This window comes from Chenopodium album, chromosome 22, assembly GCF_948465745.1.
Source record: "Chenopodium album chromosome 22, dcCheAlbu1.1, whole genome shotgun sequence".
Taxonomy (NCBI): domain Eukaryota; kingdom Viridiplantae; phylum Streptophyta; class Magnoliopsida; order Caryophyllales; family Amaranthaceae; genus Chenopodium; species Chenopodium album.
In genome coordinates, this window is record NC_137855.1 from 34,047,494 (window position 1) to 34,118,765 (window position 71,272).

The window sequence follows — 71,272 nt, forward strand, 5'->3', positions numbered from 1 at the left end:
AGGGGGACAAATTTGAATATGCACTACGGTTCAAGTTCCAGATCTCCAATAACGAGGCCGAATATGAAGCCCTGCTTGCTGGCATTCGGTACTGTAAGGCAGCAGGGGCAAAGAAAATTGACGCCTGCTCAGACTCACAATTGGTCGTACTCCAAGTCAATGGAACGTATGAGGCCACTCATCCGGCCATGGTAAAATACCTGCAGGCGGTCAAGGCTGAAGTTGGGACACTTGAAGAATTTTCACTAAGTCAAGTGCCCAGGTCTTCCAACAATCAGGCGGATGCTTTGTCCAAACTGGCATCATCCGCCTCCTGTGAAACGCCTCGGTCAGTTTTCTGGGAGGTCATGGAGAAAAGGAGTATCTCTGAGGAAGACCCCATTGGAGTTCTTGACCGAAGCTCAACCTGGATGGACAGCATCCGGGCTTACCTTACAGACGGCACGCTCCCTGACTCACCGCAGGAGGCGGCTGTTTTGAAAAAACGAGCGGCTAACTTCGAGTTGCGACAAGGGGAACTCTTCAGGGCTGGGTTTCTGAAACCTCTGTTGAAGTGTGTTACCCCCGAGAAGGGTAAGGAAGTCCTCGAAGAGTTGCATGCGGGATTCTGCGCCTCCCATATAGGGGGCAGATCCCTTGCTGCCAAAGCCAGGAGGCTTTATTTCTGGCCTACACTGGAGTCGGATGCAATGGAATTGGTGAGAAAATGTGACAAATGTCAAAAATTTGGCAAGCTCATTCATCGTCCGGCTACAGACCTGACGGCCATCCACAGCCCAATACCCTTCGCCAAATGGGGCATGGACATTTTGGGACCATATACAGCCGCACCAGGCGGCAAGCGCTACATATTGGTAGCTGTGGATTACTTTACTAAATGGGTAGAGGCGGAGGCAGTCAAAAACATTAAGACCAAAGATGTTATTTCCTTCATCTGGAGAAACATAATCACTCGTTTCAGGGTGCCCATGTCTATGGTTTTTGACAATGGTCCTCAATTTGAAACGCCTCAACTCAAGACTTGCCTGGGAGACCAAGGGATGTCTAGATTTTTTGCATCAGTCGGCCGGCCTCAAGCAAACAGTCAGGTCGAGGCTTTTAACAAGTTAATCTCAGACGGGATTAAAAAGAAAGTTGAACGGGCTGGTGGCCTTTGGGCGGATGAACTACCACACGTCCTTTGGTCCATCAGGACGACTGCTAAAGGGGCAACTGGAGAGACCCCATTCCTTATGGTGTATGGTGCAGAAGCTGTCCTGCCCATTGAACACTATGAGCCGACTCTTCGAATCATGTTGTATGATGAGGAGGCGAATTGGGAAGCCATGCGTCTAGCATTGGACTCACTTCCAGAGCGCAGGGGCAATGCTGCCCTGCGCCATGAGATATACCGTCTGAGAATGACTCGGGCTTACAATAAAAGAGTACACAAGCGTCCTCTCAAAGTAAGGGACTTTGTGCTACGAAAAATGGAAGCAGTCGGTAGGGCGAATGAGCAGGGTAAGCTCACCCCAAACTGGGAAGGCCCCTACCGAATCTATGAGGAAGTAAGAGACGGCACCTACCGCCTGGAAGAACCAGACGGCAGGCAGCTGCCTAGAACTTGGAATGTAGACAACTTGAAAAAGTACTACTTCTAAGTACGAATGTAAATACTTCAATTTTGTTATTCCAAAGTTTTGTTAATGAGAATATGCTTCCATGTTCCAATTTGTTCTACTATCTTAATTTTTTAGTACCGTCTGTACCAGTTACAGACGGCCCCAATGAAGGGCGTCTGTCCCAACAACAGACGCCTCAAAACCCTTTGAAGGAGCCGATTGTTCTAAACAGTTGTTCCTACGAAATTTTATTAAGTTTATACCAACATTTACTTAATCAATTACGAGGCCTAAGGCCAGATAAAAATAAAAAGAGACCGAATGGTCACAGTCTGCTCCAACATGAGTACGACCGTCTGCTCCAACATGAGTCAGATAACCGGTGACGCCCATTTGGGTGAGTTCGTCGAGGAGAAGCATCTCCCATTTGGGTGGCACATTGCTCTACGAATATACAAGCGGCCCAACCGAATGCTAAGGCAGCACTCGCAGTCGTTTGTTTTAATCGAAAGTGAAATCTAAAAGGCCAGAATTTTTCTATCTGTTCTAGTACAGTTCGAAAATGGTCACTGTTTCATAAGTAGAGGCTAATAACCGAGGCATAAAGCCGGATGCGTCTGTTTTAGCTCAGGGGCGAAACAAGCGGAATAATTTTATAAAAATATGTTAAGTTAATTACTTAACACTTACTTAAGGCCTTTGGCCGGATGACGCCTGATTCTTACCTATGGGGCAAGACAGGCGGATGAGTTACTTTTACGAAAATTAGTTAAGTCCCAGACTTAACACTTTAATCTCAATGAGGTCAATGGCCGGATGCGCCTGTTTTTGCCTTAGGGGCAGAACAGGCGGAGATCATTCCTTAGCAAAACAGCTAAGTTAGAAATTTGAGTTCTGTTCGAGCCAATCGCCGAATGAACACTTATATTTTCCAAATTCTGGATGGACGTCTGCCGCGTGGTTTGGGGCAATCACCATAGTGATTGATTGACTTAGAAACCATGAATACTCTTCTAAGTATCAATAATTTCCAAGTCAATCAATCTCATAAACCGAAACCACTCGACATCCGTCCAGGGGCAAGAACATCCGCATGGTATACAGGTTATAATACTTAGCCAAAAAACATGCAAAAATTTTCAAACAATTCTAAGACAAAATATGAAGAACTTCAGCCAAATGGCCGAATGATTTCAATTAAAAAGACCAATCGCCACCAGACAATTGGTTAAATTGTTATCTGGAAAAGCCAGAGAAATTGTCAAATTACCCGACCCCTCGGCCGGTAAAAATACATAAATACTCGGCACACAGGCCGGAAAAGCAAGTACTTGTCCATTCGGCCGCAGAAACAGAAAAAATAAAAGCTTAAGTGATCAGGGGAGAGCCTCTTCATTGGCAGCCGGACTGTTTCCCTTCGGCTGCTCTTCATCATTTTTCTCCTGCTCCTCCGCCTGATCTTCCTCCTCTTCCCCAGAGGACGACTCCTCAGAAGAGTCGGACCTAGAACCTTCGGCAGCCTCGGCCTTAGCATCAGCCCTTGAAGCCTCTTCCATCTCCTCAAGGAAGCGATCGTCGTGAGCTTAATTTGCTGAGCTCGTCAAACTTGGACTTCCAAATTTGGTAGTCCGAGTCTGGCTGAACAGCCGCCCAAGTGTCCCGCATGATGGCCTCATTGTCACTGATCATTTGTTTGACCAGTTCAGCTCTATCTTGCTCGGCCCGGGACTCAAACTTGGTCTTCATCTGATGCTCCTGGTTGGTGAGCTTATGCTGCAGGCGGCTCACCCTGTTTTGGGCCCTCTCGGCCTCATCCTTGGCATCTTGAAGGGGCTCGAGCTCTGCCTTAAGGGCCTGGATCTCCTTCTTGAGATTGGAGATTTGAAGGCGGGCCGAGTCCAGATCCTTCTTCACCTGCAGATTGGCCTCCGACTACGAATACATCATATCAAGCGTCAGAAATTCATTTTGAGCAATATCAAATTGAGCCCTATCCAAGGCGGACTCGGCCTGAGCCTTAGCAGCTTTTACCTCTTTGGTCTTCTCCTTAAGGGGTCTACTGAGCCCTTGGATGCGCAGCATGGCCTGCAAAAAGAAGTCGAATGGTTAAGAACCAGGCGGACACAAAAAAAAAAAAAAAAAAAAAAAACGAATGTTAAGGCAAGGTTAAGTCTATACCTCGCAAAGGTTCCCTAGAATACCATCAAGGTCTAGGGTGCCGACTCCTCTGACGGATGCTTTATCATCCGGATCAATCGCCCTCAGCATGGACTTGGCCATTTGAACTACAGTCGGCCTCTGTATGGGGACTGCAAGAAGAAAAAGTTAGAAAAATACTCAAGTATGGATAACTTGGAGAAAAGAAAAGAGGGACGAATGGTCCTTACCATCGTCCTCATCCACCTCCTCTTCCCCCAGAAGCCTCTTCGTACCGGATGAAGAGGCGAGCTTCTTCCCCAGAGACCTCTTCGGGTCGGATGAAGAGGGGGGCTTTTCCCCCAGAAACCTCTTCGGACCGGTGGACGAGGGGGGCTTTTCCCCCAAAATCCTCTCCTCACGGGCAGGGGCGTCTGAGGGCCTCTTTGGCTTATGAGCAATGTGCTTCCGGCCGCCCTTGCCGGATGCGCTCACATCACCAGCCCTAGTTTTCTGGAGCTTGGGGTCGGATGGTTTGGACGGGGATTTGGAGGAGGTACCCTGTATCATTGACGAGAAAATAAGATCAGTAAAACATTCGGCAAAAGATCAGCATTAATCAGATAAATGCTAAGTATAGAATCTCACCCCTGGGGTACCGGTTGGTTGCTGCTCTTCCACCCTTGTGGTGGCTTTCGCCCTGTTAAGGACGTTTGATCTGTATCTGGCAGCAGACACAGCCGGCTTCCTGGAGGCCGAGAGTTTTTCCATCGCTTTGTCTGCAAAAAAGAATCAAGTGTTAGTCACATTTAACCAGTGAAGACAAGCAAAATAAAAAGGGCATATTAAACCGACGGCCGACTACCTCTCGGCATCTCAGTACTTAGCCCACAAGCGGCCAAAAAGGTCCCTTCCTCAAACCATTTGTACAAAGGGAGATAGCTTTGAGGGGTGACTTCCTTGTCCCCCTCATCATTCGTCTTCACAGACACGGTGAACAAACCCGCGTCCATGATCTCCTCCTTTGATCGTCTAGGAAAAGCTGGCAATGCACTCCTGCCTGCTAAGAGAGGTGGATCCTTGTTCCACCTGTTATACTTTAGGTTCAGGCGGCTGTCGGCGGTTTTGACTATGTAGAACTTAGTTCTCCAGTCTTTCCACTTGTTTTCTTTGCTAACAGCCATCATGTACCCCTTGCAAGTAGTCAAGGTGTACCAGCCCTCGCCACCCCTAGCAGGCACCCTGCTAAGATAATGCATGTGGGCGAAAGCTTCAAAACTCGCCTCCACCTGCAGCATCTCGCAGGCGGCAACGTACCCCAGAATGTTTATCCAGGAATTGGGTACAAGTTGCCAGATACCAAGTTGGTATCCATCCAAAATCCTCTCCATAGCCGGATGGAGAGGGAAGCGCAAGCCAGCCTGAAAGGCCGCCTCATAACAACCGAACACTCGGTCCTGGTAGCTGGCCATGCTCGGCCAAGTAATGGTGTCGTCCTTATTAGGGACGCATAAAGTAAAGCCATGGCCCAGCACAACCTTGCGCTTAAAACTTGTAAGGTTGTTTGCCATGGTGTTCCGCCTGCCCTGCGGAACATGATGATAGTAAGGGGCTTTCTCTGAACGCCTGGAAGCGCTCGGCTCGGCCCAGGATTCCCCCTTTTCAACTGCCAGGGACTCCCTGGCAGTGTCTATTCTTGCTCTTGCCTCCCCTGAAGAGGCGGAGGCATTATCTGAAGAAGATGACGAGGCCGACTCGTCATCAGAACTGTCATCAGAGCTAAGGGACTGCCGACTGGTGCCAGCAGGGTCCTCTCTTAGACTCTCTACCGGCGCCTGTTCAGAAGGCCCGGCTGCATAGGTTTCATCTGCCTCCTCCAGTATCCTATCACTAGGAGTACCGCTTGAAGAGGGCGAATGGTAATAGGTGGGGGTAGGTGGAAGATAAGAAGGGCTATCAGGGTGTTCCGACACCTCACTTCGAGGCACCCTCATTGAGCCGTCAGAATAAATAGTTGAACCATCCGACGGGAAAAAAGATCCATCGGAGTTGGGTTTTCTTGCTGTTCTTTTTGTCCTGGCCATCGTATCCTGCACAGACGCGAAACCAGTCGGATTCGGAGAAGTTTGCAAAGCACAGTCGCTGGCCAAGCAGTCGGCACTGCAAGTTCTAGATTCAGCCGTCCCCGGTGACCGGCTGATCACTATCCTATACTGTGCCGCATGCGATTGGGAAACCATTTTTTCGAAAACAAAGAAAAAATGAAAAGTAAAAGAAGAAACAGGCGTTACCTTTAGAAGAAGGGTGAGAGACGTTTGGTTGGCTGGGAACGGTCGGACAGCGGGCCGAGTGTCGGATGCTTGAGAACTAAGAAACACTTAGGGAATTTTTTAGATTCTTTAAGTCAAAAGTCCAAGATTCTCCAAAGATTCGCAAAGGTGTAAAAAATCCGGGGGTGAAAACTTTCTATTTATAGAAGGGTTAAAAACCCTAAACTTTCCCTCCACAGTAACTATTCAAAATCCGACCAATCGGATGCTGACACCTGTCACAGGTGACACGTGGCAAGCGTGTGTCACCTGTGAGGGGCAAATGATTTGGGTAAAAATACCCTAGGCCAGTTGGCCCAATCAGAGTCCGCCACGTGTCACTAAAAGGGGCGCCACCTTGGACCTCTCAGGGAACGACACGTGGCAGACTGATAAAAGGACCTGGGATTGGCGGCTTTCAGGCCCAAATCCCGAGGTCTGCAAAAGCCGCGTAAATATTCCCTAGGGCACGAAACCCTAGGGAGTGCACGTTTTTCAAGAAGCCTATAAGTAGGAGATGATCTCCGCATTTATGGCTACGTTCTTTTTGACATTCCTTACGAGGAATATTCAGTGATTACTAATCATTGTCAGAACTGTCTCTCTCAAGAGAACAGTACACCTGAGCTCGGACCGAGCAGATAACCCTTTACATTCCGCACCTTATTCTTCGGACTTAGACTAACTTAAGCTTCGGAGGCGGACCACCGACCATTCGGTGCTCCGTTGTTTTGCAGGTACAGGCATCCAAGCGAGTATCCAGTAGTTTTAGTGTTGTAACTCTCCCAAGGGACTCAAAAAACCCCGAAACAAGATTGACAACTAAAGCCTTTATATAGAGGCATTTTAAAAGGAGGAAAGTTATGTACCTATTGGTTCATAATAGGGACATAATAGTAACTTAATACAACGAAAAGGTGATGAGACCACATATTATCACTTTAATTTTCAGGTTTTAATTGTACCACTATAGTATACCATTACAACTACTATTATACTATTACACTCTAATGGTATAATTTCACAACTTAGTGGTATATATAATAGCTACAAAAGTATAACATTGTAACAATCTTGAGTGTAATTTTAATTATTTACAGTACTATTGTAATAACAATGATATATTTCACATCTTAGTGGTACCAATGTTAATTTGGGGGTTCAATCCCCACTAAAGGCACTTTGAGGGTGGGGATTCCTTACCCTTCTCTCCTCACTCTCAAAGTGTCTGGCCTGCAAATATCAGACCAAAAAAACCGTGAGGGTTGAGGTTCGGTCAGGGTCCTTCTCCTTACCATTTTAAAAAAAATGTTAATTTTTAAACTATTTATGAATTGTCACGTTATGTACCAACAAATAATACATAACATTTCTCCATTTTTTCTTCCTCCTTTATAGAATACGAAGCATTATTTATGTTAAATTATCAAAGAATCCTTAACATTCTAAACTCGTTAGTAATTTATCTATCTATCTATCTATATATATATATATATATATATATATATATATATATATATATATATATATATATATATATATATATATATATATATATATATACACTAAAACAAAGGGCACCTAGATGCAAAACTAACGCATGACACTTTGTCATTCAATATTTTCCCGCTCATTCACAAACTCCTTATAAAGAAACTTTTTATTGTATCTTCTAATAATTATGTATTGCAATATATTTGACACCATTTATTCCATTTTATTATTCGTATTGTTTTTTATCTTAAAATAGTATCTTTCACATGTTTTGTCTTATTTCGGTAAGTATGATTAATCTATTATATTTGGTTAAAAAAAAACTTTGGTATATGATAGCAATATTTCTTACGAAATGCAATATTTCAATCTATAACAGTACAAAGTATGTAGTGTACGATTTTTTGTTCACACAATATCTTGCTAGAATTTACTATTAATGCATGCTAACATCTACTGATCTACATCCCTGACAAAAAATCAAGATGTGAAAGATATTATTTTACCATAGATGTTTGACTAAAAGTACTCCTTATAGCACAAGCATAACATTTTTACCCATCAAATTATGAGTTTCTAACTCATCTATATATTGCATATTAAATATGTTGCATCCAGAAGAATAATTCCACAATAATGTCAATATAATTTTTTGAAGAAAATATGGAAAATTAAGTCATATATTGGATATTAAAATTTTTTGCATCTAGGTGAATTATTTATTGAAGGAAATATGAAATAGTCATATATATGAATATGACAATATGATTTTAATAATTCCAAAATTAAGAAATCTATCAATAGTCTATAAGATATACTCCCTCCGTCCCTAAATTACATTCCTGGTTTCTATTTTGGGTATTCCAAAATTACATTCCTCTTTTCTATTTTTAGTAAGTTTTTTTTCCAAATATTCAAAATGAACTCTCTTTTTCTGTTATATATATTTAATGCTTTCTCACTCTTACTATCCTAATCTCACTCTTATTTTTTCTCTCCATCGTTTTTCTCAAGTTTGTAATTCCCATAATTAACCTAATGAATATGATTGGTTTTTAATTTTCAATTAGAAGCAAGTTATTGGTCCTTTTTTTTTTTTTTTTTTTTGCAAAGGATTGATGACATGACTTCATTAATCATTAATCTATCTTTGTTTTACTCAAAGACATCATTTAATGTTTTGTATTTCCCATTGAAATATTTCATTATTGTTATTTGTCTTATTCTTTCCTCTTTAATTCCCGTGTAATTTTACAAACAGGAATGTAACTACCTCCGTCCCTAAATTACATTCCTGTTTGTAAAATTACACGGGAATTAAGAAGGAAAAAAAAGACAAATAACAATAATGAAATATTTCAATGGGAAATACAAAACATTAAGGGGCCGTTTGGTTTGCACAAGGGAATCGGAATGGAATGAACAAAGGGAAAGGAGAAGAATGGAATGAAAATACCCTTTTTTTGCTTTGTTGTTTGTTTTTAAAACAAGGGAATCGATCAATCCCACCACCACACCACCACCACCACAACCACCACACCACCACACAATTCATATGGTTTTCATCATTCCCAGCCACGAAACCCCTCGTCAGCCCTCCCCCTCCCCTCGCCGCCCTTCGCAAACTCTCCCCCACCACTCGTTGGGCCGAAAACGACGAATCTCACCCTCAGGGAGGTTTTTCGAGGTAGGGGAGGGGTTTTTGGGCGGCGAGGGGAGGGGGTTTTGAGCGGTGCATGTTTATCGGTGGGTGGCGAGGGGAGGGAAGGGGCAGCTAGGGTTTCGCGGGTGGTGGGAGATAGATCGGGGCTAGGGATTTGCAGGGCTAGGGTTTTGTGGGGCTAGGGGTGGTTTTTGTGTGGGAGGGGAGGGCGGCGAGGCTTGGGGGAGGGGCGGCGGTGGTTGGGCTGGTTTTCCGGTGGTGTTGGTAGGTGTGAAGGTGGTGATGTGGTGGTGTGAAGGTGGGTAGGGAAAGGGAATGGGAAAGTCTAGGGGGGTGGGGAATGGAGTTGGAAGGATTTGGGGTAATGGGGAGGGTAATGAGAATAATTAAAAGTGCTAAATAAACATCAACAAAGGGAATGGGGCCAGTTGATTCCCATTCCCTTTCTCGATTACCCCCAACCAAATGGCCCATAAATGATGTCTTTGAGTAAAACAAAAATAGATTGTTTAAAAAAAAAACAAAGATAGATTAATGAAAATAGAGGATAAGTTACATTATAAAATATTATTTAAATACTTTAAATAAAAAATTAATAATATTTATAGTATTATTTGAAAAGTTATACGTTATACGAAGTATATTTTAAGAAGATAAAAAAAAATCATTCAAAAATTTGTAAATGTCATAAATATTTTTTATTTTTTTTAATCAATTTCTAAACTTTTTTTATTCAACATTGAATTATATTTACGATAGGATATTGTGATAAAATGGGTACACTTTATTGTTTTGAAAAATAAATTAATGTAAATTATTTCACTAGTATGCATTATGCTAACCTTAGTTGATTTTGTGAGATTTGATACTTAGAGCTTTTAAAACCGTGCACGGGTATTGTACTAGTTAATTTTCTATATTGTATGTCAACGTCAAGTCTTTTTAATTTATTTTATAATTGTGTTTATTGTCTTTGCAACAATTTATCATCTTTCACTAGTATTTAGGCTCGGTCAATGCCTCAGTTCATTACATGGGGTTGATCATTAATATATGATTTAACGTATGACTCAATTTTCTTGTAATTAAATTTGTTATTTATATTGTCATTCGCTACATATTAATATTTTGTATTAAAAAATATCAAAAATTGTCACATAGCTTAGTGGTAAAACTTTTAACTTTAGAATTAGAGGTTGCAGATTTAAATCTTATAAATAACTAATTTTTGGAACTTGTTGGGTCCAATTTGTGATATTAGACAGTAGGAGAGCCACCCTAAAAGCTAGCTCAAAAGAAGGAGAGAGCCCATTATCTGTATAAATCCCACGTTAATCCCCCATATAACCAATTAGTGGATTCGCAATTAAGAGCCACCCTCATGTGGCCTCAATGAGAGCAGAGTAACACTTTGTGGTCTTTCATTTGTTGTTTACAAACGTATTTACTAGTGTTTACTTCCGTAATCAGTTAATCACAATTGACACATATGGTATAGAGGGCAGCAATTTCCTTAGCAAGTCTGTAGTTCAATTCCCATATTGATACTAATGAAAACTTACAAGTAACAATCTTTCCTCAAAAAAAAAAAAAAAAAAAAAAAAAAAAAAAAAAAAAAAAAAAAAAAAGAAAGAAATGAACAAAATAAAGACAATCGGAGTGGTGGGAGCCGGCCAAATGGGCGCCGGAATCGCCCAACTCGCCGCCGTCAATGGCTTCGACGTTTGGCTTTTGGATTCGGACCCTAATTCTCTTACTCGGGCTACCAAAGCTATCACTTTTTCTCTCCAACGTTTTCTTTTCAAAGGCCAAATTTCCCAGGTACTATTTTTGATCTTTACCAGTAATTTAATGGTTTTAATTCTGCATGTATTGGAAATTGATTAATTTTGATCTTAATTTTTCTGGGTTTTGTTTGAATTTTGATTTAGTTTAGTTTGTTGTATAATTCTTTGACCTTGCTAGAAATTTGATTGATTTTGGAATATTGGGATGTTAGGATTTGAGTACAATTTTATGACTGAAAATCCGATTTAATTTGAAATGAATTATGGGATTTATGTTAGTTGGGATTTGGTTTGATCGAGTAAATGGGTGTTGAACATGATATTATGCCTTGAAAGTGGAAGGTTTTGAATATTATTTGATCGACTTTAAAAAGCCTTGGGACCGGGGTGTGTCAGGAAACTCAATCCCCATCCAAAACTGTACTATTGATTAAATCCCTTATCAATGCAACAATAATGAGCAACATTTCATGTCTTACTCTTGAGTCACTCTCAAAGACCGAAATTTTCATCACTTTCTGAAGGGACCAGGTAAAATAATGTACTTTTGTTAAAAAGAATTTATACATTTTTACCTCAGAAATGCAAGTTTATCATCTTAATAAACAACCCATGTTTATCAAGATGACAAACTTGTAAATAAATAGCCAAAAACTTGCACCGTTTTATGGTAGAACTAGCGTGTTCTACCTTGAACATTGCAAATTTTTGGTAAAAATGCTAATGGTGTTAGCGTTTTACCATGAGTGCAAATTTTGGCCCTTTATTTACGAGATTGTCATTTAATAAACAACCCATGTTTATCAAAGACGTCCTCTTTTTACCTTGAGTGTTTTAAAAAAATCGGAAATTTGGGTGTACCATGCCCAAAGTATAGGGATAATGCCAACAAATCAAACTACTAAGTAGATGAGCTTCTTGGCTCATCCGCTCATATTCATTAGTTACTAGCTTGTTGGTCGTTCGTGTGTATATTACTTGCTATGTCTCTTTCGAAACAAGTAAAGCTACCTTGAGTTGATCATATTCCAACATAATTACAGAATATTATAATAATTGTGATGTTTTAATGAGAAGCTTGCTAGAGGAAGAGCCCCCTCCCTCGGTTAAGTATGAAAAAAAGTTAGAAGGAAGAGGAAGCCCTAGATAAATACTAATTGGGATTTATGGGTGGGTTAAAATTTTCTTCTTCTTCATTATTATTATTTTTTTTACTTTATTTTCTGGTAGCTTGAGATATCTGTAATTCTGTATGGTCAATGGTGCTAGCCCTGCTGGGTACCTGGCTTAGTTAAATATAGCTATGAAATTTTTGCTTCTTTGATTAAAAACCATTTGTTGATAGAGATGCAGATGTGTTAAAGGCTTTTCTTTGAGCTTTATGTAGGTTCTTGGTTCTATAGATTGTGTATTCCGAATCGTTTTTTACATTTACCTTATCTATGTAGCTGAGTACTAGGAACTGGATTCCATAGGGGTGTCTTTCTGTAATAAACCAACCTAAGGAGGAGCAATATGGGTACTCTAGTATTATTAGGTTAACAGTCTTTAGATAGAGCGAGGGAGGGGAAAGGAAAAAGGAAGACAGATTTTGGAATGAATGTTTAAGAGAGTTGTGACCTCAAGTCACTATTAGGAGATTTGAGACCTAAAGTCACTACCTTGGAGAATGGCGGCCTAAAGCAGCCAACTTTGTAAAACCCTTTTTTAAATCTAAGCTTCAACCTTTCTCTAATAATTGCTCTGTAATTGTTCTGTATTGCTTGCTGTGAGTGTCATTGTTGTATGCTGTGAGTTTGTGGGAGGGTGAAAGGTCAGTCTATTACACTTTCTTTTTGTACTATGCAAAGGGTCATTAGAATTGTGATTATTGCTACTGCTTCTTGAGTTAGAGAAACTGCTGGTGCAATATTTATGTATAATAAACAAGGAAGAAATAATTAAGCACTCTTCAAAAATAAAAGTAATTAAGCACTCTAATATCAGTTTTGGGAAACATTTATTTGATATTGCCATGACTTGGAAAGTGGGTGGTGAGTGACCTGATTTGATGAACTTATCAGTTCCATAACTTCCATTAAATCTTGTAGTATAACTTGTGAACTTTTCATATACTGTTGGCTGTTTTAGCATGATTTTTTTTTTTTTCAGCTTTATAAACAGGTTTTTCTTTTAGTTATGATCTCTTGAAATTGTGGAAGAATTATGTGTAATGGAATCAAGGTAGGTTTTTGTTCTCTGTGGTAGTGTAGGGTGCACCCAGGTACTGACCTGTGGTCGACTATGCTGGTCTAATATACTCAAGACTAAATTTAAATTCATTGTGTCATGGTAGGCTGATGTCGATGATGCGCTGAAACGCCTACACTGTACCATGAGTTTGGAGGATTTTAGTACTGCAGATTTTGTAATTGAAGCAATTGCTGAATCAGAAGTGGCTAAGAAAAAGCTATTTGTTGAGCTGGACAAGATAACCAGATCTTCTGCCATCTTAGCATCAAACACCAGTTCAATATCCATTACACGGCTTGCTTCTGTAACAAGCCGACCATCTCAGGTTTGCATTAGTACATTTTTTTCGTGTGTCACATTTGTATCTGCATTGCAAAGTTCCCAAGAGATTTATTAGGGCTTGTATAATTTAATGAATAAAGACTTATGTGGTGTATAGAAAAATCATGTTGGTGGAATATTTTCAGTGTCCATGTTCTGTATTTTAAGCTAGCCTAAACGTAAATCCTTCTAATTAGCATGCCAACTTAATCCTTTTCAGACATTTTTACGTTCCATGCTTGCATACCGTGATTATTTTGTGCACTGATTAAGGGAAAAAAAATTATGGTGCTTGATGAACCACAGTTTGCTTATCTTATGAAGATCTTGCATTATTATGTTTTGGCACCCGTTGACCTTTCAATGGCCAGTTGACCAGATGCGTAAAAATGAAAAGAATAAGGCCTTGTGCCAACCTCCTTGATCAGCCAGTAACACAGTAACACAGAATGACTCAGAAAAGAATTAGGCATTGTGATAGCTACTCTCTCTGGACCAATTTAAGGCCTCTGGAAAGACTAACTTGTCCTTGAAATGCAGACATGACCACACCACCAAAGCCTTCCCTCTCCTTACATCCATGATCCCTATTCAGAACAAACTGGACCCATTCAACCATCTAATCACCACCTTTTTCTTCTGTGCCTTTTATCAAGAGACATCCACCGTGATAATTGGCATCCTTGTTACCAGGTTATGGCTTCCTAAGTTCACCTGGCCAAAGGATTGGGAATCCTTGCACAACTTGCCTTCCATTACCAATATCCCTCAGAAGAGTGCCTTTCTAACTTTAAAGCTGCTTGGATTAAACCCTTATAGTCCCCTGAAACATCTGCCTCTGATTTTCTCATTTTCCTTCCACAGCTGCTTGCAAAGGAAGGTCTTAGTATTTCAACATCCATACTTTGCTTGATAAGGGACCCTGTTCTTTCTGAAATTTCTTAGGATGTCTTATTGATAAAGCCAAGGTGAAGTGTTTTACAGTTCAAGGTTCCTACAGCCTACTCTCTAGCTGATTTAGAACTCTGGAACTGATCTATAAATTACCCTCCTAGGCAACTTAGATAACATGAAGTGTGAACCCATAGAATGAAAGATAGTATTTTTTATAAATTAATTTTCCAGCTTGAGAATTGAGATTAATCCATTGCTTGGTGCTGCATAATTTTTCATTGTTAATTAATCACATACTCGATTCTTTCCATGCACACATTCTTGGTCATGTTTCTGTCTTAATATTTATGTCCTTTAAAGTTTAAACAATGTACTCCCTCCAATCCTAAATGTTCTTCCCATTTTGACTTTGTACATTTGACAATGCATTACTTTGGTCATAAATAATCATAATAACATATATCAGTTGAATATCAATAAATTACTTGTTAAAACGAATCAAATAAGACTTAGTATGACTATGTTATATTTAATATACTGAGTAATTTAGAAGATTCTCTAACTACTAGTGTCAAAATTCCAAATGGGAAGAAAAAAGAGGATCGGAGGAAGTATTTGACAGACACATTGATATCTAAATCCTTGAAACTCCAATTCTTGATCTCTTCATGGTGTTTTGTTTTAACTGCACTCTTTGCTTGTTTCCAATATATTCATCAAATAAACTGTTACTGTGCTTCATCACTTTTTTTGCAATATATGTGCCAACCTCCTTGATTAATGGATTTGAATTTACGGATTGATCAGGTTGAAGAATTTGTTGTATTAAGAGTGACTAAAACAATTGCAGGTCATTGGCATGCATTTCATGAATCCTCCTCCTATAATGAAATTGGTTGAGATTATAAGAGGTGCAGACACATCAGATGAGGCTTTCAATGCTACCAAAACTTTGGCAGAGAGGTGATTTAGTGAAAAAACTTTGAAGTGTGCTGAGTCTTTGTCTCCCTTTATATATTTATTTATTTTGCCTGTGCTATCCGCGTTGTCATTCTTTTGCATTGTGTTATTTGTCAATTGAGAATCCTTTTTCAGTTCATTCATGAGTAAGGTATCAATAATTCACCAAAAATGCAACTTCTGGAAATAAATTTCATTATCTAGAACTTGATTAATGTTGCTTAAACGTCTTATGCATTATTAATTACTCAGGTTTGGTAAAACAGTGGTATGCTCGAAGGATTATTCAGGATTCATTGTAAACCGAATCTTAATGCCAATGATAAATGAAGCCTTTTTCACTTTATATACTGGGGTGGCAACCAAGGAAGACATTGATGCAGGAATGAAACTTGGGACAAACCAGCCAATGGGTCCACTGGAGCTTGCAGATTTTATTGGCTTGGATGTTTGCCTGTCAATACTCAAAGTTCTTCATGGAGGTCTTGGAGACACTAAGTATTCCCCTTGCCCTCTTCTTGTTCAATATGTTGATGCTGGCCGTCTTGGGAAAAAGTCTGGTGTTGGGGTGTATAATTATCGTGATGCATCAAAATCTACCAAGCATGCCGCAAAACTTTGATGTCTGTGTTGTCAGAAAATGAGGTAAGCAGCATAGCCCTTTGTGTAAAGAAATATGAAAAAACTCAAATCAGATGGGTGTAAGATTTTACGATCATCTTAAAACCATCATATGTTGGGATTCTTAAGCATAACATAAAGGATAGCCTTGTTACATCATCTGCTGAATTTCTGTTTATTACCATATCTTTGTTGCTTGCTTTTCCTTGCTATGGATATCAGTTTTAGTCAATCTATCAAGAAAATGTTTATGCTAGATTTCATGCTGATGCCTGTTTGACTGAGTGTATGAAGAGTTTAGTTCCTGCCTTATAACATAACTAATTATTAGTTAACAACTCATGAAATGTATGTGTAACAGGAAAATTTCTAGAAACTGGTGCATGTTCATGACAAAGTAAACTAATAAAGCAGACCATAGGATAAGCTTCTTTAACCAATTAAGATACTAGAATATGCTGGGCCAATAAAGATGTATATTCAAACTTTCAAAGCACCTAGAAACAGGGAGACCCACTGCAAAAGGCCTATTGGATTTTCCCCTTTTTAGTATATCTTTTTGTAGCTAAAAAAAACGAGAATATGTTAGAAACACATTTTGTTATAGACGAATTTTTTAGATCAAAAATTAAAATCAATTTAGGAGAGGTTTTGGCAAACAGACAATTATCAAACTTTTCTACGATTTTTTTTACGTGTAAATCTCGTAAAACACAAGCACGAGTCCAGCTGTGTAATTGGTATGATGGGACTCCAATTCCACCTTAGTTTAGAATGTAAATCTGTTTTTAAAAGTTTTGATTGTTTTTTTTTTTTTTTTTTTTTTTTTTTTACTTTCTGAGGTTCTCTTTTTTCAGAACGCAAGTTGGATGATTCTACTTTTCCAAACTAGGAGAAATGTTTTCAAACAATTGACTATAAGCTACAGAATAATGTTTGTAGTATTGTATAATATATACAAGTAAATGTTTTCGTAAGGTATAATTGTTTTATTGTTCTTTTATTGGTGGGAAGAAACAGAAAAATGTTGCGGTTCTGATTTTATAAAAAAATTTTATTATTATTTTTTTTTATTGTGAATCTTGTGACATACAGAAGAATATTCTGAAACTTGATTACCTATTGCAATCTGTTGTGTCAGTTACCAAAGAATGGCATCGTGCGAAATATCCCATACATTAGTATGTTTACAGAACTGATTCAAATCCTTTCTAAATTCAAGTATGTGGTACATTGATTCCCTTTTTGAGGTTGTAAGAGGGTTGCACTGATGTTGCAGTGCAAGCTGTGGTACTATAGCTAACAAAATTTCTGGTGCCAACAAACTAGTAGTGGAGAGAATATTGCGTGATTTGCAATAGGCTAGTAAATTTGTTCTTTTCTTGATGCATAAAGTAGTGTACATAGATCTACCTAAGGAAATCTATTGTCATGCATAGCCATCATGTCCATCACATGCAATCTTGTGTAGACAAAGTCTTAGATATACCCCACCAGTCATGTAAGCCCATCCTTCTGTCTTAAGGTTAAATGATTTTACTGTAAGAAATAATAGGCAATCCTCTCTGTATTCCTACCTAATCCTATCCGAAACAACTTCTGTTTATGCATTTCAGAGATCAAGCTAGAACTTTTCTACTACCAAGAGATTGGTGCACTGAAGGATATTTTTGTTAAAAATCACCCTCGGGTGCACTTACCTATGTAAACCCGGCATAGGATCTCCTTCTGAGTTCACTGTAACAAGGTTCAATTGGAAAGAGCTTCACTATAAGGTTAGGGTCTGGCTACATATACCTAACCCAGTAACCCCTTGTACCTCGTTTCTGCTTCAAGCGGGGAGAATTTGAGATTGTAATGATGTTAATACTGTACTTAAGTCTGTTTTAGTATAACTGCATAAAGTCTAAAATTCTATTTGGTACTGCTTGCCAGCGCAGAAGAGGAAAATGTTCTATTATTAACACAATCGAAAGGACCTTTCTTTTGATCATATTGGACTGACATGATCCATAAAACCTGCAAGTCTTGACTCTATTGGTTAGTGATAGCCTTTAGCCCCACAAGTCTACCCCACTTAAGAGCTGGAATTATTGACAGATGACCTTTTTTGTGGGGTTGAAAATGATGGTAATGGGATCCAACGAGCTTAGCAATTTGTCCGTTTGGTTAGGGGAAAAAGCTGGAGTAATATAGAAGATAGTAATAGATACAACAGAATAAAAAAGCTTGAACCTTTTCTAGTAAGAAATAGAATCAGAATTTGAGAGAGAAAATATAGAGATTGCCTTTGAAAAAGCATAATGAAGTTCTTATTCCAATGTCCTTGCTGTTCATGTTTCTGTTTCATGAAGCCCCAGAAAGGAAAGCCGAAGGAAAAGACAGAGAAGCCAAAAGAAAAGAAAGGCGGTAAAGCTGAAGTTGCACCTGCAGCAGCACCAGCACCTGCAGCACCAGCCGCACCTGCAGCGCCTGCTGCAGAGTAGAAGGATAGTTAATTGTAATTCTAGCATATCAGTTGGCTTTAAATCTATGAGATAAAGGCAATGTGTAAGTGATTTAATTTGAAATGCAGGTGCAAATTGCTCCTAGTTTGCTGAAACTTCTAATATATGTATCTCCCTCTTGTCCCCTCCTGTGCATTTGATTTTCTGGAATCTGTTTTCTGTGAATCCCTACTTCTGAGACCTGAGATTCTTAGCTCTCAGATCTTACTGCTAGGTCCATGATTGGCATAGTACAGATCTGATAGGTTATAATTGTTATATGTATGTACGGTTGAGTTCCATTAGATTGATGCTCTTACAACATTAAGACTGTCAGTTTATGTGGTTTATTTCAAGATAAGGTTGCTCTGCATTTCTTTCTGATTGTTATGATGTTTCATGGAAGATCATAGGAGGGTTTGACATGGGGGGGGGGGGGGGGGGGGGGGATATTTGAACCCAAACTTTTGGGTGTGAGTGTAGAAGGTAGATGGCCAACCAGCGAACCAATTTACGCAGGTCAAGAAGGATAAGTATGTAGCCAATGATTTGGTTCAGTGCAAATATGTTTTAAGAGAGCTAGAGGATATCTTCATAACTTGTGTGTTGTACTGTTATATAAGGTAAAATAGTGTTGGTGCATCGGGTTCATGTAGAGGCCATTGTCTTTCATCAGGTTCGATGATTCGACTTAAGTTTAGGCTGGTTTATGCCAAGGGTTCTAACTCGCACACATTATCGATCTTTGGGGGTGTGTCAGTTTTGCTGATTATGGCACTATGGATCTCTATGGTGAGATCACATAATCTCAAAAAAAAAAAAAAAAAAAAAAAGGGTATTGAACCTTTGTTAAACCAAAGACAGCATTTTAACCTACAACTCTGATAGGTGTGTCGCGTACCTAACAAAAATAACCTAACAAGACCACTACTATGTAGACGGGCAAGTAAGGGTCGGATCCCAAGAGACTATAGTTCAACTAATTAATTAGACTCAAGTAACTACTAAGCAAGTAACCAAATCAAATAACTGAGAATTAATAACTAAGAACAATATCAACTAATAAGCAATAAATAATAATACTATGGAATTAATCAAGAACTAAAAACATCTAAGATTAAGTATCCCCACTAATATGAATCAATGCAATAGAACAATCCCTTTCCCTCAATTAAATCAATTAATATTCCACAGGACAGATGCTCCCTAAAACAATACTAAGAGTTTCTTTCGATCAACTAATAGCTTCCCTAACATGCAATCATGCCTATTTTCATGGAATCATACATATTAAAGACATTGAGAACGGCATCCTATAAGTCCTAGCAAGAACAATTAGCTATTTTCATGCATAAAAGCTCCAACTTTTAATTAGGGTTCTAATATCAATTAAGAATCAACTTTCGTTGTAAACCTAATCACATTTAATAATACTATTTCTAGTTAATCATTGATAATAAAACCAACCCTAACAAAGAGGAATTATAAATTAATCAAATTGGAAATTGGGAATCAAATAACACATCAATCCATATTAGGGTTCAACCTAACCCTAGATTATGAAACTACTCACACATGATAATAGAAATAACAAGAAAAATAATTAAAGAAAACATAATAACAATAGAAAATTAAAGAGATTAAAGATGAAAGAGAAATACTTGAAATTGAATTAAGATGAATGTTTCAATGGAGTTCTATGTGTTCTCTCCAAAACAACGTAGAATGGAAAAGGCTATAATAAAAATTAGATGTTTTAAAATTGGGTTAAACCCCCTATTTATACTTTCTTAAAAATAAACATAAAATAATAAATAAAATAAATCTCCTGCGCACATGTACACGGCCGTGTGCTGATGGGTACACGACCGTGTAGCTGACCTATACTTGATCTTCAAATTTCATCATATACGTACACGGTCGTGTAGCTGAGAGGTACACGAGCGTGTAGGCTGACTTCATAAGGTGATGGAATCACACGACCGTGTAGCTCGTGGTACACGACCGTGTAGCAAACATTCATACTTGGAATTATCGCATGACCGTGTAGTTAAGGGTACACGGCCATGTAGCATGTAAGCGTGGATGGAAGAATCAAACGACCATGTAGCTTATGGTACACGGCCATTTAGCATTACCATCAATCATCATCTATCACTCCAGCAAAGCTCTCCAATCTACCTCAAAATGTCGTGGCATGCTCATAATCACTCCAAATGCTCCATTTCATCCTGAAATCACAATATAACAACCAAACAACCAGAATAGAAGAAATCGAGTCCAACTTGGATAAAACATACAAAAACACAAACTATAAGTTGAAATTCTGTGGTAAACGCATTCCAAATAACCCAAGAATAATGGTATAATATCGACTTATCAAACTCCCCCAAGCTAGACCAATGCTTGTCCTCAAGCATTGAAACATGAAACACAAGAAGAGTAAGATAGCCTCTCAAGCAAGAATATATGTGCCAATGAATTAAAACCAAGTGAAAAACAAGAAATGCAAGTCATTGATTATAAAACCACCATAAACTTTAAGCACTCGAAATTGACAACCAATCTTTCCACACATCTCCCCTAACCAACTCAGTCATATATGAATAACATCTCACTTTAGTTGTGCAAAATAAAACAAACAAGCCACTCATGTGTTTACAACGGGTTGAATAAGAAATCACTCATCCTAATTGCAACTATGCACGTCGACTTCATGCAATTTTCCTCTTTAGATTTGCTGATAGATTTTCTCCACTTGTAAAGCGATGATGCAAGTATGGAAGTCATGAGATCCTAAATAAAGGTAGGCTTGGTTATATGGGGTTAGACGATGTCATTTGGGAATGTGGTGCTCAAAAATAACAAAAATCCTAATCCCACTACATAGTCAAATGTCGGGTTCAAACCAACCTTATATCCTCCGCACAACATACAAGCATGCCCTTATTCTCACTTTCTTCACAAGACAACATAAATTTGCATGACAAATATTGCTTTTCTTTCTTCTTCATGGGTTTCCAACTCAAATTCTCATGAAAACTTCACATTTTTTTTCCTCTTTTTCTCATTATTTTCTTTTTTTTTTTCAACTTATTTTTTTCTTTGAAACTTAGAGCATACACAAACTTATTTTTCTGAATTTCTTCATTTTTGCTCTTTTTTTCTAACTTCTTTTTTTTTTTTTCTTCTTTCTCTTTTATTTTCCAAACACAACTCAATAGGGCGTATATAATACATTGATTCTCCATCAAATAAACCTACAAAAAGGCTCTAAGGCATAAAATGTCAGGCGTCAAAGAAGGGAAATCGTGGCTCAAATTGGTTCATCCTAAGAGTTAATGTAAAATAAAAAGAAAATAGAATAAGCATAAAACACCTAAGAAGTTTTGGCTCTAATTATCTAAAAGGAACTTCAATCACTCTTCCACATTGCATCATAAGTCTCAAAAAATCGCAAAGCAAATCCAAGAATCAAATTACATGAAGGAAAATCTAACACACATGAAAAGAATGACTGGAATAAGATGTACCAGTCAACAATGGCTCAAAAGTCTCACATAGGTACTCAAGCTATCCATATTGGTCGAGCGGGGAGACCATTCTAACCACAAACAAGTTCAATCCCAAGCCAATCAGTGAATGAGTTTTCAAAAACAAGTTTTTCAATTTTTAAAATCACACATATATTACATATCATCATTGAGGCATAGTCGTATATATACAACCCAAAGAAAAAAGTAATCTCTCCCCCAAGCTAAACTTCACATTGTCCTCAATGTGAACATATATCGAATAAGAACAAGCAAGAGAAAGCGAAAACTAGGCCCTACTGGCAGAGGATGGATCATACCTAAGGGCAGAGCTGGGACCGCCCTAAAAAAAAAATCGTCGCATCATATCCCCTAGACACTAAAAAAGAAAAACAAAAACAAGAAAAAGAAAATAAAGGGGAAAAATAAAACAAAAAAAAATAGGAAAAAAAAGGGAATGGGTTGCCTCCCATTTAGCGCTTGTTTAAGGTCATAAGCTCGACCTCCTTTTTAACTCAACCTGGGTCACCACACGGAGAAGATACTCCGTGGCATTGCTCATTAATATATCCACCTCCAAACAACTCCTTCAAATTAGAGTTGATGTGCTTTGTATCCGACCTTGTTTTGATGCAGTTAAATCCATCATGTGGTGGAATATAGTCATTTTTGCTCACAAGATTTCTATTAGAAACACACTTATCAACCCAAGGGTTAGTAGCATCAATTCTCAAACAAGTACCACCATCAAAAGTAAAATTATGGTCATTGAAAAGCTTAAACACAACTTGTTTATCCTGAGCTCTAATGGTCACTTGTCCTTTAGGTACATCTATTAAAGCTTGACTCGTAGCAAGAAAAGGGCGACCAAAGATAAGTGGGATCTTATGGTCTTCTTTCATATCCACTACAACAAAGTCAACAGGAAAGACAAGTTCACCAATTCCAACTAATACATCTTCAACTACACCCTTAGCGAGTCTAACAGTTCTATCAGCCATCTGAAGAGATACGGGGGAAGGTTTAAGGTTTTTCAAACCTAATTTTTCATACACCGAAGAAGGCATTAAGTTAACACTAGCACCTAGATCACACAAGACCCTATCAAAATATGTTTCGTTTATCATGCAAGGGATAGTAAAACTACCGGGATCATGCAATTTAGGTGGTAGGCTATCATTTAAAAGATTAGAACATTGTTCTTTTACTACCCAACTTTCTAATTTCTTATCATTACAATCATGATCTAGAATTCCTTTCACAAAATTTGCAAATTGAGGCATTTGAATTACAAGATCGGAAAAAGGAATGGTAGCATATACCTTCTTAAGAGTCTCAGAATACTTCCCAAAATGCTTATCGAGCACGGCTTTTGATAACCTTTGCGGGAAAGGCATCGGCTCCTCATATGCTTGTGGAGCGACATATTTGGGACCTTCTTTCTCATTCTTCTCTGTTCTTGACTCCACATTGCACGCTTTCTCTTCTAATCCTCCTATAGTCAATTCATCACTCTTCACGAATATTGCATTGCATTGTTTCGTCTGGACTTTTGCTTGATCTTGAAGAGTTGTTAGATGACTCACTTGTTGTGAAAGTTGAGAAAGATGAGTCTCTATCCTCTTATTTTGAGCGGTGAGCAATTGGATTGAGTTTTGAAAATATTCATTTTGCTTTGCTTGTAGCTCAAATTGCCTTGATATAAGCTCTTGTTGTTGAATTTGGGAGGTAGTAAAATCCTTCATAATTGATTCAAGATCAAATGTTGAGGTCTTGGGTGGTGGTAGTTGTGTGGATTGATGATTGAAAGGTGCCCTTGCTTGAAAAGCGGATGGTGGTAGAGGATTCGCTATAGCTTGAGTGTTCTTGTATGAGAACCCTTGATGATTTCTCCACCCTTCATCAAATGGCCTTGTGGAGGTAGTGGTATAAAAAGCATTAGCTTGCTCAATCGTCATTCCATCATAATTAGGTTGACACTCCCGCGCAGTATGGCCTTGCAATCCACACATCTGACAAGTTTCCATCGAGGGTCGAGGGGACTCGGCTTGGAGTTGATTGACTTTATGAGTTAGTGCCTGCACAGAACTAGTCAACATGGTTAAAGCATCAACATCATGTTTATTACCTATGTTGATAGCATTTCGTCCCCTTGGATGGTAATTATCATTAGCCGCCATCTTCTCAATCAAATCCTTCGCATCAGTTGGGTTCTTCATCATGATAGAACCTCCGGACGCAGCATCAATGTATATGCGAAACTCATAGGTCAAACCATTATAGAACGTTTGGATCAACATCCACTCTGGAATACCATGGTGAGGGCATTGTCTTTGCAATCGTTTAAACCTTCTCCATGCCTCATATAGGGATTCGTCATTGGATTGATGGAAAGTAGATAGCTCGTTCCTTAATTTTGCGGTTTTCTCTTGCCCCAAGAATTTGACTAGAAAGGCCTTGGCAAGCTTGTCCCACGTATCAAAAGAACCAATACCTTCATCTCGTAACCACTCCCTAGCTCTCTCCCGTAATGAAAAAGGGAAAAGGCGTAGTCTAATAGCATCATCAGTGACACCATTGAGCTTCATGGTGTCACACTTCTCTTAGAAACTATCAATGTGACTCACTGGGCAATCATTAGGTGAGCCCGCAAAAGAATCATTGGAGATGAACTGTATGAATTGGGGCTTCAACTCAAAACTCTGAGCGGTGACAGGTGGTTTAACAATACTGGAGAGGAATCCGGTTGTTGTATCCGGAATACCATACTCCAAAAGAGATTTTGTTCCCGGATCGCCCATGTCTCTTTTGTTTTGATTCTTCCTCTTTTTACTTCTTCGTCTTCTTGCAGTAGCTTCGATCTCAGAATCAAAAGGTGTTAAATCATCTGAACCTGAACTTCGAGTTTGCATGCAACAAAGAAACTAAAACGGAAGATCAAAGACACAAGGAACAATAGCCGAAGCAACAAAATAAATGCTTAGTAAAAACGAATCAGAAGTAACTAGTATAAACCGTTAGTCCCCGGCAACGGCGCCAAAATTTGATAGGCGTGTCGCGTACCTAACAAAAATAACCTAACAAGACCACTACTATGTAGACGGGCAAGTAAGGGTCGGATCCCAAGAGACTATAGTTCAACTAATTAATTAGACTCAAGTAACTACTAAGCAAGTAACCAAATCAAATAACTGAGAATTAATAACTAAGAACAATATCAACTAATAAGCAATAAATAATAATACTATGGAATTAATCAAGAACTAAAAACATCTAAGATTAAGTATCCCCACTAATATGAATCAATGCAATAGAACAATCCCTTTCCCTCAATTAAATCAATTAATATTCCACAGGACAGATGCTCCCTAAAACAATACTAAGAGTTTCTTTCGATCAACTAATAGCTTCCCTAACATGCAATCATGCCTATTTTCATGGAATCATACATATTAAAGACATTGAGAACGGCATCCTATAAGTCCTAGCAAGAACAATTAGCTATTTTCATGCATAAAAGCTCCAACTTTTAATTAGGGTTCTAATATCAATTAAGAATCAACTTTCGTTGTAAACCTAATCACATTTAATAATACTATTTCTAGTTAATCATTGATAATAAAACCAACCCTAACAAAGAGGAATTATAAATTAATCAAATTAGAAATTGGGAATCAAATAACACATCAATCCATATTAGGGTTCAACCTAACCCTAGATTATGAAACTACTCACACATGATAATAGAAATAACAAGAAAAATAATTAAAGAAAACATAATAACAATAGAAAATTAAAGAGATTAAAGATGAAAGAGAAATACTTGAAATTGAATTAAGATGAATGTTTCAATGGAGTTCTATGTGTTCTCTCCAAAACAACGTAGAATGGAAAAGGCTATAATAAAAATTAGATGTTTTAAAATTGGGTTAAACCCCCTATTTATACTTTCTTAAAAATAAACATAAAATAATAAATAAAATAAATCTCCTGCGCACATGTACACGGCCGTGTGCTGATGGGTACACGACCGTGTAGCTGACCTATACTTGATCTTCAAATTTCATCATATACGTACACGGTCGTGTAGCTGAGAGGTACACGAGCGTGTAGGCTGACTTCATAAGGTGATGGAATCACACGACCGTGTAGCTCGTGGTACACGACCGTGTAGCAAACATTCATACTTGGAATTATCGCATGGCCGTGTACCGTGTAGTTAAGGGTACACGGCCATGTAGCATGTAAGCGTGGATGGAAGAATCAAACGACCATGTAGCTTATGGTACACGGCCATTTAGCATTACCATCAATCATCATCTATCACTCCAGCAAAGCTCTCCAATCTACCTCAAAATGTCGTGGCATGCTCATAATCACTCCAAATGCTCCATTTCATCCTGAAATCACAATATAACAACCAAACAACCAGAATAGAAGAAATCGAGTCCAACTTGGATAAAACATACAAAAACACAAACTATAAGTTGAAATTCTATAGTAAACGCATTCCAAATAACCCAAGAATAATGGTATAATATCGACTTATCAAACTCCAACTCCATCCCTTACACAAGTAATTAGAAACCAAATTAAAGATAATAGTACAGGACTGTGAAGCCTCTTTTGGAGCCAACAGCCATCCTGCAAAAACAGAGGAATTCTTGGCCTCTAATAATTAGAATCATGAATGACTAATAACACACGTTTTGTTTTTTTACTCTAATAACACACGTTGGTATTTTACATGATACCAACAACAAATTAAATTGATACCAATAAAAAGATTTTGCATTCGTTGCTATCACTTTGGGCCTGTTCATATTTACTGAATTGAGCTGAACTGAACTCATTGGAGCTGAATTGAATTGATTGGAACTGAACTGAATTGAGCTGAAATGAATATTTTATGTGAGAGCTGAACTGAACTGATTGAAACTGAACTGAACTGAACTGAAATTAAGTAAATATGAACAGGCCCTTAATGAGGTTGTTGATATCATGATGATACCATCTAAAGTATAATGAGGTTTCCCAAAAAAAAAAAAAAAAAAAAAAAAAAAGATAAAAAAATCTAAAGTATAATAAAATGTAAACTTGTGTTATGACATTTTTTTCCAAGTGGTAAAAGTGAACGGATGGATATGCCTTTATTAAATACTCTCCAATGGTGAGACTCAAGTGAGTATTTTTAGGAGAGAGAGAGTATTTTTTGCAATGTATACCAATAAGTTAGTATCTAAACTTAGCAACTCCAAAAGAAAGTTGCTAAGTTTAGATACTCAACTTTGAGTCTCATTTGACAAAAAGTGTGGGCCCTTGTCAATATTCTAATATATTGTGCAATTTATTTAAGTTTACCATTTTTTAAATTATTTTTTAATCTTATAATAATTGATTTTAGTCATAAATTGAAAGTCACATTTGTATATTTTAAAGAGTCTCACCATTGAGAATTTAGACTTTATATGAGTTGCTAAATAGAGAAGTTGGTATGGTATTACCATTGGAGGTAAAAAGCCAACTCATTTTATATTTCAATACTCAAAGTTGAGTTTCACCATTTTGTATTTATGACTCTAACTACGTTACTACTCCCTCCGTTCCCAAATGTTTTTTACGTTTGGAATTATGCGCGGTAATTAAGAAATTGTGTAAAGTTGAGGTATATTGGAATATTTCAATGATTGAAAGTACAATTTTATTGAAAAATACAATGTTAAGCATGTGGGGTGAAGAAATTAGAGGAGAGAGGAGAGAGAAAGTAATAATAAGTGTTGAAAAACTATTAATATAATACAAAAAGTACAATATCACATGAAAAAGTAAGGACTTTTGAGTAAAAAAAATTGTAAAACAAGGGTAATTTTGTACAAAATTTATGACCAAAATAGGAAAGATACTAAATGTAAAGAATAAAAAGGAACACCCTAAATGGAAACGTAAAAAACATTTAGGAACGGAGGGAGTAGAGTCTTAGAATATTTGGCAAAAACAAGAGTTACTAAAAGTCCAGGAAGTAATACTTTGAGTAGGAACAAACACAAGCGATCATCATACTTGTATTTTTGTTTCTATAACTCCTCGTCTCCACGCAACAATATCAAGGGTTTGTTTCGAGAAATAATAGTGATAAGAATTAGTAAATTAAACCTTGCAAAGATCAATTTCATTGTTAAAACCTTCTAATTTCACCAAAATAATTTATAGCAGGAGGCATATATATATAATATGATAATTACTTCATACTTGTTGTAGATCATGATATTTTTAAATAGCCAGACTAAACAAGGAATGGAAAATATTTTGATAAAAAGTAACTTACCAATTCTCATTCTTCATTAATTCCCCTCATGAAAAGGATTTAATGACTTACTCCCTTTCTCTTCACCCTTGTTTTGCTGAACTGAAATTATTTTTACCGAAACAAAATTATATTCACAATTTTTTGTATGTGGCTGGCCACACCATGTGGTCAGCCACAATTTTATTAAAAAATACATAAGTCTTCTCTTTCCTTTTATCTCTCTCCTCTTTTCTTAGCTTCTTCTCCAAGCCAAACCACACATCAGCGACAACCATATTTCTACTCCTATTTTCTTAGTTTCTTCTTCAAATCAAACCACACATCACCAACAAGCGTATCTCTACTCAACTCATTTTCTCTCTCCTCTTTGCCAAATTGATGTAATTAAAGCCCGAAATTGTAGAATTTGGGTGTTAAATTGCTGTGAAAATTGCGATTAATTAAGCTTAAGATCATCAACAACATTTGAAGTAGTGAAATCAATGAGAACCGGAGAAATTTGAGCTCGTTTTCTTCGTAGAATCTTCGATCGAACATTCTTTGTCAAAAAATCAGCAACATAAACAACAATAGTAGTATGAGCAGATTATAGAGTGTCACTTGTCAAAAAAAAAAGTGTTACTTGTAGGGTGTTACTGGTTTAGTTAGGGTTACTTGTACGGTGTTACTGGTTTGGTCAGGAGTTACTTGTACGGTGTTGCTGGTTTTGGTCAGGGGTTACTTGTACGGTGTTACTGGTTTTAATTTGGTCAGAGGTTACTTGTAGCCTTGTAGGGTGTTACTGGTTTTGGTCGGGGGTTACTTGTAGGGTGTTACTGGTTTGCTATGGGGCCTACAAGCAACTCTTGAATAAGTAACTCATACAAGTAACCCCTAAAGTAACCCATACAAGTAACCCTTGAAGTAATCATACAAGTAACCCTTTGATTAGCCCATTCAAGTAACATCTGAATAAGTAATCCATACAAGTAATCCCTGAATAATACTAGTAACCCTTTAATAAAATATCCATAAAAGTAACCTTTGAGTAAAAAAATATAAAACAAGTAACCCCTGAAAATACAAGTAACCCTTGAATAAGTATCTATACAAGTAACTCTTGAAAAAAAAAATACAAGTAACCCCTAAATAAGTAATCATACAAGTAATACCTGGAGGGGAAAAAAAAAGTAACACCTGAAAATACAAGTAACCCTGACAATACCAGTAACTCCTACATGCGCGTGAATAGTAACCTCTAGGTCAGTTATTTTTGCTGACTTGGCAACAGGCCACACCATGTGGCTTGCTGCACCAAAAAGGCACCAATTATATTTACTGAACTGAAATTATTTTTACTGAACTTAAATTAATTTTACTGAACTGTAATTATTTTTACTAAAATTAAATTAATTTTACTGAACTGAAATTATTTTTTCCTGAAATAAAATTATTTTTATTGATTTTCTATTATAATTCTTCTTTAAGAAAACTGAATTTTACTTAACTAAACTTATTTTTAATAAACAAAATTATTTTTACTGAACTGAACTTAATTTTACTGAACTGGACTTATTTTTACAGAACTGAAATTATTTTTACTTAATATTATTTTTTTAAGGTGAAGAGAACAATGCCTTATTAATAGAAGATAGAAGTATTTATTTTTCTCATCTTATAAAAAATAAAAAGAATTCCAATCCTTATAATTGTATCTCCATGTCACATATCAATACTCATTATTATCTTTTTTTGGATCGAATTCCTTACCCCCACTTTTAAAGGCCTTACTGATATAAACTGAGTTGACCTATGAGATATTCTGATTTGATAAGAAATCTTTAAAAAAAATAATCTATACTTTAGTATTAAAAAACACAAACCACGATTTTTTCATATGACACATGGCATCACAAGTCACTCAATACCGCATATGCCACATGTCACCTCCCGTAATATTTATGTTTAAGTCTTTATGCATTCTACAACTTGCAAATTCAAGTAAGAAGATGAATTGTTTCATTTTCACCATAATAAAATAAAGTTCAATTAATTAGTACACATTACACAAACATATGAATTATAATTTAATATGTCAGTTCATATCCTACAATCTTTATGTATATATATCTAACTAAATTCCTTCATCTTCTTTCACAATTTTACCCTCACTCTTTTTTTTCTAAGTTTTAGAAATAAATCAATTACTTTAGATATAAGCATACCTTTATATGAAAATAATTAACCCAAGTAACAACCTGTGCATTAAACGGGCCGAAAAACTAGTTCTTTTTAAATCTCAATCCCCTATCACTTCCTGTTATATTATCACTCATTTTATAATAATTGCATAGTAAACCCTATTTATGTTATATGTTCCCACTTCTACCAGCCTCTTAATATAAAACAAACTACTGCATGACCATATGGCTAATTAATTAAATGTTCCGTATATAATTATCTAACAATCACGTTAATATATTGATTATATAGACGAAACATGTTCCGCATTCACCTTAAAAAAATTATTGCATTAAAAAAAACGTCGCACTAATACCCTAGTAACCCTACCTATTAATTTTCAAACCAACCCCATTATTCATTGACTCTTCTACAAGTAATAAATTAAACATCAGTCAAAACGTGGCTCACATTCACACCATGACGGCATGACTCATGTCACTCATACAGTCATACTCTGTCCGTTTTTTATTGTTTCTCCGTCTCATAATACTTGAGACGTTTGAGAGGATACGTAGTATAAAAAACAACAAATTAGTCCATTTAAATAATTTATTTATTATATAGAAGATTCTCTTTTGTATTTTTATATTGTAAGGAAACAACAAAGTGGGGTGAGACTATAAGAGTAGGGTAAGTGAAGAGATAGAAAATGTGGGGAAATATTTTTTTTTATTAATGGTCCAATTCTATTTTTAGTAATGTGTCAAGTATTCTGGGACGGACAAAAAAGGGAATTGTGTCAAGTAATAGAGGACGGAAAAAGTATTTATAAAAGAAAAATGATTAAAGCGCAATAAATATAAAGAAAGAGAAAATACAATGTAACTTTGAGTTATTATTTGAGATAGATAAAATATTTCAATGTTGCAACTAAAAAATAGGGGTAGTATGTTTATCAAATAGCAAAAATATGTTCTTTAAAAAAAAACAAAAAATAGAAAAAATATGTATAAATCAACAACTTTTTATAATCTATGGGTTACATAATTTATTATTTATTTACTAAAATGTCATGCTAACGCAAAAATGTAAATAAATCAATAAGTTTTTTTTATCATATAGGTCCTATAATTTTTTATTTATTTACTAAACATCAAGGTCTTGAAGAGATAGATCAGGACTTGCTCAGATAGAAACAGAGGGAGTACATTAAAACCTATATAAAACGAAGGAACCCACAATTTAAAACTATATGCATGGGCGGCTCAAATTAAACGAACCCACAATTAAAATCTCATACAACAATAAATGAGGACTAATAACGAGAGTGCAACTGCGACGCCGCTGTTGACGGCTGAAGGCGGTGGTGGAGATGGCGGCGGAGCGAGATGGTTGACAAAAGTGGTGGATGTGAAGGAAGCAAAAGACCAAATATTATTTTCACTTCCAATGATATTAACCAATGTGTTTTATTATCTAATTCCGATTACTTCGGTTATGTTTGCTGGTCATATTGGTCAACTTCAACTTGCTGGTTCTACTCTTGCTAATTCTTGGGCTACTGTTACTGGCTTTGCTTTCATGGTACTACTCGATCTTTTCCAACTCTCTTTTCGCTACAGTAATACTTCCTTCGCTCCTTAAAGATTGTGTTGTTATTCTTGTTAAGGCCCGTGTTAAGTGAGTGGGTAGTTTTGTCCTTTGATCATATGGGGTAAAGTAGAGAGATTGTAGGGACCATGTTCGATAAAAAGGAATTTGGTATATACTAGGGAGTAGGGAACATAGAAAAAGGAAATTGGGGCTATTTTTAATAGATAGAGGGGTTAATTTATTGGTAAATTATATGAGGGTTGAAAACAATGTGATGATTATTGAATGACTAAATTTGAAAGGGTGGAGTAGTTTATATGTAGTAATTTCCATAGTTGAGTTCTTTTTTGGCTGATTAGTGATTACCAATTATGCAATCATTTTTTAGTTTGATAGGAGGTTAGTAATGTTAAATAAATAAGCAACCAACTCAAATAAGTATACTTGTATGACTTGTAACCTTATGGATTGATGCAATGTATGCTCAATCTTGGCTATGCTATTTACGACTAAGGCTTTGTTGTTGACGTTGTATTCACTCAAAAACAATCACAAATTCACAATACAAATTACTTCTTAGGGCCTGTTCTGATTGACTGAACTGATTGAGCTGAGTTGAGCTGAACTGAATATTTTATGAGAGGAGAGGATATTAGGAACTGAACTGAACTTAAGCTGAAGAGAACAAGCCTTTAGTATTGAGAACATACATTAGAATCTACAATATTTAGTTTCGATCTGTAAAGTTCCATTTAATTTATAATGGTCATATATCCTTAGATGATAACATACATGTCAACTTTGTGATTGTAGATTGGACTAAGTGGTGCATTGGAGACATTATGTGGTCAAGGATTTGGAGCAAAATTATATGAAATGCTAGGAATTTATCTTCAAGCATCATGTATAGTTTCAATCTTTTTCTCTGTACTTATATCCATACTATGGTGGTTTACCGAACCCATTTTAGTTTTCCTCTATCAAAGCCCTGAAATTTCGAAAGAAGCAGCAGTCTACATGAGATTTCTTATACCAGGAATATTCGCGTATGGTATCCTGCAAAACATTTTAAGATTCCTTCAGACACAGTCTGTGGTTTTGCCCTTGATTGTATTCTCACTTGTGCCATTGATCTTGCATTGTGGGCTTAGCTATTTGTTGGTTTATTGCACGTCCCTTGGTTACAAGGGAGCGCCATTGGCTACCTCCATGTCATTTTGGTTATCGGTTATAATTATGTTGATTTATGTTAGCTGTGCTAAAAAGTTTGAGCAAACTTGGAGAGGGTTATCGAAGGAATCGTTTTGCTATGTTTTGGCCAATTTGAAGTTGGCATTGCCTTCTGCTGCTATGGTTTGGTAAGTATGTATATTGTGCTTCTTCTATATTAGCCATATTTTAAATATATGATTGATCAAAGTGGTGTGTGTATATATATTTTATTGCTTCGGACATTTTTTTTCCTCAGTTTAGAGTATTGGGCATTTGAGATCTTGGTGTTCTTGGCTGGCACTATGCCGAATTCTGAAGCAACAACTTCTCTCATTGCAATATGGTAGGATTAATTTCTATTTTTCTTGATTGTACGTATTCCAATGAAAGATGTTTGTTGAATTTGATTTACGTGTGAATCTCATATCTTTCTCTTAACACTAACCAGTGTTAATACAGAAGCAATTGCTTATATGTTTGCTTATGGACTGAGTGCTGCAGGAAGGTATATTAATGTAACACTTGAATACATTCAAATCTTTAATTCATCCAAAATTTTATCATAAGCCTTATAGTTTAGCTTCCTCATGATAGCACAAGAGTTTCAAATGAGCTTGGAGCAGGAAACGCGAATGAAGCAAAGCATGCAATGCGCGTTACATTGAAGCTGTCAATTCTCCTAGCCGGCCTTGTTATTCTCAGTCTAGCGTTGGGACATAACATTTGGGCAGGCTTCTTCAGTGGCAGCACTTCTATAATTAAAGCATATGCTTCCATGACTCCTCTAGTTTGCATTTCAATGTTCTTTGACTTTATTCAAGGCATATTATCAGGTTCGATAATATCTAAAGTCATCATTTCTTTTCACTGTCATTATATATCTTCTGTAACTGTAGTTAATGATTTATTATGTTGTTCTTGGCCGCGAAACAGGGGTATGCAGGGGATGTGGTTTTCAGCACTTGGCTATGTTCATAAATTTGGGAACATTTTATCTTATTGGTATGCCCATTGCATGCTTACTTGCCTTCCAGTTTGATTTTAATGTCAAGGTAATCTTCCTACTCGCACTCTACACTTCTTATTGCGACTACTTATGTGTGTTTACCTTACAGAAATACATATTGAACAGCGTTCTTATAAATGTTTCCTTCTGCACTGACCCTATTCAATTTCGCACAAATTTGTGTTCTAGGGTCTTTGGATCGGTTTGATATGTGGCCTCTTTTCACAATCTAGCTCGCTTTATCTGATTACTCGACTCAAGAAATGGACAACGCTTGAGCTCTCTCCTGACAACAATGGAAATGCAGTTTTAGTTTAACCATTATAGGTATGGTAGGAACATTATGTATTGAATAGAAGATGTTCTAACAATTGTAGTAAAATTATGGGAATTTTGTATTAAATTTTGTACTCTGATGAATCAGTTATACAAGGGTTGATGGAAAGTTTTTATCAAAAATAAAAGGGGTCTTGGAAAGATTGCTATGGGATCAGATAAAAAGGACCATTCTGATAGCGCGCGTATACTGTCTGCACTACAAAATTTGAGAGATTGAGTAATGAGCAGGATGGGAGACGATGCTCAACTCACTGTTAGCTGCAGTGTACTCATTTAGGAGTAGAAGAAGTGTATACATATGAGAATAAAAGTCCAACCTTGTTGCCCTTAATTTTGATCCTTATACGGTTCTCATAAGTGGCGTAAATGCTTACATTGTCCATTAAGTTTGCAGTAGAGACCCCATATATACATGGTAAACTAGTGTTTTTGCTACTGAAATCGCTCAAATTTGAGAATTTATTGGATTTTGATTTCATAGGCCTACTTATACAGTTATACACAGGAGAACATCCTCAACTCGGGGCATGAGCTCTGGGTGCTGAGTGCCCTTAACAATGTTAGAAGCCTAATTGAACTTTGCAGGAAAATGGTTAAATGTTTCATGTGATCAGACGGTCAGCAAATATGCTGCTAATGGGCAAAGAGCTGGAATGCCTTGACGAGGTATTATTTCCATGCTCTCAGTTTTCCTGCTTAAACACCAGGAAGAGGAAATTGATACTGCTGTGGTAAAGTTCTTCGTCCCTGAATCAGATTACTTGATCACTTCCATTGCGTACCAGCAGTAAAAATGCAGCGACTGTTGGGAGAACGTACACGTACTAATGAAATGATCATTTTCTGCAGGTAAAACTGTAAAAGCTTTTCGGAAGGCTAGCTAGGGCGGCAAGAATCCAATTAACAAATATCCTAACATGCATTAACTTAATTAAGATGAAATTTGCAATATGTTGAGTTTGTAAGGATAAAGCGTGATCGAAAATAGCTAAAGAACAACACACAAATGCAATGTTAGGGTCATGCTAAGGTTCCTCTTACCTGCAGTTTAACTGACTAGCATATACAATTGTACAATATACATGTTTTGGTAATTATTATAGACATACAATGATACAATTCATACAAATGAAATTTAATAATAATATTATTATAGATGTCAAATTAATTAGGAATGGTATTTCCTTCTACTTGGAGAAAGAGCCCAATTATAATAAAATGGCTATTTACTTAACTTGTATTTTTCATGTGGGCATTAGTCTTCTTTATTTGGGCCCATATGATGCCTTCGTCTTTGAGACCTAAAAAAGGGGAAATTATGGGCTGAGTTTGATTGACAAAATGATGCCAAGTATTTTGGAAATCAGACACATCAAGAATTTTCCATTTAAAATCTTATGTTTACATTTTTTAAAATTGTTTTGAATAGTAATCATATGTTTAATTTTACTTGCCATATCTTCTGAAAAATATTCAATACAAATAAATCTTATACAGAGTACTTCTCTCTTATACATTTAGTTAACATATACTCTATAACTAATAAAGTAAATTGCTCCCATTAATCTGAACTTTGCCTCGTCCGCCGAAAATAATCCCAACTTTCGTTTATTATCTATTGCACCGAACTTTGGGGGGTATTAATTTTCGTTGCACCCAACTTACCTGCAACCGGTTAATCCGGTCAACATTTGTGTGTTACATTGTTTTTGGACACGTATCACTACATGAATGGTCAAATTAAAAAAAAAAATTTAAAAAAAAACAAAATTTTAAAAAAAAATAAAACAATTTTTTTTTTAAAAAAAACAAAATTTTTAAAAAAAAAACCCAACCACCCCTTAACGGCAGCCACCGTTAATGGCAGTGGGGGAAGGGGGCGAAAACGACGGGGAAGGGAGGCCGGATTTGGGTCGGAAATGAAGGGGAAGTGGGCGGAAACGACGGGGAGGAGGAAACGGCAAAAACGAAGGGGAAGGGGAAGGGGATTCAGATCGGAAAACGACGGGGGAGAGGGGAGTGACGGAGGAAATAGGGGTGGGGGAGGGGTTTTCGGGGGTGGGGAAAGGGAAAGGGGGAGTTTTGAGGGAAGAGGGAGGGTTGAGCGGCGGGGAGTGAGGGAGGTGTTTTCGGGGGTGGGGGAATGGTTTTCGGGAGTGGGGGAAGGGAAAGGGTGGGTTTCGAGGTAGGGGGAAGGTTGGGCGGCGGTTTCCGGCAGCAGGGGAAGGGTTTTTCGAGGGTGGGGGTGATTTTCCGGCGTGGTGGGGTGGGGGTGGGGGTGTGGTGGCCGGCTGCTGGGTATGGGGTGGTTTGTGGGGTTTTTTTTTTTTTTGTTTTTTTGTTTTTTTTTTTAAAAAAAAAATTTAAGCCAATCATACGCTGACACGTGGCTAGGTGACCTGCTACATCAGGTTAGATGACCTGTTGGGTGCAACGAAAATTAATACCCCCTAAAGTTGGGTGCAATAGATAATAAACGAAAGTTGGGATTATATTCGGCGAACGAGGCAAAGTTCAAATTAATGGGAGCAATTTTTCCTAATAACAAAGACTAAATATTTGTGTACAATAGGTTGCAGGTTTGAATTCTCCTCCTCCATTGATAGTTTGTAATGCGCTTGTGGCTCATTCATACAAACACAAATTAATATAATCGTTAATATTTTTATTTTATTTTTTCTTGTCTTTTTAATGAATGTGAAATACGCTATTAATAATTTACCCTCAAAACATGCCATGGCCACTTCATATGCTTTACGTATAAGGGTAATAATTTTCCCATGGAATATACATTCATATTGGCAAAAGTACCTTAAATAATAGGATGATGAAATGCCAAGTCATCTTTAACTTGTAGAATTTATTTGACTAACACCTAAACAATTATACTACCTTCGTTTCATAAATTTGTGATAAATATTTACCGTGTTTATTATTTTTATTATTGGTAAGAAGAAAAGTTCTATCAAACCGGAATCTCTCATAGGTCACTCCGTCCCAAGAGTACAAGTCACTAAGTCAATTACCAATGAGTAACTTTTGTATACATCCGGTGTACAGTAATTTACTGTACATCGGGGGTCACTTTTTATTAAGTTTAGGGTCACTTTTACAATTTTTTGGGTAACTTTTATCAATAAAGCATAAATACTTCGTAACTTTTATTTATGTCAGGGTAACTTTTATTCATATTAGGATAACTTTTGTTCATTTTAGAGGTAACTTTATAACGGATGTCCAATATTTATTGTACATCCGATTTATTTAAAAGTTTGTCAATTTACCACTACTTCCTACGGAGTACTTCGTATTTTACTACAGTATGAGTTTTGTTTACTCGTACACCAAATTACACGTTTTCTACTACTATAGAAAATTTGAACTTTCCTAAGTCTTAGCATTAGCCACGTCTCACACTCTATTCTCTCACACAACGAAAATGACAAGTTGACAACTCAACGTTTGCTCCACTCAGTATCCTTAATTTTTCTTATAATAACTCCCTTTTTAAGTCGCAATGCTTTCAATTCATACTTGTCAATGAATGGTTTTAACCAAAGATATCCCTAATCATCGGTACATATTACGTAAGTATCATAGAAAATTAATATGATGTAAGTATACATTGAAACACATGTACAATATTCATATCGCTAAGTATAAACAATTAGTAATAGTCAAAATACACCGTGTAAATAATGTAAAAATTCAAAACGGTACAAGTAAAAGCAACACAATGCAAATATAAGTTTAGCTCTTATGATTAAAAAAACCATTGTAAAGATTTATTTCTCAATATATATCTTCAATTTTCAAACATCAATGTTTATAACTTTTAATAATTGGTGTAACAATTAGGATTGTACATTAGACAATTGTCATGGTATTTGTAACTATAAATCTAAGTAACAAAAGCTCTTAAATAAGTCAGTTGTAGACTCAACATTATTGATTAAATTATTGTAAGAAAAAAAAATGTATAAATAAGATATTTGTAAACTCAACCTTATTAGAAAATACTTTGTGCATGAATCAAAACATATTAAAAGTTACTTCAAAGTAGCTAAAAAGCTACTTCGGTATAAGACTTTCATGTTATACAATATAGTTGTTACATTGTATGCTTTTTTTTTTTTTTTTTTTTTTTTTTTTTTTTTTTTTTTGATGCAGTTACATTGTATGCTTTAGAACACAAAATATAATCGTCTAAAAGAAACGAAGGAAGTAAATATATTTTATATAATTTTTATTTTTTTTAAAATTGTAACTCCATACTAGATTAAAAAAAAAAAAAAAAAATTCAAATTCTAAGATTACATCCAATTTTGTACATCAAATTACACGTTTTATATCACTACAAATTAAAAAATTAAAATTCCACACAAAGTCTTGAAATTAATCACGTCTCTCACTCAATTCCATTACACCATGATAAAGACAACTCATTAAATTACTCTATCCTAAATCCTTATTATTCTAACACTAATCTCTCATAATCAAGCTCTCATTTTTTTTTTTTTTTTTTGGAGGAAAGCTCTCATTTACACCTTTATAATCTATTGACCAAATAATTTCACCTTATTTTTCCAGCTTTATAATTTATTGACCAAATAATTTTGTACCTTACATAAATTGATCACATAATAAAATCTTGATTTACATAGTAAAGTCATAGGGTCCTACATAATAGTACACCCTATTATACTTCAATTCCCTTTGAATTGAACCTTCTAGTCTCTCCACTCCTATATATAAACACCTCCTCCTTTGTCCTTCCTCCTCCATTATTAGCTTTACTGTTTCGTATCATTTTTCTTCTCCACTCATTATTTTCCAACTTTTTTCTTCTATCTTCACCCATGGCTTCTCTTAAGCTTTTGGGTGTTCTCTTTATCGTTTTCGCCTTTTCGGGTTGTTCCGATGCTATTAATCAGCGCCCTATTAGGCATTATGTGAATGGTAGGCAAGGTTGGGTGCCTCACCCTGCTCAGGATTATAATCAGTGGGCTGGTTCCAATCGGTTTCTTGTTCATGACACTGTTCGTAAGTTCTTCCTGTTTCTACTTTTTTAATTACGGGTTTTTATAATAAAATTAGTCCGTGTTTATAACATCATACGTACCTTAACCTTAAAATAAAATAAAAAGTTGATGTTTTGTGATGATTACATGAAATGTTTGATTTGATTAATTGTTTGGATGATGTATGTGACGCATTTAGTTAATTGTTATTTGTTGGATTAATTGGCAGTGTTTAGGTACAACAAAGCAACGGATTCAGTGTTGGAAGTGAGTAAAGAGGATTATGATAGTTGTAACACTGATCATCCTATACAAAAGAAGCAAGATGGCGAGTCCGAATTCGACTTGAATCATTCAGGACCATTTTACTTCATTAGTGGTAACAAAACTAACTGTCAGCAAGGCCAAAAGATTATTGTGAAAGTCTTATCATATCCTTCTAAACCACCTTCCACCAAGCCCCCGGCTACGTCGCCTCCTGGTGCCTCCCCCGGTTCTCCTACTGCACAACCTCCGGCAGGCACTCCCGGATCCGGCCACCATGGGGGCGGTGGCGGTGGTGGTGGAGGAGCCGGCAGCCCAGTAAGCTCGCCACCTGGTACACCTGGCACTTCTGGTCCAGCCATGTCACCACCATCCGGTACACCTGGCACTTCTGGTCCAGCCATGTCACCACCATCGGGTACGCCTGGCACTTCTGGTCCAGCCATGTCACCACCATCGGGTACCCCTGGCACCTCAGGTCCAGCCACCTCACCTTCATCCGGGACACCTGGCACTTCTGGTCCAGCCACGTCACCTTCATCCGGCACACCTGGCACTTCCGGTCCAGCCACGTCACCTTCATCCGGCACACCTGGCACTTCCGGTCCAGCCACGTCACCTTCATCCGGCACACCTGGCACTTCCGGTCCAGCCACGTCACCAGCCTCTGGCACACCTGGCACTTCTGGTCCAGCCACGTCACCTTCATCCGGTACACCTGGCACTTCAGGTCCTGCCACGTCACCTTCATCCGGTACACCTGGCACTTCAGGTCCTGCCATGTCACCATCCTCTGGTACACCTGGCACTTCAGGTCCTGCCATGTCACCTTCTGGGACCCCAACAGGTCCGGCAGTTTCTCCGACAACCGCCGGTGGACCAGGCATGTCTCCGGAAGGCGGTGTCGCATCGCCACCGGCACCACCAGGGTCTAAACCGGGAACAGCTCCGGCATCCAGCCCAGGTTCAGCTTCTGGACCGGGGGGTGCGAACCCGTCTGATCTAAACGCTCCATCGCCATCGGAGAGTTCGAAATCAAAGAACGCCGCCGTGAGGGGCGGCGTGTCAATGAGTGTGGGTTTATTATCAGTAATAGTTGGTTTAGTTATGTGGTTTAATTAAGTAATGTGAATTACTTTTGGGTCATTTTCTCCATTATTGTTATTTTATTTTTGGTTTTTTGAGTTATGATTTTATGTGGAGGCATAGTGGTACATGTGTGTGATTATCTTTATCTCTACTTTTCTTTTTTTTTAGAGGTCCCCTTTTTATATAATCAGGGGTGTTTTATGATTTTAGGTTTTGGACAGTGATTTTTTTTGTGTATTTATTATTTCAGACTTAATAATTGATTACTCAGTTATATTTATCTCGGTATAAATTTCTACTGGTACTCCATATTTCGTTGTTTTAAAAATTTTATTTATTTTAGTTTCTATTACTAAATCGTGTTAGAGTTTTTGGTAATTATAGTTTTCAATCAATCATTCTTCTTATCTTAAAAACTTTTAGACAAGTGGAGATTACATGTTTATATCTTTTGTATTCATCGGAGCATGAAACATGATGATTAGTGATTTACAATATAATTATTGAACTTTCTAAAGAAAATAATACTCCGTACATGTCTAAGCTGATGACAAGTGTGCTAGTCCATTTAAGAACGTACATTTATAAATTTTCTTATAGGAAAAGAATTAACATGATAGAAAAATATACCATAATCAAATACGAGTACGTTGTAATTGTATTAAACTAAACTAAATCTAAATTTTGTGTATGGTAAAAATTACAACTCGGGATCCTAGGATATCATGATTGCATCAGTATCGATAGGTACAGAGTATGGTTGCAAATTAATAATCGAGCGTCAAAATCAGTACAACATAATGGTGGCAAATTTTTAATCACAAGTCGTTGCACCATCTTTTAGACATCAATGCACAATCTCAAACGAACTACTGTAACAATCTAACACTCTGGCAAATATTACAACCATATTTCGTATACTGTATTTTTATTTAAAATTCAGATGTTCAACCTTATAGTTTATTGCATGGTTAGTAGTTACATATAGTCCATCATAATGAATGAGTATACACACAGACGTATGGTATAATGAATGAAATCGAGTGATTATTGACCTAACACCTATATGTATATGTTATTGCCAAGGGCGAAGCTAGAAATTAAAAATTACGGAGGCCAAAGTTATTACTTTATTACATGTAATCACAATATCTAAAGCATGTATAAAAAAAAAAAAAAAAAAAAAAAAAAAAAAAAAAAAAAAAATTGGGCAGTGGAATTGGACGGATTTGGGCCACAAGGGCCAATGCCCTTGCCAAAACTTGCTGGCTTCGCCCCTGGTTATTACGAGCATAAAGTATAACTAAGGGCGCATTCTCTTCACTTCAAAAAAATTTGTAGATCTAATACTACATAAGTTCGAAAAAGTTAACTTTATTGCAATCACGTCTAATAAGTTCCAATCAAATTCAATTAGGTCTATTGAGTACATATTGGATCGATAACTTGCAGAAAATCCACCCTTATATTGATTTACATTAAAATTTATTTCATGTTGTATGAAAAAAGTCTCCCTAATTTGATCTTGTACATAATTTTCACATATAGAACTCCTAAACCTAAACTACATTAAATGAAAGTATGGATCAAATTTATAGTATGTGCTATCCACTTTTAGCAGAAGTGGATGGGTGGATTCTAATAAATGACTAATCTTGTGATTCTTGTCCAATCTAATTTTATACTGTAATAAAAAAAGGGGGGTTGAAATTGCCAAATGGTTTATTATAAATCAAAGGCTTCTTCATTAATCAAGGTATAATGGTTTCATATTCCCAGCATGTATTCCTTTAAGCAGATGCCATTTTCTATGATATGTCGTGAATAATTTGATACTTAGCTTTGAAAGACGCATGACCTCGGAATTTTATTCTTGTGACCCTCTAATTTAGGAAATTTATATCTTGATTATATACAAGTACTCAAGTAGTAAACTTTTATTTCCCCGGTGAGTATGATGGTTTTTTAAATGAGCTGTTCTATTTTTTTTTTTTTTTTTTTTTTTTTTTTTTTGACAACAGCAAAAGCAAAACAAAAACTAAGTAATGAAAGAGGAACCCGATGCCCTGCAGTCATTAGCCACCAAATGGGCCTGTTGAACCTGTTCCCTGCTTACCTTCCAGACTACGCATGAGTCGAATTTGTTAGCCTCTTCCTGTATATCCCGGATTGTCCACAGGGATTCAATGTCTGGTTTCTGCCTCTTCCCCAGAAAATTGACTAGAATCATGGAATCTGTGAAAATCACTATTCTTTGCCAGTTTTTAGCTGAGGCCCATCTGATTGCCAGCAGGCAAGCCATGGCTTCTACCTGGAAAGCATTGGCCACTCTACAGTGGTAGCCTCCCCCTTCCCGGAAATTCCCAGAGTCATTCAACACTACCCAGCCCATTCCAGCATTACCAGTACTCTTCTGCCATGAACCATCTATCAAAACTATAATCCCCTGCGAGCAAACCCCATTTGCCTGTAGTTGAAATAATTCTTTACCTAAAGAAGCATAGTCGAACCCCGGGGGTCTGGTACCCCCTTCATTTGCTGTTAAGTTACTCGGCCTGTTCCTGAAAGCCTGTAATTCTTCCTTTGCTTTCTCAATATGTCGTGAAAAAGCATGCATATTACCCTCCTCTCCTTTGAAGACTTTCCCGTTCCTGTTTACCCATAGACACCACAGAATCATAGTAAATTCAATGGTTCTATCACTATGAATACCATCCTCGCTATAAAAAAGCAGGATATATCTCTGAATCCATTGCTGCAAAGACATAGATTCAGCTATTTCCAATGAGGGACCTAAAGAACTATTCTCCCATGCACTTTGGGCCAGAGCACAATCCCTGAATAAGTGCTCAACGTCTTCCCTTTCCCCTCCACACAAGACACATCCCATCTGGACCCCAATACCCCTATGAAGAAGATTAGAGTTGACTGCTACCCCATTCCTTACCAGTTTCCAAATGAAAAGGCTCCATTTTGGGGGAAACTTGAGACGCCATAAAACTTTACAGAAGCCTTGGGTCAAGCTATAATCCGGATCTTCTGTTTTCAGCCTTTGAAGGAAAGCATACCCTGTCTTAGTTGTATAATTACCTGTCCTATGGTGTTCCCAGTAAAGAGTGTCATCCAGCTGCGATTCTGACAATTCCAGGTTCAAAATTTCTCTTGCACTCTCCCACTCAAAACAATCCCTTACCTTTTGGATGTCCCACCTTTTGGGATTATTAAGAATGAGGCTACTGACTAGGCCCGATCCAACTCCTCCTAGAGTGTTATCTGATGCAAAAATCGGGATATTCCCTCCAACCCACTTCATATTAGCAGTCTTGATTCGGTCTCCATTCCCAACTTTCCATGCAAAACCTCCTATCAATTTATTTGCAACTCGTTGAAGACCTCTACTGCCCCATGAGGTGTTAGTCCTTGTTAACGAGAAGGTTTTGCCAGTGCTCATGGGATTAGACTCCTTTTTGTAGAAGATCTTAGAAGCGAGTAATTGAGGATTGCAGTGCATTCGCTGAACCTGTCTGAAAAGCATTGCCTCATTTAGAGTTCCCATAGATCTGATCCCTAGCCCTCCCATTCCCTTTGGGAGTTGAATTATATCTCTCTTGACCCAGTGGATACCCTTATCTCCATTCGAGGCCCAGAAAAATCTAGCAATAATGGAGTCGATGGCCTTAGCTATTGAAACCGGCAGGTGAAAGCACTTCATCACATGGGTTGAAATGCCAATGAGGACAGTATTTATCAAGATTAATTTTGTTGCCTGAGAAAGCCTTAGAGAGCTCCAACTCATGACTTTTGTCGCTACTTTGTCAACCAAATATCTGAACATGTCAGCCTTTTTCCTTGAAAAATCAATTGGGGCTCCTAGATGGATTCCTATGTTGTCTTTATCTTCCATCCTCAGAATACTCTTAAAAGTGTCCTTATCCTGGTTTGTGGTGACATTGTTGAATTTAATGAAGGATTTTTGAAGATTTAATTTCTGGCCCGAAACCTTTTCGAAGCGGCCCAAAAGATGAGCGATATTCTGGCAGGAAGCTGTAGTAGCCTTGAAAAAAATCATAGCATCATCTGCAAAAAACAAGTGAGAAATTGAGGGGGACCTTCTTGTAACCTTAATGCCTTGAATCAGTTTGATATCTTCTGCTAGTAAGAGCATCCTGGAGAGCACATCCATACAGAATAGAAAAAGATAAGGAGAGATAGGATCACCCTGTCTCAGGCCACATTCTGGAGTGAAAGAGTCCGTAATCCTTCCATTAATCATGGACTTGTAGGATACAGTAGTAATGCACTGCTCAACCCATTTAACCCATTGAGCCGGGAAGCCATAAGCTTTTAGAGTTTTAACAATAAAAATCCAACTCACCCGATCATAAGCCTTCGACATATCTATTTTAAGGGCCGCCAGAGGACATTTAATCTGATTGCTGTTGATGACATGTATCAATTCATGACTTAGAAGAATATTGTCCTCCATAAACCTACCCGGGACAAAAGCATGCTGAAAATCTGTGATTAGCTTCGGAAGAGATTTTTTCATACGATTGACCATGCACTTAGAAATGCATTTGTAAATCGTATTGCACAAACTAATAGGCCTGAAATGCGCTGCAATCTCTGGGCAGTCTACCTTTGGAATCAAGATCAAGAGCGAAGCATTGAATTCTTTCAGAAGGAAACCAGTGTTAAAGAAATGTTGCACCGCCTCGATCACAGAGGTTCCTACTAATTTCCAGTGAACATGAAAAAATTCCGCGATAATTCCATCTGGTCCTGGGGATTTCAGATGGTGAATAGAGAACATAGCATTCCTGATTTCTGGGGGGTTAAAAGGTTTAACCAAGGCTGCTGCCTCTTCCTCATCTAACTGCGGAAAAACCATTTCCCTGAACAATAGATCAATATCATCTGACCTATTGTTGTCCGTCTGATCCTGCAATGTTAGGCTCGGCATAAACACCTGTTTTAGTGATTCTTGGATCACCAAGGCCACCTGGTCTTGCCCTGTAACCCACTGGTCCTCATCATTTCGGAGGGAGACAATTTCCCTTCGCTTTTGCTTTTGCTTAACTCTTTTGTACATCATTGAGGATGGCATATCCCCTTCCCTAATCCATTTGTCTTTCAAGCGTTGTTGCCAATAATGGAAGTCAATGGCACAGTTTGGAATTAAGTTGTTAATTCCCGCCACAAAGTCTACACCTTCACTCAATGTAGCCACTGCCGACCCTTGTCTTGATAAGCTATTTGTGATTTGTCTCCAATTAATTCCCCAAAAGGTTTTATTGTCGAGACACCATTTCTGAGCCTTTGCACGAAAAGTATGAAGATATCTAGCAAGGGTATACATGCTTGATCCACTCACACTACTTGCCCAAATTTCAGTAGTCATCAAGTGTATATCTGAGAAATTCAAGCACCATCGTTCTATTTGATAAGGTCGATTTGATCTTTGGAATGTTGGGTTTGAGTCATACACAATTGCCGCATGGTCCGAGACTATAATAGGTTCATGGTGAACTCTCCCTTCCGGAAATTCATCAAACCATTGAGAAGTACATAAAGCCTTATCCAATCTTTCCATAATGAGACCATCATTCAATCTTTTGTTCGTCCAAGTAAAACGAGGACCCGAGAATGGAACATCCATGATATCATTTTCCAAGCGCCAATCCACAAAATCATTAAGGCCCCTAATTATAGTAGACCCACCCAATTTGTCTTGTAGAGAGTCAATTTGGTTGAAATCCCCAATTATTAAGCAATTAGGGGTTAAGGAAAGCAAAGTAGAAAGTTCCCCCCATACTCTCGATCTTTCTCCAATCTTAGGCTCTCCGTACAAAAATAAAACATTTCTATTACTTCCATTAACTTCTTTGAGGTTACAAAAGATGAAGTTGGGAGATAAGGCTATGCAACTACAATCCCCATGATACCAACTAAAAACCGCAAGCCCCCCCTTAGTACCTTCCGAGTCTACTCCATAAGAAAAATTTGGAGTAAACGGATTCACTACAAGCTTAACATCACTAAAGGACATCTTAGTCTCCACCAAAAATAAAAAAGTAGGAAGTTTAGTAGATAATAACCACACTAGATATGGATGTGTAGGGGCTTGTGTGTCATTTAGACCCCTACAATTCCATGAGAGGATTTTCATATATCCCTCGGGGGCTGATTCGGCGCAGCCGCCTCACCAAAACATTCATCCATAGAACTCATGATTGCTTGTTGTACTTCAATTTCCATATCATCATTTCCACAAGATTCCTTTGAGGTTACTTCTTCACTCCTTGATTTCTTAGATGGACTAGAATATGAAGAGGAAGAAGAAGTTTGCATTTTCCTCTTGCCATTATCTTTCTTGATCCGAGAAGACCTTACTTTCACACCCCATTGCCTTGCCATATCAACATCCGAAATAGCCTTTGACTTGAATTCGAAACCCATATCTTTGTCCCTTTGCCATAAACTAAAACCACCCTTTTCCGACCATCTTTCAAGAGTTCGACGTCTTTTCTTTGCCGCCCATCCCAAGTCGAAGGAGCTCTCTCTAATGGACCCATCATCACAAGAGCGAGACATATAGTGAATTTCCTCCCTAGCTCGCTTTCTCGGCCATACCCCCGGACAATCTGTTGAGCTTAGCATTTGCGGATCATTGAGGCCACCATTTTGCAAAACTGGAGAATTAGGTGGGTCGAATTCCATTGCCGGCATGTGGGGAAAACCGGGCTCAAAGAAAGGAGCTCTATCTGGCAGTGGCTCCGGGTACACTCTCGATGTGTTCCTGCTGCTTGTGAGGGAGTGAGCAAGCCTTCGACCTGCTTCAATAATGTTTCTTGCATGTGGTAAAATATTCGAATTAGGAGAATTAATTCTAGTTACCCTTGGCTGCGGAAATGGCTCCAAGAGAAGATGCGAGGGAGCTGGAACATTCAACGGAGATGGAGAAAAAAGCTCAGCATTCGGCACGTCTTGGAGTAGCCCCGTTGGTGCCCTCGCACTTAACTGATTGAATGGTTCAGCCGCCCATTCAGAAATTCCCAATGATTGGAACATAGACCTAGGTTGATGCTGCCCCTGTTGATTTGCCGCACCCGAGGACTCCCCTACCTCGTAGGTGGAGTTAGCAAAGCGTTGTTGTGGCGGCGGTGGTGGAAATGAAGTCCCACGCTGATTATTCGTTGGACTCCAACGAGGTGGGCTTCCTGTGGTGATTTGTAACCAGCCCCCTAGACAAGTCATGGCGGGTTCGCCATCATCACTAGGGCCCCTGCTCCGCCCCTGCTGCTGCTGTGGGTAGAACCGAGCGTAAGGGTCCCCCTGCAAACCATAGTGTCTCCCCGGAGAAGGAGATAAGTTAGGAGCAAAGTCTACTTCTCCTTGGTCGTGAGATTCCTCCTCCGGGTCACTATTCCCTGAATAATAGACCTCCGTATCGTTTGATGGCGACGATTGATCGAATTCCGACCCTGTGAAATCATTATCTCTTTGACGCCGCATTTCAGCATATAAATCTTCCGGCTCTTCCAATCTCCTCAGATTGACAGCCGTGTTTCGAAAAATGTATCTATCCGGCAACCCACGGATCATATTGGTGTAATAAGGCTGATCCATAGGCCCATACAAAATGCGAAGCCCACTTTGCTCCCTAGCAGCCATCCGCTGCCTCAACCGTCGTCGCGCCACCTGAGAAGTCAGATTACACCTCCTCGTGGAGTGACCAACTAGCCCACATTGCTTACAAAACTTATATATACCTTCGTATCTAAAGTACACCCATACCACTTTCTCTTCTGAAACAGGGATAAAACACCCCGGAATTAATGGCTGTGAGAGGTCAATAATTAACCTTGCCCGTAACTCAGAAAATCGCGGAGCCCGATCACTAACTTGGTCTAGCATATCAATATGACCTATACGCTCAAAAATACGACGAGCCCAATGCGATGTTAGAAAAGGAAAAGGTAAGCCGTAAACTCTTACCCAAACTTGATCCATCGAGAATTCAATGTGCTGCGGGACATCAAGAGGTTGGTATCGGCGGAAGACAATCATTCTTCCGTCAAAATTAGCTGTGTGCTCCCTGACGATACCCTGTCGATCTAAAGGCTCCCTACACTCGAACAGAAAATACACTCCTATTTTATGCACCCTGATATCACCACGTCTCACCCACCTTGAATTAACCATGTGTTGAACATATTCCACGGATGGTGGATTATGACCAATGAAACTACCAATAACACACCAGTAGTAATTAATTCGATCGTGAGACTGTGAGTTGTTGGACGAGGGAATTAAATCCCCCATTCTAAACACTGAGTCTTGATTGTTATTCTCCATTAGCAGAGTTTAACAAGAAGAAGAAAACAAGAAAAAGGAATAAAGCAGAGGAAGAAGTACTCAGAGAAGAAATTTGATTGATTGAATATACTGACAACCAATTAACCAGAGCATTTATAGCCAAAAACACAACTCTTCAGCTCCCCCTCTCCCGTGCATGTCCGACAACTGTAATAACTATATAGCACGCCCGAGAGAAAATTAAATAGCCTGAGTTCGGGGCTCTAGGCTTGTAGCAGACAAATTTTGCTTCACTGATTGGGTGAGTTTATGGAAGAAATTACCAATCAGGCTTTAATCATCTGCAAAATCGAAGGAAGGATATGGAAAGGTTTATGCCTTTGTAATTGAATGCAAGCAAACTCCACTGATAGGGGGATAGAAGAACACCCAATGAAATTGCATGCAAGAAAATGCTTTGACCGAGAAACTCACAACTTAGTGAGATAAACTCTCAACTTTTAGAGAGATGTTTTTTCATACACTTTTATTGGGGAAAATAAATTCAACAATACAAATATAAAATTATATTTTTATAACATCTTGAGATTATAATAGATCTAATCTTGGTGATCAACTAATCATGGCCTCATAGGATAGGGTAGGTTGCCCCAAGGAAGTGATCAGATTTAGGTTAATTGGTTAAGAGATTGAATTAAACTTAGAGGTGTTAATTCAGATAATTCAGTCGGGTTCGATTGCGTCGTGTTGGTATAGTTTGAGTTTGAATCATGCTAAATCATCATCCTCCATACAAGTTGAAATCTAAATCAGGGTACTTTTAGTTGTCGGGTTAGGTCAAGTATAAAATTATGCCCAATATCAAAGTAGATATATATAAGCCAGTTAATCAACCAAAAGCTTAAGCTCTGATAGTTGAGGCTTAGGAATATGTTTTATACTTTATCTTTCGCCCTCACATGAAAGGCCCTTTGGGCTTGAAATGTGGGCTTGAAATGTGGATGCAACACAAGCCCCCCCATACCTGGTCCGAATTAATTCAACTTTAAAGGAGGGGTGGATGAGATCCAAACCCGTGACCTTTGTGTCACACGCTGACTCTGATACCATGTTAGAGGACCAATTCAACCACTTAAGCTTATGGTTAAGGCCTAGAAATATGTTTTATACTCTATCAAATAAGCTAACTAAAAATAGAAAGATTACATTAAAATTAATATTAATTACACCGATCGACGCGTGATTTTGTCATGTTTTTTAAATTAATACTACTTTAGGTAATATTTTAAATACTTATCCAACGACCCGGAGACGTTCGTTAGCAAGATCCTATATATATCATACTTTGGAATTTATAATTGTATGTACTTGATCAAAATTATGTAGAAACACTAATAAAACCGTAGTATACTACATACATAATTTTCAAATATTTAACGGTCAAACGTCTAATTTAAGTTTTTATTTAAGACCTTACATTCTTTTAGGGAACCAAACAAATAAAGGGTCAAATGTTGTAGAATTTTTAAGGACAACTTTAATTTGATAATTACAATTAAAGAAGATAATCGTTATTTGATTAAGAAAGGCTAATAAATTTCTAAATGTTGATAACATTATTTTTGTAGCATTTTGTTCTTATCCAACTTTATAAAACATTTGTAAGAGCGAGCTAGATGGTTCTATCTCACATACTACCTCCGTTACACATTATTTGCAACGATTTGATATAAAGTAGAGAGGAAAAATGTCTAGTCGTTGCAAATAATATGTTTTATCTCACATAATAACTTAGACGAATAATTTTCTTATCACCTAAGTTTTAATATGATAATCAAGTTATTAGGATTAGGATACTTTGATTAACTCAATTATCTTCATTTCTTGATTTCAGTTTATCACATCCATCTTGTTGTTATCCAATTTTGTAAACGCATACCTTCTTCACAAGTGTCGGCAAATGAAATCCTTAGTCGTTATCAGAAATATCATAAATGAAAGTTTGTTTAGAGAGTCAAAAATTAACTGCCTAGTACTCCAAATATTTCATTTTGTACGTTATAGGTTTGTCATGTGCACAATACATTCAAACTATATTTTCTCATTTGGTTTTTTTTGGATGATGATGAGAAGTGTCTATAGATTAGTTCAATAGGGAAATCGTATGTCACTGTCCATGGACATCCAACCTTACTTTTAAATACGTGAGTTAATTGCGAATTTTCATTTAGGATTTTGCATTACAACTTAAAAAAGAATTAAAATCATATTGAACGTGAAAATGAGTTTAAGAAAGACATCTTTAAACCATATTTAAAAGATCTAATACATCATAACAATTACCATGTAACATCACTCACTATAGCTAATCAAATGGACCGTTAAACCTACAAAATATATATAAAGTGTATTTTTTTTATAAAGATCGAACAAAAACACAAAATTTTCTGTATTTATCCTAGGTAAATTACACCAGACTTCATATGTAGTAGCTCTCTATCACACGGACACACGGTGATCTTTAATTTATTGTGTCTAAAAGAGAAGTGTATACAAATACTATAAAATATAAATGTTTTTTTTTTTTTTAATAATTTGTACATGCATTTTATATTTAGTCAATGTATTTGAAACCAGCAAACCACACATAAATCTTCTTTATTCCAAATACCAAAAAAATCCCATGTATTATGTGATTTATTATAATCAATTGTAGTATAAAACCAACATTATTGGAGCTCTATCCAAAAGTTTTAAATCAATCACCTAAACTATACTTAGCTTAAAACTTTGAATAAAATGCTCTATCGTTTGTCCTTCAAAAAAAATAGCTTAAAACTGTCCCGAACTAAATTAACTTAAACTAAACTTCATTTTTTTTTTTTTTTTTTTTTTTTTTTTTTTTTTTTTTTTTTTGGGAAGGGAACTTAAACTAAACTTAAATATACTCAAAACTTTAATTTAAAGTTGATTCAAACCAAAATTGATGTAACCCAAACAAAAGCAGAAAAAGCTAAGCTAAAATCCATTTGTTTCACACATTTTACCATTAACTTAAAATTAATCCAACTCAAATGACTTATATTTTACCTTCAATTATATAGATGTCGATACACTACTGTACCTTACTTAAGCCCGTTAAGATATTTGTTTTGTTTGTATTTTATCCAATTCTTTAAGCCCTCTAATTTCTAAATAAAGGTCAAAATCATTTCTAAATATAAATATACGTTTATTATGTCGGTACACTATACGTTAATATCCCTTAAAATATATTTATTCTTTCTTTATGCCCGTTAAGATAAAGTTACAAGATCATATGCTCCAAAAAGTTTAGTGTCAACCAATTAAAACCCTTCATGACTGTGGGGTTATGTTACGAATCACATTTCACAACCACACCAAGAAGCTAGCCAAGACGTGGCATTTCTCCATTACTCACTTCTTCGTGACTCACAAGGTTTTAATTTAAAAGGGGTCGATTAGTTAACTCCTTCCTTTTTTTTAAAAAACAAAAAAAAAAAAATACTAGGTTAGCTACGTGCGCGATGTGTGCGTCATAGCTAGCAGTATTCAAAACCTCTTTCGGTTTGACCTTACATCACAAATTTAGTTATTAAAAGCATTAACAAAGGAAAATATAAAAACAAATATTTTTAAAGGTATAAATGTAAATACACCATTGTTAAGAGTTTAAAAAAAGAGCTACTGTAATTAACCTTATTAATGAGGATAATTAAGTAAACAAACATTTTAGATCGAGGATAATATTGTCCAAGCACTATTCATAAAAATAATTTCATACTTTTTAAAAGGTATATGAATTTGTATCACTTTTGACTTCATACATCATACAAGTATATTTTCTTGACTTAATTTTTTACTATTATAAATTAAATAAATGCAGTGAGTATACTCTATCATAGGATTAGTTACGATACTAATTTTCATAATTTAATTATCTTTGCCGTTTTTATTAGTAATAGACAGTTAAAAATATTAATGGTCAACAACATGTCTCCACAAATGTGATAGTCAAAGTGCTGCAAATATAAAAAAAAAAAATAATAATAATAAAAAAAAAAAAAATAGAGAGAACATTTTTATTTTTCCTAATTAAGAGAAAAACCCTATTAAATCACTACCTCTCATGAAGTCACTAGTTAGTCATCTCAGCTATACGAATGTCATGGTCCAATTGAGGTTGAACTATAACAACCGGTCAACTCTAGCTTGAGAGTAAAAGAGGGGAAAGGGAGGGGTGGAGGAAAGTAAGAGAATCTGTTACTCATAACCTCATCAAATTAAAGCATATATAGATGATAGAGCTCGAATTTATAATTAACCTTAAAGTTAATTATTAAAAGATCGAGTTCCTATTTTCACCAAAGATGTTTGATTGAAATACAAAATACTATTAGCGCTAGCGGAGACTAGTATACACATACATATATAGATTTTTCTAATGTAAAGTCTCTTTTAATAAATATGTAATAATTCATTTTCACACTAATAAAGTCAAGAAATTTAAGAACGTTACCTCATGAAAGAGACAATAGGTGTTGATTCGACTTAATAACATTTATCGTTTCTCCACGTAGTGTGGGTATTACATGCATGATTGAACATTTGAACCCACAAACAAGGGTATCATTGACAAGTAAGTTTGTTTACTAGAGAACTCATCGTGGGGTACTATATTGGCCACCACAAGTATGCATCCCGACATATAGATTTTAGTAGTATGATGATATCTTTGAGTATTGACTGGATTCATCCGATGTTATTTCTTATATACATCCGAGTATATGTAAATTAACTTTTAAAAGACTTGTGGTAGGTACACGCATATAATAGACAGGTTGAGCACTTTTACGTAAAAGTTTTAAAATTATAAAATCGTAAATTAGACCTAATTATATCGACAATCAAGTCAGGTCAACATTGTCGTTTCAAAAGTTTTTGAGACCTAGAGAAAAATTTAAAAAGGGGCCTATCAACAACAAAGCTAGACATGTTTCATACAAGCATATAATTCACCAATAAAATAATTTTCCCTTGGATTATTAATTCAAATTATTTGATTATTCTCCAGTCATCGTATTGAAATTGGCTAAGGCGCCAGAAAATCTATATCTATACTATATATTAAAAGGCGTTCCTTTTAAAGGAACGGTGCCACGTGGCACTTTTCAACGTATATGAAAACATGTCACAATGTCACGTCAGCGACACGTAAGCTTGCGACTTCATTTAACAAAATTAATAAAATATGGTTATATTTCGATTCGAACCCTCAACCTCAAACAAATAAATGATACACACTTACCAACTCAACCAACTTCTATTAGTGTTATAAATTTCACATATTTAACGTTATATATTCCTTTTATATTAGAGGTTATTTAATTTATTTATTTTTCATAAAATTAGAAAATAAATACATATGAAGAAAAAAAAACCGAGACAACACCCAAATCACACATTAGCTAAACAACAGTTAAACATAATTATCAAATTAAAGAAGTACAACTAGCAATCCGGGGCATCGCCCGGGACACACACTAGTTTAAGATGAAATAAAAACAAAAGGAAAGGATAGAAATTATTGGCATGATTATGAATATAAATAATATAGGAAAAATATATAGATAATACGTACTTCTCATATTTAATTATCTATTTTGTTTATTATATATTCAAATTTTATTAATTCTCTTCTTTTTTTTTTTTTAAATCGAGGAGGCCCACGACAAGGGGGCCTTAAGCGATCGCCCAGGCTGCTCCCCCTAGTCGGCTCTACAAGTCAATATTGAGTTGGCCGGGTCTAAAAAGGGTCACATTTTTTGGACCAAAGCTATAGTCCGACTAATGTGGGCTACGGGTTAATAATAGATAATCGAGTTAATAAAAAAGCAAAAAAAAGACGGAGAAGAAAAACAAAACTAAGTTTATGGTCCCGTTTGGTAATAGCGATTAGCTGATTGGTAAGAGATGTTTACATTAGCTGTTTTGACTAACTGGTTGCATTAGCTGTTTTGATCGACTAGCTGATTGGTAAGAGCTTATTATGTAGAGAAGTTTGGCAAAATTAGCTTATTAGTTGTACTTGTTTGTTAGTTGAACACATGAAATGACAATTTAGTACATTGGCAATCTATTTTTACTTGACTAGGGTAAGAAAGTGGGAGGACAAGAATGTAAATTAGAGTAACTTTTTAATTAGGACAAAATTGTTATTTGACACCCATTACTTATGTGTGTTAATTTTAATTTCTCCCTTCAATATGTAACTTATATTTGTATCCCTACATTTTTTCCATATGTAACCTGTATTTAGGAAATATCACTACATTTTTTTTTTTGAATATGTAACCTATATTTGTACCCCTACATTTTTTTCAATATGTAACTTATATTTGTATGATTTTAAAAAGCTATTTGAGATAACTCTTATGAACCTATGCACATCCATTATTCTTATTGTAATAACTTGAAATTTTCTCAAGGAAATTTCACATGAAAATGTCAACAAACCAACCGAAATAAACTCATAATACCAATCATATAATAACCTTAATTTGGAAATAATGTTGAATATTTGGTCAAGAACATGAAAAAATAACACTTTTTAGAAGAAAAAAGTGGGAAGATCCCTACGAAAATAACGTTCTAACACACATTGCAAATCATAATTTTCCAACTAAAAACCAAATTAAAAATTATAAACAAAGCATAATTAACTGGCTTTTTCACCCTCAAAATCCCTCATTTTCACCACCATCCATCTCCCCCTCTTTCTCTCATTCCATTACCCTAATAACCACCTATATTCTTTCCAATTTCCTACGTATTTGGACAAGAAGGGAAGAAAATATATCAAATACCCCTTAATAAATTATAACACACATTTTATATCTTTTCTCTCTTCTTCAATTTTTTTTGGTTTCTCTTAGAAAGTTGCATGGCTTTTAAACTATGGCTTGTTGTTGTTCTCTTGGCCTTGGTGATAGGGACCGAGTCATACTCATCGTTCGATGATTCGACTTGGGGGATGTCCCGATCCTTGGCCTCTAATGGTGACGGCGACCTGCCTATCATGCGTACGTGTAATGGACGCCTAGGAGATTGCATTGGTGATGAGGAAGATGAGGTGATAGACACTAATGATGAGGATCGCCGCCAGTTGCGTGGGAGAAGGTAATGTAGACCTATGTTGTAATTGCATGGATCATGCATGCATGTATTTTCTACCTAGCTAAGCTAAGAGAACATGTGAATCAAATATAATTGTCACGTTATAACGTTATAATGGACCATGCCTGTTAAAATATATTTTATTTTTTGTGCCAATGAGTCACAAGGGCATTACAATTTACAAATAGAGACATAGATTTAAACATGTGACCTATCATACACAGAGGCTTAGTCTTTTCTACTAGGCTAAAGACTCATCGGTCCTACTAGTATTATTAAAATCATTTCCTTGAAATTTGATCATGGTAATGATTGAAATCTCTAGAGTCACGTATACAAAATATCTAGTGTCACATAAATAAAGTATCTTATAAATGTTGTTAAATGCATATTGTTCAAAAACTATAAGGAAAATTTCAAGGTGAACTTTGAGGCCAGGGTAACTTTGTAAAGCGCAGGTACATAAGCTACGATGCATTGAAGAAGAACAACGTACCATGCAATCGACGAGGGCGGTCATACTACAACTGCAACCGTAACACTAGGGCCAACCCCTACAATAGAGGCTGCACCTACATCACCCATTGCGCTAGAAACCTTGGTTAATCATAACACCGATTTCGCTTAACAGGAGCCTTTTTCTCCTATGTAATACGAGAGGAATTGTATGATTAAACTTGGTTTACCATTATTGTACGTCTTAATTAATCCTAACCTATACATTTTTTACTTTCATTTCAAATTTATGATATGGTTTTTTGTACTCTTGCCTTTTCATTTTCTGGAACAAATTTATCTTGAATAAAGAAAAAAAAAAATATGTTTACTTAGACATTTTCCCTGATCATCTAGGGTATGGCTTTGTTGCATTGTTCCACTGGAATATGTTTGTTTCTATTGTTCTACACCATCAGCAACTTTTGTATTTTAGGCGAAAGCCTTGTTCAATTTTGTTCGAAAAATAAAGATATATGAATATTTCATTCATTTGCTCATGTTTCTTATGTAAATTGTTTAGCCTAGTAACTTAGAAAGCCTAATCTACCAGAAGACTGAGGTTAGTATCTTCAGAAATTACCAATGATGCTGCACTGCACCTTATCCTGTGAGTTTCTTAACAAGTTCGAACCTCCACAGATTAGGACTGATTACCTCTTGATGGGGGCATCAACTGAAGTCGTGTTCTTTTTGTGCCATAACTTAGCTTGCTGCCTCCTATTGAGTGTTTTGATGATCCGTCAATGGACATTTAGAGCTGTGCGACATTCACTAATCACTCGTATGCTAGTCTATACTGTGTTTCTAGGATTCCAACTGTAGCAGATAAGATGCGAAACAAGGGGTCTAGTACTTGGCCGGAAACATTATTTAGGTTAGTAAAAAGCTTTGATAGAACCTTGGAAATCAACTACTCTTATGAAATTATTCCTTTAAATAATAATATGAAGCAACCTACTAGCTCAAGGTATTACCAACTGTATGATCCTCTTTCCCTGTAATAAACAAGGGGAATATGTCTGAAAAACTTGGGTTTACAAGGCTAGAATTGCTTGATTATAACGCTAGAAACAGATCCAACCATCATCAAGCTAAAACAAAGCTTGAAGACACAAAAGTAAACTAAACTACAGATAACTGAGTGACTACTCCAACATGTACATATTATAACAATCTTCAGAAGCCACATCCTATCAAAAAATACAATACCCTTGTTGATCTCGTATAATCTTTTTTCAAAAGAACCACCATCTCCGCTGCCTTGATTTCCTCTGCAATACATAGAACATCATTGTAAGAAATAGAAAATCTCAATGATGATGCAGTGGGATAATTCTGTCTGTATTTGAGCAGCCTGATCCAAGTCACTATATATATGAAGTCCACATGCTACAACTGCTGTCTAAACAAATTATCTCAAGGGAGGAGTGATGTCCTCGTCTCCAAGATGGGAAATCTTTTCCAACCTTATCAACAAGCACTGTATTATAACACAAACGTACCACTTATCTCCCCTTTTTTTCCCCATAATTTTATTATAAAGCTCCTTGTGATCGAAACCTTCCCCATCTTAGTTCACCATAATGTCCTCTAACATTTCTTTGGAATGGCTTTGGAATTCTCTTCCACAAAATATTTCCAGCAATAGACAATAAAATATATCATCTTCTAGAAGGTTGATTGTAGTCTGATATTAAACAATGTTTAATTTCAGCTATTATCTTGTCTTCAAGGAAACTATTTGCCACAAGCCCAGCACCATTTTGTTTTCAATGTTTTAGATATTTTATAGCCCTCTTTGTATCAGATATGAACAATATCTCATGAATTTTATTCTATATGTAACTTATGTCCAGAAGATCATGTTCCACTGCCAACAGTCAAATCATTTTTCAGTGCTTTTTTCTTCAATTTTTGAAGCAAAGTTCATTATCTTAATCATCATACGTATACATAATTGTTCTTAGTATCAGAAAGCTGAATGTCGTCCATTTGATTTCCTTGTCCCATATGTTGATATTCTACCAACAATAGATAGCATATACGAAGTACATACATAATATCCTAATAGCAGTCATTTACAATGCAGATTATAGGCTAAACAATGGCACTTACTTTTGTGGATTGTTAGCATATCAATACAGGAAAAACTACAGATTATACCTAACCATTTGAATGAAAGAACTATTGTAGTGATTAATTCAAACAAAATAAATTTGAAAGTAGATTAGTGTTTAGGATGATACGAACCTTTTTGTCTTCAGCTGGTGGGTGCATGATGATTGGTTGAGAAAGGGTGTCAACATTCTGAATATATGGTTGCACCTTCTCTTCCAACATCTCATTCAACTACACATTGAGAAAGACAAGCAACATATTCAAAATGTAACCATGGATTATTCCCCCCAAGAATATACATACGTAAAAACTAAAAAGCCAACTTTAAGTCTATATTCAGGAAAGTGGCAGATTAATTGCTTCTTTTGATATTCAATTGCAGATTTTCTACATGGATTAATTCGTGGGTTTGCTGCCATTTTGAAATGAATTAATCGAAATACATTGATATGATTAACCTTATTATGACGCCATTTTGCCTCCCATTGTGCATCCAAAATTTTTTCAGCAATCTCCCTTTGAGCGTTGAGGAGAAGAGTCATTTCATCCATCTTCTTCGGATCTTTAAGGTCATCCTTGTTCCAAGAAGATGCATCTAATGGAAGATTCAATTCCTGTAATTGCAAAACATTTCATACATAGTAGTTAATCCAGACAATCATGCTTCAGTTATGCATTTTCAGTTGAATAAACTTACTCAATGAAATAGAGCATATCAAGCTCATGAAAACATAGTAAGTCCTTCTTGCCATATTTTTGTCCATAGTATAGGCTTATATTTATGTTACTTCCTATTGAGAACTAATTGGGGGAAAAAAAAAACCACTTGTTAACAAGAACAGAATTTTCTACAACAGACTTGCATAAATTTCAGAAAACAAGTTCTAACAGTCACAGCTTCTTAGCCAGGTGCCAGCTGCAAAAAGAATGTATTTGCCAACAAAAGACATGCATAAATCCACACTAGTATTATTAGGGTTTTAGATTACCAGTACTTGACTAGACACCTGCTAGTTCCAGTTCTAGATTTACTTAACTTGGGTTAATGTACATGTACCATTGTACTGTTTTGCTTAGTATATGCAACTATACAAGTTATCATACTTACACCCCAATTTTTTGGTCTTGGTGGAGGATCAAGCTTCAAAACTTCCATCTCTAGTGCTTTTTTGGCCTTGTAGTAAGGTACATTTTTAACCACAACAGGGTCATCTCTAGCCCGGGCAGGATCAAGCGTAACTAACGCCTGTCATCAAAACATATAGAAACACCTCTTTATAAATATTAGAGTATAATCTGAAACAATAATATGATATTAAAGAGCTTCAACTTGCACCAAAACAACATAGAAACACTTTAGTTCAAACATCACGAGCTTAAGTCATGCTTAACCAAGCTCAAGCTTGACCCATATGGCCATATCATTAATATCAAAAATGGGGTCTGCCAAAAGACTGAGTTACACAGAAATTTGATGACCAAACATAATTTTAGTAGCAAAATTAGAAGAAATAATGAAAACTTACTTGTTGTAAATTTTCCCAGCCAGGCTGTCGTTGAGCCACTACATCTCGCAATTGATCATAACGCATTGACTCCTACAACAAGAGGAAGAAACATCATACCAGAAACCAATCATGAGTCAAAACAGGGAGTATCTAAAATCCAGAAGAGAATGAAATTATATGCACTGATGAGAGTAGACACATATTTTAGCATCAATCCTTCAAGTTCCTCAGGAATTTCAAAACTAAATATAGTATGTCACCCCAAAGAATGCACTTATTGATGAGAAAATATATTTTTTAAAAAAAATCTTTAATTAAAGTACTTAATGAGAGGAGAGACACGAGTGCTTGATTAAACCAGTGATATTCTTAGTAAGGAAATTTAGAAAGATAGCATAACTAAGGAGAATGCAATTGATGGATTCTACATGTTAGCTCATTCACTGACAACCCACATTGCCAGTGGGTTAAAACTTTGTTAGTTAGGCCACAGTTTCCAACGAAGCAAGCCTTGAGATAGAGATGAAGGAAAGCTTTATGCACTCATGTCAAAACTAATAGCGTAACAAGAAAGGACCTCAAACCTTGTATTGCCACCAAATTTTCTGTTTGACTTCATCATCAAAGTTGAATCCACCAACAATCTGTGGCATAGTTAGAAGCCAAAATGCAGCAATGCTTGGATCCTTCATGCTATGGATAATGTGCTGCAAAAAAAAAAAGAGCAATAATGTTAGTGAACAAGGAGTGTAATCAAGAAGCATATAAACCATATAAATCCCATAAAATGGCGTAACACATGTTGGGAATATTCAACCCTCACTTATTTTACATTCTCCTAATAACCTTGAACTTCAAAAAACTATGTGGGAAAGTATCTATAATAATTTGAAGACTTCCATGTTGTGAAGTAGGATCATTTCGGAAATGACTAATAACATAGGGTTAACATAGGTAGTTTCCCTCTTTTTATAGGATCTGAAATAAGAAAGTGTACACAAGCGCTCAAGCTAGAGAGCCACTCGTGATCCTATCTATGAAATACAACATCAAGGTATGGCAAGCACTGCGCTAGATTATAAATCGATGCACACAACATCTGTCAGGTTACCCAAACCCCAAAATAATGAAACACCTGACACTGTTGCAATTTATGGTCATCATTCCAAAAATTTGTGTCAATTACAGTTGGAATTTGGCAAAGAATTGGATGTATCTTTAATTTTTATTTACTATGCATAGAAACCAATGCTCCCTCCTTGGTTTTAAAAAGCGCGCCTCGAGCGCGCCTAGGCGCTTCCAGGCTCTGGGAAATGGGCTTTAGCTAGGCGAGGCTCAGTCAACTACGGAAGGCGCGCGCCTAGTGCACCTCAAAGCGCCTTTGGTAAGGTGCGCCTTTGCGCCTCAAGGAAAATAACTGATTTAAGTTATAAATTGAAGAATGGTGGACATTTTTTCAAATTCAAATTACCTTAGCTTTACATATATCATAATTTAATTTATTATTAATCTTTTTAATTGGTATTAAGTACAACCAAAGTAAAAATAATTTGAAATAAATATATAAATACATGTGCCTTGCATACAAAAGGCGCGGGCCTTCGCCTTGTGCCTCACGCCTAGGCTGCAAGGGGCCTTGGTGCGCCTTGCGCCTTTTAAAACTAAGGCTCCCTCTAGCCTCCGCCAAAATACCAATTTTATAGATATGCGCTTCTCTGTGAAGATAACTTATCCTCTTGCTGTACATCTTATTTTACAAAGATCTTTTTCATGTGTATAATATTATACATATACATTTACAATGTGAAAATAGACAGTTTTGACACAAAGGGCCAAGTGAAAGATAATTTTGCTGAGGCAATAACAAAGTAGAAGACATGCAACTACTTAGTAACAGATAAGAAAAATATTGAGAACATCTATGACCAATTTATAATTACCAAGAAAAAAACAGCATAAATTCTATGCTATAACTTCATACGATTACACCCGTGATAAATACAGGCACCCAACCTCAAGCGCACACATACAATAATTCTTGGAGATTTGTGCACTTTAATAGCCTCAATTGGATGAAACTTGTAAAAATATAAGCCATGACCAACCCTCAAAAGCATACTCATTGTCCTATACTCAGATCCTTGTTGAAGAGTCCAACTAAAGTAGTTCCCTCAACCCCGTCATTCTTTCGGAATTTGAGCACCCCAAGAGAATGTAATCTTATAGCAACACTTTAGAGTCCATCTATATTAGACTATTAGTCTTACTCAAAAACTAGCAAGAACCAAGAAAATAGTAAAGGAATACGTTAAGTTCATTGTATTAATATGGTTAAATTTACATTGCCATACAAGGGGCTATGTCAAATCAAACAGATAAGATAATTTATTCACTTTTTGTTGGCTGATTCCCCTATAGGTTACCAAAAACTGATCTTTTGCTCTAAAACCTTACAGAAAATGAATGATACTGCAAATAGTGCAGACCATTGCCAATGCCATCCTGCAACATATTATAACTGTGAAAGCAACTCATAGGTACATGTATGCACAGACTAACAAGAGTTACAGATTCTTATTCTTTCTTGTCACAACCACCACATTTTAATCTAAGATCAAGATAATGACAAGATAATTTGTGTTGCAGATTCGAGAAACATTATAATCTTGTGATTCTAAGAAATAAAGGGAGACCTTGCAACACTTTAATGATGATGGTACAGAGCAGGAAGACAATAAGGGACAAATATGTAGCTGAGACTGAGCCATGCACCTACCTCATACGGATAGTCCATTTTTTTTAAGACGTTATAGGCTTTCCATGGAGGCTCCATAATCTGAAAAGGAAAACATCAGATATTATTGGCAAACACATGCAGTGTCTTGCAAGAGATATTCACTGTTCTTGACTTCTTGTAGAAAGAATATTGCTTTGCAATATATAAATGCTAGGAATTCATAAAATAAAAAGAAGAACTACTCAGAAGCATAGTGGAATTTGTAGGACTATTCTTCTTGATAACACAATCACTCTGTTGCACATCAGAGCTACTCTAGGCCGCTAAATTCGAGTATACAGATGGTTTTAATTTCACAACCGCTATTAGGAGACTTAATCGCCCATTTTGAATTTAGAAAAGAGCTTTTCAAACAATGCTTTTTCCAGCATATTTCAGGGCGCCTGATTGGAGAAATTGGGGTGCTTTAGCCAAGTTTAAGCGTGTAATACTCCAAACAAACTACATAGCCTTCATCAGCATTCATCCAGCTGCAGTGTTTAACAGATTAGCTCTGACCCTTGTTTAATGGTTGATATGTTGGTGATAATGTTATTAGATTCTGTAGTTTGTACTCTTCTGCCTATTACTTCAATATTTCTCTTCATTCTCGGACCTTAACACTTTCAGATAATTCGTTCATGAGTTTTTTTCCCGTTGAGATTATCCGAACATGGAAAAAGATTCAGGATATTATCTAACATGTCTTCATACAATGCATACAGATCCACTGAATAATTCATTATTTGTTTAAGCACGCATGTAGTTTATCTAGAATTCATATCCAAATGCAAAATAATTGATGTTTACATATCGAATTGTGGAAGCTGAAATTCCTGAAAATGTGCAGGCCCAATATATCTGGCATGGGGAGGCCATGGAAATGGTATTTCAGTGGTGATAAATCAGCAAAACCTATTGCTACCCTATGATTTTATATTAATACGTGTCTAGATTTTCATTAGTTACACCTTTCCCTATAAAATGATGTCTCCATGAAGTGAGAGTCCTGAGGATGTTGTTTCAACTCTTTGACCCCATTCACATATCTTGCCAGACTTTAATGGAAAAATGCTTTTTCTATACACCGAATGGAAAGGATGACCCTTCCTGAAAGCTGAGCACAACGACAAATATATTAACAAGTGTTTCTATACCATAGAACAAAAATGGAATGTTGTTTATAGTAAAATAAGCACTTTTCTCTTTCTCAAATAAATTTACTTCCCTGGTGCTCTTCAATTACAACATGGGAGTGGGGGAAGGGCACAAGTTTTTAGGAGCCCGTGTGATGTAGAAGGTGATTGCAAGAGGTAAAAGAGGGACCCATGTGAATAGGGGAGAGAGAGAGAGAGAGAGAGAAATAACATGCAAATTATAATGCTGCAATTAATCATATAAGAAAGGGAAGTGTTGCATTAACAATATCAAATGGAGGAAGTAGCAAGGAATTTGACCTATGCCAAATATGGGACCTCCACAAGAAAAATAAGATTGCAACAAAAATGATTAAGAACAACAATAAGCAAAGCTACGGCTCATAATCAGAAGCCGGATATGGAAGTGCTTAAAGGGGCTAAAAACTGATCAGACATTTAAGGCACTTACATCATCAGCAGAGATTCGTATTTGTAGTTTGTTCTTACATTCGGGACATTTCATCACACCCTGTAACAAAATTCAAAAAAAAAATTACAGTAAATGAGAGGTTCCCATATTTTGCAGAAAATACTGGAATTTAAGATACAGATCTTCAAACCATCATGATTAACACTCTACAACTTTTTTAAAAAAAAATAAATAAATAGGATGATTTTCCACAAAGAGCCAAAAATTTGAGATGGATTGTGACCAAAAAAAAAAAAAAAAAAAAAAAAAAAAAAAAAAAAAAAAAAAAAACAAGAAATAGTTAGGCCCAAACATATACCAACACTACAATAGTAAGAACTAAGATGTCTTACTGTTCCATCACAAGTAGGACACTCCTTCGATGGCAATGGTGTATGCGGATCAATGGCCGAAGGAATATGAAACAGCTCAGCTTGATTATTAGCAATTGCATTGGCAACCGACTCAGCAGTTGGTTTTTCTCCGCTGCCAAAACATATTACAGATATTGTCAGAGACCTCAGAGTTACTTGTAGCATTTCGAACAAGCGACAAAAGTTTTCTATTGTATGAAGATGCTATAGAACATATGCCAGGAAAGAAAAAGTAGGTAATTATATAAAATAAAAGCAAGAAAAGGCTTAGGCCTACCTTTTCAAGGTGTAACTTTTCACTTGATAGTGTACTTGCCCACTGCCTCTGCACATTGTACATCGTAATGCCTGCCATCCACTACAAGTTCGGCAATCTCTACAATAGAAAAGGGGAACAAAACAATAGAACGTCTTAGATGCGTATTACTTGTAGCCTCAAAAGCCCGCACTACAAACAAAGTCCACATGATTAAAAAAATCTAAGATTTAGAATCTCTCAGCTTTATGGTAACATATTGTTTCCATAGCTTAGCCATAAGAGTTGTAAGAAAAATAAAATGTGAGCAAAAAAAAAAAAAAAAAAAAAAAAAACATGGCATGGTTTTACCAGGCATAGCATCAAGGTTATTTTTTGCTTTAAAAGAAAGGAGAAAACAATAAATTGTCTCTTGAAACACTTGCAGAGGGGGATCGGGGTTAGGAATCTTGATACTGTTGAAAAAAGAAATGGAAAGGTTTGATAGCCCATGTATGTCATAATTGATATCTACGCTATGCTTAAAAAAACTCCCAACTTTAATGTCAAAAATTCCTTCTTTCAGGTAAAAGCTCAGGAGCCAAAGCAAGTAGAATGGTTAGCACAACTAATAAACTGGAAGGAAGGTCTTAAGCACCTCTGACATATCACTTTCTTCCCCAGTTCAAATGCAATATCCCAAGTTCCAAGAGTAGCAACTGCCTGAAAGAATTGCATAAAGAATATTTAGCAAGCACATCAATCAGAGCTTTAGAGCTTAAAATTCAATCTTCATCATGCACTCTACAAAATAATTTTGTTGAGTTTCAATTTCCCTATCCTGCTAAAGTTTCTAACTCAGTGTCAATGGTCCCCCAAAGCAAAATTTAATACCATCAAGGTAATGCCCCCTTATTGGCAAAGAGCACCATAATGAGATTAACTTTACGGTGATAATATGGAAGGAAAAAAAAAAAAAAGAAAAAGAAAGAAGAAAAAAAAAAAAAAGAAGAAGAAGAAGAAGAAAACAAGCATGTAGGCAAGGTGGAAAAAAAAAATCAACCACAATAGAAAAGGAGACAATCAAGAACATCAAACAACGAGGCACTAGTACAATATATGAATATACAACAGAGCAATTACTAATTGTGAATATGACTGTACAAGAAGCACATACATGTGTGTTGTGCTCAATTTGGAGGAAAAAAGAATATATATAACCACCTAAAAAGTCTCGGGAGTTATGAGGAGCGTCAGTTGGGCTTACAACTAGTCCGTACTCTCTGAGACCATGCCATAATTCAAATGGAATCACTTATTACAATTATTACATAAGTTTAGGTTTTGAATCCCGGGAGGAGAAGCAGAATGACTTGTTGGTCTTTCCAAAAAGAAAAACTTACTCTCAGCTTACAAATTATTGAAAATCTAACAGGTTAGCTAGGTTAGCTTGTAATTGATCAGATGGAGCTTTTGAGAGGATAAGACCCCTAGTTAACTATTACCTCATGATCAAGTACATATTATCTGTTTCACAATGGATAGTTACGTCTGTCATTGCCACTATTAGGAATGAAATTTCACTAAGTCTAATGATTGATCAAAATTCTCTTCGTCATTATTTCAATGTCCGGTTTTTGGAATGTCAAAAAGTTTACACAGTACAAAGGCCAAGGTTGACTTGTTTGATAATTTGAGCCTAAAATCATGCAATTAGATGAGAATTTGGCCTTTACTAGCCCTAATATTTTTTCTTGTTGGTTACCTTTCTAATTAGCTGTGGTGGTTTATACACCTTACATGCGTTGTCTGCAAATGAGTTATACCCACGTTAGAGGAGACGGAAGAATATAAAACCATTTAAGCATATGGATTTTTTCATCCCATCACCAATGTATATTCGGGCAAAAGTCGTGATGGGTTTTGGAGTTTTATGTTTGGAATCATGCAATTGTATAGAGATTTGGCCTTACCCAACCTTAATGCAAATTACAGTTGTTTACCGTTCCAATGGGCTGAAGTGAATAGTGCACTCATATGTAACGGGGAGTGTAAAACCCCATATATGTGTGGTGTACAAATGAACTATCCCACAATAGTTAGGACAAATGAAAATAACCACATTAGAAGCATACTAAATTACTCATCCCATAGCCAATTCGTCTTGATATTATACCCTACTCCGGCTCGAAAGTTCGTTGTTCAAGGATAGTAGCCCCAGATAATTTTGTAATGCTCACTCATAAATTTAACATCTAGCATCCCCACAAAACATGTCATCAAAACAACAAATTTGTCAAATTACAACTCAATAATAGGTAAAATGTCAATAATAATTCACACCCAACAAGCAAAATTAAGCACCCAATTCTCATAAAAACAGCATAGAACCCTAACAATTCAACATTCTCAAACAACCCCATAAAATACCCACCAAACAAATGCTAAATTATGACTAAATAATCAACCAAAGCTCGAAATCTTCAAAACCCAATACCAAAAAAGAGATTAAATAAAAGGGTAAGTGCAAAAACTTACAAAAATAGTAGTGTAGGAAACTTTGGAGATGAATTCAGGGATACCAAAACCTCGAGGGGCAGAACCAGCAATGCCATAAGCAATGGTGAAAGGAGAGAGAACAACCCTTAAAGGGAATTCGAAAACGTCAATAACTTGCTGACCATAATGGTGAGTGAAGTTTTTGTATTGGGTATCGGCGAATTGCTTCACCTGCTCAACTAGCTTGCCTGTTCCTCTCGACATGAATGGATGGCCTTATCGAGAGGAGGAGAGGGAAAATGAGAAAGAGATTGTGTTATTTCACTGACCCATTTTTTGCTACCCCATACTTCACTTTACTTGATGGAAAAAAAAAAAAAAAAAAAGTTTTGATTTTTCATTTGGTAATTGGTACCGAGGAATACTAAAGTCATAAATGACTTAGACAAGGGCAAAACTGTCCATTTACTTTTACCACGCTTAAAAATTATGGAGTATAATGTCATATAAGATAGGTTGGTAATTCATTATACTCTAGATAGTAACAATACACGTAAAAATGTTTAGTTGGTATCAATATGATTTGTTGTTGGTATCATGTGAAATACCAACGTGGTTAGAATCCAAGAATTCCTCATTGGTACCACTATAAAATGGTGTTTTCCAAGTACCCAAAATACCTAATTTTTACTTTCTTCTACTCGGTACTATTGAAAATTAGTGTCAATCAAAACGTTTCGTTAAAGACGCTAATTATACTGGGAATAACATATTTACCCTTATCTTTTAATAATTATCTTGCCCTTGCCATTTGTCTTCAAAATGTCAAGCATGGTTCTTTTGGACACCTCAACTCGCCTTTACTTTTCTTTGGTGTATTTCTTGCTCCTCTAGTGTATGGTCTTCAATGGCAAAATTAAGCTCGTTCTTTCCTCTTGCTTTGCTCTTGTCACGAGTAGCAATGACGGAATCACCGAGAGCACCAACCTTGTCTCCAATAATTTTATTCCCTCTGCTTCTTTCATTCTGCTTTGTTCTTTCATTCTGCTTTGTTCTTTCATTTGTTAAGGTTTTAGAGCACCGACCTTGCCTCCAATGATTTTGTTCCCTCTACTTTTTGCATTATGTTCTGTTCTTTCATTTCCGTTAAGGTTTCAGGGAGTCATTTTAGTTTTTAAGGATCCAAATTGAGTTTAGAATTGACCAACAAAAATAATAATATAAGTGCCTCGTTTTGCGTATAAAAATGTATTGCTTTGTGTGTAACTATTTTTTGCCGCAAGAACGAGACATTTGCATTAATTTTTTGTCAATTCCGAGCTTAATGCACTTAAATAACCTTTAAAATCATGACGGATTTTTCGGTACACAAATTGAGGAAAAAATTGGATTGGATCGATGACAATTAAGAAGTTATTAGTACCTTTGAACCACATTTGCAAATTTTTTAAAATTGTGGCAATTTGCAAAACATACACTATAACCAAATGCAATTGAAATATTTTCCAAAAAAAAAAAAATAATTATACTGAGATACGTACTTAGGAGAAACGTTTCACTTAGAAAATATATTGAGGAGTATAATGCATTATAGGGTACCCTGTTAAATTTTCTGGAACCGAAACCTGTTGCAACAGGTGCCTCAAAATGAGAACAGGAGTCGAAAACCTGCTAAACATGTTGACCTGTCTTTTACTATATATCGTACTTTTTTGCAAAAAAAAAAAATAAAATAAAATAAAAATAATTTAAAAAAAATTTAATCAGAGAATCATAAAATTTACAATTTGCAAATACAACAAACCAACAATAGTTATTTGCCAAATCTATATTCTATAATCTACGGTATATCTATAGTCTATCTATACTTATATTATTTATTTATTGACAATTAACAAGTTATTAGTACCTTTGAACCACATTTGCAAATTTTTTAAAATTGTGGCAATTTGCAAAACATACACCATAACCAAATGCAATTGAAATATTTTCCAAAAAAAAAAAAATATTTATACTGAGATACGTACTTAGGAGAAACGTTTCACTTAGAAAATATATTGAGGAGTATAATGCATTATAGGGTACCCTGTTAAATTTTCTGGAACCGAAACCTGTTGCAACAGGTGCCTCAAAATGAGAACAGGAGTCGAAAACCTGCTAAACATGTTGACCTGTCTTTTACTATATATCGTACTTTTTTGCAAAAAAAAAAAAAATAAAAATAAAAATAAAAAATTTTAAAAAAATTTAATCGGAGAATCATAAAATTTACAATTTGCAAATACAACAAACCAACAATAGTTATTTGCCTTTCTCAAAAAAAAAAAAAAAACAATAGTTATTTGCCAAATCTATATTCTATAATCTACGGTATATCTATAATCTATCTATACTTATATTATTTATATATTATCTATACTATCTATACTAAAAGGCGTTTATAAAAACGTCTATGCGCCACGTAGCCTCTTCCAAATTACGCCACGTCACTTCACCAACAATTCATGACGCCACGTCACTTCACAAACATTCACCATCACTAAATTTAAAAAAATGATGATAAGAGGATTTGAACCTCAAACCACTTACAACAAAATTGACTCTTTAGCCATCTAAGCTAATTATCAAACACACTATAATTATGAAACAGAAATATATATAACTTTAAACCTTATGGTTTAATTATTACAAAAAAAAAAAAAAAAAAAAACCCACACATATTTATTTCCTACTTCACTCTTTATTCCCTACTTCGTATGCTGCATATTAAAAAGCGTTCCTAAACCTCTTATTACACGTATTACTATTTAACCATCTAAGCCAATATCAACTATGTTATTTGTATAGAAAAAAATTCATATAAGTGCAAACCACAAGGTTCAATTAAAAAAAACTATACTTAAAGAATAACTCAATTTTGGTTTAACCATGACAATTGCCATTTTAAAAAGCCTTCTAAAAAATTTATTGATTGTACGTCTACAGTAACAACTCGGGGCAACGCCCGGGGTCACTCACTATTTTTATATATTAAAAGGCGTTTTCCAACAACGTCCATGTGTCACGTAAGCTCCCCTCACTACGCCAAGTCACCCATGCAATTACTCAT

At 36.4% G+C, this 71,272-nt stretch overlaps 7 protein-coding genes and 1 non-coding gene across 10 annotated transcripts; 5 read left to right on the forward strand and 3 right to left on the reverse strand.

Annotated features, from left to right (window-relative positions):
* The first annotated feature begins 10,567 nt into the window (after positions 1-10,567).
* On the forward strand, positions 10,568-18,650 carry LOC145605398 (uncharacterized). 2 transcript variants are annotated; one of them, XM_081661438.1, is made up of 5 exons: positions 10,568-11,024; positions 13,326-13,547; positions 15,288-15,400; positions 15,650-16,042; positions 17,635-18,650. In XM_081661438.1, the coding sequence occupies exons 1-4, from the start codon at positions 10,839-10,841 to the stop codon at positions 16,017-16,019; spliced, it is 891 nt and encodes a 296-aa protein (XP_081517564.1). In that variant the 5' UTR covers positions 10,568-10,838; the 3' UTR covers positions 16,020-16,042; positions 17,635-18,650. The 2 variants fall into 2 exon arrangements, with proteins under 2 accessions (XP_081517564.1, XP_081517565.1); XM_081661439.1 differs by having other exon boundaries at positions 18,373-18,650.
* Positions 18,651-20,711: 2,061 nt separating this feature from the next.
* Positions 20,712-24,625, reverse strand: LOC145604235 (uncharacterized). Its single transcript, XM_081660169.1, has 2 exons — positions 22,826-24,625; positions 20,712-20,735 (listed from the first exon to the last, which is right to left on the reverse strand). The coding sequence occupies exons 1-2, from the start codon at positions 24,623-24,625 to the stop codon at positions 20,712-20,714; spliced, it is 1,824 nt and encodes a 607-aa protein (XP_081516295.1).
* LOC145606506 (small nucleolar RNA R71) lies at positions 24,348-24,454 on the forward strand. Its single transcript, XR_014105367.1, has one exon. It is a non-coding gene; the product is annotated as a small nucleolar RNA R71 (small nucleolar RNA).
* A 7,156-nt stretch (positions 24,626-31,781) lies between the features above and the next one.
* LOC145605592 (protein DETOXIFICATION 19-like) lies at positions 31,782-34,978 on the forward strand. 2 transcript variants are annotated; one of them, XM_081661664.1, is made up of 8 exons: positions 31,782-32,091; positions 32,914-33,458; positions 33,569-33,655; positions 33,761-33,817; positions 33,907-34,145; positions 34,246-34,364; positions 34,508-34,645; positions 34,743-34,978. In XM_081661664.1, the coding sequence occupies exons 1-7, from the start codon at positions 31,816-31,818 to the stop codon at positions 34,634-34,636; spliced, it is 1,452 nt and encodes a 483-aa protein (XP_081517790.1). In that variant the 5' UTR covers positions 31,782-31,815; the 3' UTR covers positions 34,637-34,645; positions 34,743-34,978. The 2 variants fall into 2 exon arrangements, with proteins under 2 accessions (XP_081517790.1, XP_081517789.1); XM_081661663.1 differs by having other exon boundaries at positions 34,508-34,978.
* A 4,388-nt stretch (positions 34,979-39,366) lies between these two features.
* Positions 39,367-41,311, forward strand: LOC145603646 (uncharacterized). The gene is made up of 2 exons (XM_081659594.1): positions 39,367-39,700; positions 39,908-41,311. Exons 1-2 carry the CDS (start codon positions 39,517-39,519, stop codon positions 41,062-41,064), a joined length of 1,341 nt encoding a protein of 446 aa, XP_081515720.1. The 5' UTR covers positions 39,367-39,516; the 3' UTR covers positions 41,065-41,311.
* Positions 41,312-43,069: 1,758 nt separating this feature from the next.
* On the reverse strand, positions 43,070-47,080 carry LOC145604236 (uncharacterized). Its single transcript, XM_081660170.1, has one exon. It carries the CDS (start codon positions 47,078-47,080, stop codon positions 43,070-43,072), a length of 4,011 nt encoding a protein of 1,336 aa, XP_081516296.1.
* A 9,234-nt stretch (positions 47,081-56,314) lies between these two features.
* On the forward strand, positions 56,315-57,153 carry LOC145604237 (protein RALF-like 19). The gene is made up of 2 exons (XM_081660172.1): positions 56,315-56,550; positions 57,006-57,153. Exons 1-2 carry the CDS (start codon positions 56,315-56,317, stop codon positions 57,151-57,153), a joined length of 384 nt encoding a protein of 127 aa, XP_081516298.1.
* Positions 57,154-57,911: 758 nt separating this feature from the next.
* Positions 57,912-68,503, reverse strand: LOC145604716 (uncharacterized). The gene is made up of 12 exons (XM_081660639.1): positions 68,203-68,503; positions 66,323-66,387; positions 65,707-65,805; positions 65,409-65,541; positions 65,056-65,115; positions 63,448-63,507; positions 61,256-61,378; positions 60,690-60,761; positions 60,272-60,409; positions 59,622-59,777; positions 59,296-59,394; positions 57,912-58,316 (listed from the first exon to the last, which is right to left on the reverse strand). Exons 1-12 carry the CDS (start codon positions 68,425-68,427, stop codon positions 58,281-58,283), a joined length of 1,266 nt encoding a protein of 421 aa, XP_081516765.1. The 5' UTR covers positions 68,428-68,503; the 3' UTR covers positions 57,912-58,280.
* Positions 68,504-71,272: the final 2,769 nt, after the last annotated feature.

What these genes read in the sequence shown, in the direction of transcription:
- LOC145604236 (XM_081660170.1), bottom strand. Translation starts at nt 47,080, where the DNA reads ATGTCCTTTAGTGATGTTAAGCTTGTAGTGAATCCGTTTACTCCAAAT.
- LOC145605592 (XM_081661663.1), top strand. Translation starts at nt 31,816, where the DNA reads ATGAGGACTAATAACGAGAGTGCAACTGCGACGCCGCTGTTGACGGCT. An exon ending in ACTTCTCTCATTGCAATATG is followed by an intron (nt 33,656 to 33,760) that starts GTAGGATTAATT and finishes AACACTAACCAG; the next exon opens with TGTTAATACAGAAGCAATTG. An exon ending in AGTTTGATTTTAATGTCAAG is followed by an intron (nt 34,365 to 34,507) that starts GTAATCTTCCTA and finishes TTTGTGTTCTAG; the next exon opens with GGTCTTTGGATCGGTTTGAT.
- LOC145605398 (XM_081661438.1), top strand. Translation starts at nt 10,839, where the DNA reads ATGAACAAAATAAAGACAATCGGAGTGGTGGGAGCCGGCCAAATGGGC. An exon ending in TAACAAGCCGACCATCTCAG is followed by an intron (nt 13,548 to 15,287) that starts GTTTGCATTAGT and finishes AAACAATTGCAG; the next exon opens with GTCATTGGCATGCATTTCAT. An exon ending in ACCAAAACTTTGGCAGAGAG is followed by an intron (nt 15,401 to 15,649) that starts GTGATTTAGTGA and finishes TTAATTACTCAG; the next exon opens with GTTTGGTAAAACAGTGGTAT.
- LOC145603646 (XM_081659594.1), top strand. Translation starts at nt 39,517, where the DNA reads ATGGCTTCTCTTAAGCTTTTGGGTGTTCTCTTTATCGTTTTCGCCTTT. An exon ending in TCTTGTTCATGACACTGTTC is followed by an intron (nt 39,701 to 39,907) that starts GTAAGTTCTTCC and finishes ATTAATTGGCAG; the next exon opens with TGTTTAGGTACAACAAAGCA.
- LOC145604237 (XM_081660172.1), top strand. Translation starts at nt 56,315, where the DNA reads ATGGCTTTTAAACTATGGCTTGTTGTTGTTCTCTTGGCCTTGGTGATA. An exon ending in CGCCAGTTGCGTGGGAGAAG is followed by an intron (nt 56,551 to 57,005) that starts GTAATGTAGACC and finishes TGTAAAGCGCAG; the next exon opens with GTACATAAGCTACGATGCAT.
- LOC145604716 (XM_081660639.1), bottom strand. Translation starts at nt 68,427, where the DNA reads ATGTCGAGAGGAACAGGCAAGCTAGTTGAGCAGGTGAAGCAATTCGCC. An exon ending in TACGAATCTCTGCTGATGAT is followed by an intron (nt 63,508 to 65,055) that starts GTAAGTGCCTTA and finishes TTTCCTTTTCAG; the next exon opens with ATTATGGAGCCTCCATGGAA. An exon ending in CAAAATGGCGTCATAATAAG is followed by an intron (nt 59,395 to 59,621) that starts GTTAATCATATC and finishes CTCAATGTGTAG; the next exon opens with TTGAATGAGATGTTGGAAGA.
- LOC145604235 (XM_081660169.1), bottom strand. Translation starts at nt 24,625, where the DNA reads ATGAAGCTCAATGGTGTCACTGATGATGCTATTAGACTACGCCTTTTC. An exon ending in TTAGAGCTCAGGATAAACAA is followed by an intron (nt 20,736 to 22,825) that starts GTTGTGTTTAAG and finishes TTGTGATTTCAG; the next exon opens with GATGAAATGGAGCATTTGGA.